The sequence below is a fragment of the Zingiber officinale genome, chromosome 5B, assembly GCF_018446385.1.
Source record: "Zingiber officinale cultivar Zhangliang chromosome 5B, Zo_v1.1, whole genome shotgun sequence".
In the NCBI taxonomy this organism is placed as follows: domain Eukaryota; kingdom Viridiplantae; phylum Streptophyta; class Magnoliopsida; order Zingiberales; family Zingiberaceae; genus Zingiber; species Zingiber officinale.
The window spans coordinates 98,980,488-99,052,576 of record NC_055995.1 but is presented as its reverse complement, the minus strand read 5'-3'; the positions used below and the strand labels follow the sequence as shown (position 1 = coordinate 99,052,576).

General features: G+C 38.5%; 3 protein-coding genes across 4 annotated transcripts; 1 reads left to right on the top strand and 2 right to left on the bottom strand.

The window, feature by feature from the left end:
• The first annotated feature begins 2,865 nt into the window (after nucleotides 1–2,865).
• On the top strand, nucleotides 2,866–4,177 carry LOC121987676 (probable WRKY transcription factor 46). The gene is made up of 3 exons (XM_042541411.1): nucleotides 2,866–3,023; nucleotides 3,102–3,206; nucleotides 3,531–4,177. The coding sequence occupies exons 1-3, from the start codon at nucleotides 2,983–2,985 to the stop codon at nucleotides 4,033–4,035; spliced, it is 651 nt and encodes a 216-aa protein (XP_042397345.1). The 5' UTR covers nucleotides 2,866–2,982; the 3' UTR covers nucleotides 4,036–4,177.
• Nucleotides 4,178–29,058: 24,881 nt separating this feature from the next.
• On the bottom strand, nucleotides 29,059–36,876 carry LOC121985155. Its single transcript, XM_042538449.1, has 9 exons — nucleotides 36,671–36,876; nucleotides 35,515–35,581; nucleotides 33,995–34,248; nucleotides 31,884–33,255; nucleotides 31,285–31,731; nucleotides 31,018–31,212; nucleotides 29,721–29,777; nucleotides 29,569–29,628; nucleotides 29,059–29,480 (listed from the first exon to the last, which is right to left on the bottom strand). Exons 1-9 carry the CDS (start codon nucleotides 36,700–36,702, stop codon nucleotides 29,430–29,432), a joined length of 2,535 nt encoding a protein of 844 aa, XP_042394383.1. The 5' UTR covers nucleotides 36,703–36,876; the 3' UTR covers nucleotides 29,059–29,429.
• Nucleotides 36,877–38,339: 1,463 nt separating this feature from the next.
• Nucleotides 38,340–40,750, bottom strand: LOC121985154 (probable E3 ubiquitin-protein ligase RHY1A). 2 transcript variants are annotated; one of them, XR_006113072.1, is made up of 4 exons: nucleotides 40,405–40,750; nucleotides 39,382–39,575; nucleotides 38,836–39,278; nucleotides 38,340–38,503 (listed from the first exon to the last, which is right to left on the bottom strand). XR_006113072.1 is itself a non-coding variant. In XM_042538448.1 (3 exons), exons 1-3 carry the CDS (start codon nucleotides 40,618–40,620, stop codon nucleotides 38,894–38,896), a joined length of 795 nt encoding a protein of 264 aa, XP_042394382.1. In that variant the 5' UTR covers nucleotides 40,621–40,750; the 3' UTR covers nucleotides 38,672–38,893. The 2 variants fall into 2 exon arrangements, 1 of the variants encoding a protein (XP_042394382.1); XM_042538448.1 differs by lacking the exon at nucleotides 38,340–38,503 and having other exon boundaries at nucleotides 38,672–39,278.
• Nucleotides 40,751–72,089: the final 31,339 nt, after the last annotated feature.

The following is a 72,089-nucleotide window of genomic DNA, read 5'->3' as shown; positions in this document are numbered from 1 at the left end:
TGACCATGATTATATCCTTAATTTTGTAGATCTCAAAACATGATTATAAAAGATAAATATGTTTGTTCGTTAATTCGTTCCAAAATTAATATATAGGAGATAAATTATGGGTGATTATTAATTTTTGGAATAATGATTATCACATAAGAGAGGTATTTATCTCAACTTTATCGAGATTTAAATCTCAGATCTTATGATGACAACGCTAATCATTAGACCGTTCTGAGGGGAGTTGTAGATCCTAAAATATTGTGACAAAAAGGCGAATACACTCACCCCCAGTGCCCCCGCCAACCCGTCCCAGGGTCAACACGGAAGAGGTAAATCACGCGGCTACTAACCTTTGGAATAGTGACTAGCACATAAGGGAGACATTTATCTCTATTTTGCCAAGATTCGAACTCCAGACCTTATTATGACAGTACCTCAAGTATTAGTCACTAGACTCATCCGAGGGGACTTGTAAATCGCAAAACATGGAGAATAATGATATGGGCCATATGATCTATGCATCTTTAATTCGATTCCATGGTCAAACATGATTCATTCCAAAACGACAAACACGCGGTGGGTTGACTGGTCAACCAAGTTTGACTTGCCACGAGGATCCAAGGAGATTTCTCCAACATTTTATCACGGCAAGAAACTTCCAACATTTCCATCCACGATACTTCTTTTGTTTTTTTCGTTATTAGATATTGTATTATTGTTATATTAGAACAATTAGCTCATGTGTCAATGTCATAATTTTTTATATTGTTGGGTCATGATATGGTATTAAGATATCTAGATTATCACTTAAGTATCTATGATTTGAACTCTAGTTATGATATATTTAAATAATTTTTCCTTCAAATGAGGGCATAATCGAAGGATGCTGAACTTCTCGGCTAGCCGCCACATGCGCTTCCCAATTTTTCCTGATGATCGATAAAAAATTTCCGTAGAACCGGACCGATTATCCAAAAATAGTCAATGAAACTAACTGAGATTATTATTTTTATTATGTATAAAAAAATACATTTTTCTCAAACGAGATATCCAAAATACCCCTTCGTCTACAATAGGGATCCTCTGGGCCGCGGACCAGGGGATGCTCGACTGATGAGGATCTTTGATTTGGATGGACTCCATCTTTAAATCGGTGGGGTCCATCTAAATCAAAGGTCCTCATGTAATGGATTATTCCCTGATTCATAATTTATGGACCAGAGGATCTGCTCTACTCTCCTTCATCTAAACCCCGGCCCTCTCACGAATCATTTTCATTTTGAATCCTATATTGCCCGATCCAAAGGATTGATCTCCTTTCAAGACCCAGTAAGAAAGTAAGATCATACTAAAAATTGATTGTTGGTCAAAATTTTGATAAGCTCGTGATGCTGGGGCCGTTTTAATATTAATTTCAAGATAATATCGTAATATCAACCAAATAAAAGTTAAAATAGTCTCAAAACTTTAATGATGTAAAAGATAAAAATAATTCTAATAAAATGATAACTTCTAAAAGAAATTTTAAACGATATTTTTTAAATTTAAAATTAGGCCTTTAAGAATTATACTCGGTAAATCTTTAAACAAACTTTAATTTAATACTAGTGTGATAGTGCACACGTTGCATCTGTAATATAATAATATATAAATTATTTGGATCTTTGAAAATCTAAATTGTTTGGATTTTCTAGTGTCATCCTGTTCAAAATCAAGAATTAATTATTTGGGTAAGATTCGTCAGACCCATGCAATAGTACAATAATGCTAGAGAATCCCAGCAACAAACTATTGTAACGGACTTCCCTATGCAAAAAATTATTTTAATTTAATATTATACTTATCTTAGTAAAAAAATTAAGAAAAGTATATTTTTTAACATCGTCAATCTAAAATATTTATAGAAGTTTCTTTGATCATAGTGTTGTCAATTCTAAGATGTGGGACTAAAGAGAACTATATTTTTTTTATATAAAACAACCAGAGAAAATTAATAATGAGAAAAATTCATAATAATACGCCGTAGCTGAATTTTGAACTCGAGATCACTAATTGTTTCGCTCGTGGAATTACTTGAAATTATTTTTAGTGTGAATAGAAAAAAGGACAATAACATAAATTTATTTTAGGGTTCATCAAAATTAGTTAGTAAAAGGAAATTTTTTTTAATAAAATAGTAAGATATTATAAATCCTTTAATTCCATCTGAATAAAAAATTATGATGTTTCAAAACTTACGATCCCCTGCATCTTTTTTTACCATCAAGCTATTTGTCAAAAACAACTTGATAGGGGAAAAAGAATCTTAGATTTAATGATATCACATTTGGCAAAACCAATGTCGATGGAGAAGCGAAGGGAGTACATTGAACGAGTACTATCGACAAAGAAGATTAGGGATGCTACTATTGCTCCAAACATATATAGGCCAATCATGACATGATTATTTGGACCGCCAAACAACAAAGGGTAGACAGTGATGACATGGTGGACTAGGGGAAATCGTGTCATCAAATCACACGCAAAATGGATGGTCAAATGGGGAGACGAGTACATCCGACATTCACCAGAGAGGAAAGGCAGAAACATATATATATTAATTGCAGGGTTTTCCCACACATGCAATACATTCTGTTATATATATATATATATATATATATATTGCAGGGTTTTCCCACACATGCAATACATTCTGTTATATATATATATATATATATATATATATATATATATATATATTGCAGGGTTTTCCCACACATGCAATACATTCTGGCACATGGCAGAGTCCACCTTTAATTGTCCTTCCCGGCAACTTCCCTTTCATTACTCAACTACATCCCTCTTCAATATATAATCAGGACGGCACCGATCTAGGGGCAACCCAAGAACAAAGAGAATAGCAGAAGCATTTGAAGAATACCATTCACAGTCACTTGCGATCTTCCCATCCCTGCACCAGTTCTTAAGAGATTTTCCATCACCTCCACCAGAATGAACATCGCCTTCATAAGCCAAAAAGATGAACAAAAAAGGTAGGTTTTTATTGCATAAATTAGTTCATAATCAATCAAGACATAGTTCTTGATAGCTTCTTCCTTTAATCTTCACAGAAATGGCAGCCAGACGCACAAAAACATTACGACTGCACCATACGACGATGGTTATCTGTGGAGAAAATACGGGGAGAAGAAGATCAGAGGCAACGTATTCCCAAGGTTGGGATATTCTTGAATTGATTCAGATGATCAGAAACTTAATTTTTCAGAGACAAATGTCATCTTCTCCATTAAAGAAACCTTTTATTTTGATAATTAGTAGTCACTTTCTCAATTAGACATGTGAAACAAGGCAGACTGACACCCTTACCCTTCAGGAAAAAAAAAACAAGTAGGTGCCTTAAAATACTTCTGGATAAGCCTACCTTTAAGCCACCTATATATCTTTATTATAACTCGGTGTAAAGAAGCATCTTAGCTGTTATTAATGAACTATTGATTTCTCATGCATGTACTAAAGTTATTTGTTTGTTTTGATAACAGGAGCTACTACAGATGCACCTACAGAGAGGACAAAGGCTGCGGAGCTACAAAACAAGTACAACAAGAATGTCGCAGTGACCCACCCTTGTTCTTGGTCACTCAAAAAGGAGAGCATACATGCAACACAGCAGCACCTACAACTCCAGGCCATGGACACATGGTGGTGCAAACCACCTCTGATAATCTCGTTCCAGCATTGTCGATGGCTGATCACTCTGGAGATTGCAAATTCCATCAAGAATTTAGCTATTCTTCTCACAACACTACTGTTGAGTCTCATCCAACGAATCAGTTCTTCTATGAGGATCACAGTGTGCTGGACAACTCTGCGTTGGGTACTATTCCTGACGCGTACGCAGCCTCCATGGCCAGTGACTCGAATTTCAGCGACGAATATTATTCCTTCTATGAAAACTTGTGTCCCTACTCCCAAACGTTCAGTGTCAGCGATCTGAAGCTGGAGGAGTTCGACTTCGATGAGGTTTGTGAAATTGTTCTTTGGTAGAACTCTGAATGGTGTACTGAGGGGAAAGAGTCGTCACGAGAATTTATGTAATACATATGTAAGGATCCGAAGGTGTGTTTACGTATATTAGTTGAGAAGAGAAATCTAAAGGGTAAAGGAATTTCTTCTCGGAATCAATCAATCATATATATGTCCTTTCACTTGGCAAGTGCACGGGCGGATTCCGTAGAGGTTACAAAATTCCCAGCCAAGTTTTGATCCTTGATTATGATTTGATCCTGGATTATGATTACTATAGTTATTATCTCATGCACTTATTAACTAATTCAGCCCTTGGGTCATATTTGTCTTTTTCAAGATTCTAGCTTATGATGTTCTTTTCTAGTCCAAGATCTAATATTCGTTAGATGGGTAAATCTAAGTATAAATTATGCACACTCAAAAGTCTATATCAACATAACTTTCTTTTTGTTGCATATAGGAGAGATGTTTGTGGAGTTTCTCGAGGGTGTGACTTTTAAGAGAAAATTCTAAAATATACTGATCCTGTCCGAACGCTGAATTGATGGACGCTGGGTACATGGCGCTCTTCCAATCGATGACATGGATCTCTGGCCGACCGTACGGATCTCTGGCGAACCTGCAAAGAAGTTGGGCCGGGAAGGGGTTCCCGGCGACGACTCTCCGATGCTCAAGTTAGACAAGAGGAAAATGATAGTGGCTTCGAAGATGTGAGATCGCGTGATTGCGTACCTTTGGCGAAATCTGGGGGCTCTTATATAGAGCTATGAGGAGGCTTATACACACCTATCGAGGTGTACACGTGTCCTTTGCCATACCTTAATATGGGCTTGCCAGAGGAGCATGTCTGACACCATACTGCTACAGTCCGAGCATATCTTTGATGGGACAGCAGAACCTTCCGTCATGGGCTTCTGTGTATGGCTTGGTTGTCGAACATGCTCATTGTCAGAAGATGTTCCTCGATGTCCCCTTGTCCTTTTGTCCCTTCTCTCCCCGCGCCGAGCATCCAGCCGCTCGGCAGTCCCATCACGTCCGACAGGACGCAAGTACTGGTACACTCGGGAGATTCCCGGTCGTGTGCTCGGCTGAGACTGTTCACGGCCTTGCTGCCTTATGCCTCGGCCAAGCGGGCCACCCGCTCAGCCCGGCGGCCTTATTCACCATGAGCGTTGGAAACCCGACTCCCCGCCGGGTTGTCTTTGATTCTATTCTGATCCGTTCGGCCAGTTGACCCGACCCTTACCCGATCGGCCGGACCTCATCTTGTCCTTGAACTTTTGACCTCTACGTGTCATTGACTTCCCTCAAAGGGGGTCCCGCGTCCGTACCGCCGGATCACTTGCCTCCCCTTCAAGTCTAGTCGAAAGAGGCGATTAGTCCGACTGACTGGACTATAGGTAACTCCGAGCGGCACATCTATGAAATCATCTCCCACTCGGCCCCAGTGGGGGTAGCCATGGCATCAGTCGACACTATTCCTCGGATCTTCTCAGAATTTTCGCCAAATCCCCTCATTAAGGCCGAGCACGCGCTCATTAAATGGGCTCCAGTAGTTGAACGCCACGTGGCGATGTTGCCGTCATCGTACGGCGGCGGCGTGGTGTCCGACGGGATCGAGGCGGTTCGAAATGGATGGCCCGATGCGTGCTTCGGTTCCCGTGACCTGCATCCGACGGTGGAGGCCGCTCGGGCTCATCCCTATAAAGCCTTCGCCTTCTCCCCCACCTCGCCGCATTTGCGTCTTCACGTGTCCAGTAGCTTCCTTTGGCGTTTCAGTGCTCCGGTGATCTCGTTGCTACTTCTTCCGGCGACTCCGTGTTCCTCCTCGATCTCTATTTTTCTCTGTAAGGCCCTTCTTCTTTCCTATCTTTGGTTTTCTTTGCGTTTCTTTCCCGAGTTTTGGTCCTCTGGGCGTTGTCTCGCTTGTCGTCCTCTTCTTTCTATCATCTGCCTTTTGTGATTTTCGTCCGTTCAGACAATGACTAGCTCCTCTCAGCCTCACGACCAAGCCCTCGGCCCATGGTATACTACCATGGAGTCGCGCTTCGATTGGCGCGACGCCGACATTCTGATGGATAATTTTGACATCCCATCTGACTTCGAAATTATCTTACCCTCTCCCTCCGCTCGGCCACACAAACCGCCGCACGGAGCTTTTTATGTTTTCCGCGACCAGTTCACAGTCGGTCTGCGATTTCCAATTCATCCCTTCATCGCTGAAGTTTGCAATTTTTTCGGCATTCCGCTCGGAAGCCTAGTTCCTAACACTTTCCGCCTCTTATGCGGCGTTGTCGTTTTATTCAAAATCCACAACATTCCCTTCCGACCGGAGGTCTTCTACTATTTCTACTACCCCAAACAGTCTGAGCTGGGCACTTACATGTTCCAGGCTCGGCCCGGTTTAGTTTTCTTTAATAAACTGCCCTCTTCCAATAAGCATTGGAAAGAATTCTACTTCTACCTTCGTATGCCCGAGCGGGCCCCCTTCCGAACCCAGTGGCACACCAATCTCACCAGAGCTCAAACGGTTCAAGACCGGACCGGACTATCTTCACGCCACCAACATGCTAGCCGGTCTGAAGTTTGACATCACTAAGTTCCTGCCTGAAGGGGTGATGTACATATTCGGCCTGAGCCCGATCAGGACCCCCCTCCCGAGCGGCTTCGGTAAGAATTTTACTTGTGCATTCGCTTTGATTGCTAACTGATTTTCTCCTTTTTCTTCTGCAGCGGACATCGTCATGGAGTCCGTGATGGCCGGCATTCTGAAGAGGAAGGCGGCGGCGCTCGAGCCCGCGGCCACCAAAGAGATGGAGTCGCTCGGTATTGAGCCGGTCAGCTCACATGAAGGGGAGAGCGGGACTCAACAGGAGTCGGTCGCTCAGGCCTCTCCTCAGGATGTAGCAAGAGGAGCCACTCCCAGTGGGGGACCAATAGTCCAAGAGGAAGGCTCCGCTCAGGAGGAAGAGCGCTCTCTTCGACAAAAGAGGCGCCGAACGGAGACACCACTCAGCTCGGCCACTTCTGCGGTCCAGCCGACCGAACATACCACCGCCGATTCCCGCGGCAAAGCTCCAGCGGTCGAGGCGATTTCGTCTGATCGGACCCCATCCCAGCTGGATGCATCTGCGGACCCCCTCGAGGCCATTCCAGTCAGCGGCCTTCCTCCTGCTCCCCGCCGAGTTGAACGTTCGGCCATTCTGTCCCAATTTTCTGCGCCGGCCTCCGATCCTTCCCCGGCTTCCGCCCAAACGACTCCCGGTCGGCACCGCACCATCAGGGTCTCTCTGCATCTTCCCACTGAAGAGCTGATGCCTGAGTCCGATCGGCCAACCGCGCCCGAGCACATGATCACAATGAAGGGGCCCTTAGCCGAGATGTGGGCCGACGCTCGAGCGCGCATCGTGATGATTCCACTCAGCAATCTGGCCAACAGCCATATGCAAATGGCTACCGGGGTAAGTATGTTTTCTTAAGTCCTTTACGCATTCTTTCTGGTCGTCTATTAACAATCTTGCTTATGTCAGAGATGGTTGGAGGAGATCGCCGTCAGCAACCGTCTGGCCCTGGTAGACGAAGAATTGAAAAGGTTGAAGGCTGCAGGCGGTCCGACCGGCTCCCAAGGCCCCTCATACGCCGAGCTGCAGAGAGAGCTCAAGAAGACCCAAGATCGGCTGGCGACTGAGCAAAAGAAGGCGGCCGATCAGGCCCATACTTTGGCCGAGCTCAATGGACAGGTCAAGACGCTCGACCAAAAAATAAGCCTAGCCACCACTCGGAAAAACACTGCTATCTCCGATCTGGAGAAAAAGAACATCGAAACTCGGGGCTTGGAGCAAAAGGTTAAAGAGCTGATGGACCAGCTGGCCTGCGAGAAGGTGGCCCATTCGGATGAGGTGACGAAACTCGAGACTGCTTTACAAGAACACCAGGCAGCTGTTGATGCCTCCCGAGCGGCCCTCTAAGAATATCAGGAGGCCGAGCCAGGTCGGGTTGCCGCCCTGAGGCAGAATTACATCCATTCGGCCGAATTTTCGGAAAAAGTTTGCGAACGGATGTACACTGCCTTTGAACTTGCCATGGAAGCCACGACAAACTACCTGAAGTCTAAAGGGCAACTTTCTGATTCCGCCACCATCCCAGCTCAAGACCAGGCGACACTCCTCAGCACCATCCCGAAGGATCTTTACAATTATCTGGAATAGAAGTATATGTGTAATTCGGCCGCTCGGCCAAAGACTATCTTTTTTTTTTAATTCGGCCGCTCGGCCTTAATTTCTCTAATGCTATCCTTTTACTTGCTTTTTCTTTTGCTAATCAATACGATTGCTGTCCGCTCGGCTCGACAACTACCGTTGTTCATGTTCCTTCACTTCTCCTCGTTATTCGCCTCTCATCCCACTTTTCTTGTGTTCGAAAGGGGTTTTTTACGAAGTATTTTGCGTAGCTAGTCCGCTCGGCTGAATATATCCTGTCTCGCAAACGGGATTTTCGCCAGGTGTTCACGAAGTACATTTGGTTACTTGGCCGATCGGCCAAACGACTTAAAAGTCGACCTCTTTATTGTCTTCTTCCGGCCGGAGGGTTTATAGTCACCCGCGCGACTCTCGATTTTTAACATCGGAGCTCGACGGTCTTCCGGCCGGAGGGTTTATAGTCGCCGGCACGACTCTCGATTTTTAACGTCGGAGCTCGACGGTCTTCCGGTTCGGCTGACGATGCCTTATACTTGCGCTAATTTTTCGAGTTTTTACTCCTGCATTTCAAATATACAGCCGAAATGAAAATATACAACATACATTACATTGGCGCACCTTCCACCCCGCCCGGTAAGGCTGGAGGTGGTTCGCGCTCCATGGTCGATCCAGTTGTCGTCCGTCTTCATCCTCCAGATAATAGGCACCCAAGCAGAGCTTTTCGATAACTTTGAAGGGGTCCGCCCAAGGAGCCTCCAGCTTGCCAACGTCCCCGACCGGCTTTACTTTCTTCCACACTAGGTCGCCAACCTGGAACACTCTAGGGATCACGCGCCGGTTGATCCGTTCGGGGGAGGCGTCCGTTCGGGGAGCCTTGCCTTTTCTGTTGTCTCGCATGGGCGCCTCGTCGGACGAAGATCCTCGGTCACGATTAACTGTTGCGACTTCAGGAGGCGTACGAAATAGGGCCCGATGAAATGGAACCGTGGCCGGTGGTGCTTCCGCTCGGCCTCCCGACGCGGACGTCGCTTGTTGCTCCATCCGCTCGGCTTGCGCCTTCTGTTTCTATTGTTCCACAAGCTTAGCTGCTCTTGCCTCGATCAGTGCATCGAGCTCCTCCTGGGAGAGCATCACGGCGTGTTGTCGTCCAGCTTCGTCCATTGCTTCCGCTCGGATGCAGGTGCGTTCCCACATACGACGCCAATTTGATCATGTCCGAATGCTGAATCGATGGACGCTGGACACGTGGCGCTCTTCCAACCGATGACGTGGATCTCTGGCCGGCCGTACGGATCTCCGGCGAACCTGCAAAGAAGTCAGGCCGGGAAGGGGTTCCCAGCGACGACCCTCCGACCCTCAAGTCAGACAAGAGGAAAATGATAGTGGCTTCGAAGATGTGAGATCACGTGATTGCGTACCTTTGGCGAAGTCTGGGGGCTCTTATATAGAGCTATGAGGAGGCTTATGCACACCTATCGAGGTGTACACGTGTCCTTTTCCATACCTTAATATGGGCTTACCAGAGGAGCATGTCTGACACCATACTGCTACAGTCCGAGCATATCTTTGATGGGACAGCAGAACCTTCCGTCATGGGCTTCTGTGTATGGCTTGGTTGTCGAACATGCTCATTGTCAGAAGATGTTCCTCGATGTTCCCTTATCCTTTTGTCCCTTCTCTCCCCGCGCCGAGCATCCAGCCGCTCGGTAGTCCCATCACGTCCGATCGGACGCAAGTACTGGTACACTCGGGAGATTCTCGGTCGTGTGCTCGGCTGAGACTGTTCACGGCCTTGCTGCCTTATGCCTCGGCCAAGCGGGCCACCCGCTCGGCCCGGCGGCCTTGTTCACCATGAGCGTCGGAAATCCGACTCCCCGTCGGGTTGTCTTTGATTCTATTCTGATCCGTTCGGCCGGTTGACCCGACCCTTACCCGATCGGCCGGACCTCATCTTGTCCTTGAACTTTTGACCTCTACGTGTCATTGACTTCCCTCAAAGGGGGTCCCGCGTCCGTACCGCCGGATCATATACATTTAAGAGGGTATAAATACGTACTTGGACATTAAATAAATACCTTAATAAGGTAGGTAAGGACGAAGTTAGAATATTGATTCAGTATAGACAATCATGTTAGTTTTTTTTTACCCTGGAAGCTGCATTGTTGTTGGTGGGTAGTGGCGGCTGCTCCCAACAGTGGTGTAGCCATGCAAAGCAGTAGCCACTATCCCCACCAAGCAGCGACGTGGTCGTGCAACTGAGCAATCATGTGGCCGCCTTGTGAGTGGCAACATCGCTGCCTAACGGGGTAGTGGCAGCGTCATTAGTGTCGAGGGGTGTCGTCATTTGAATAGGAAAAAATAAATTTACGGACTTAGGGTTACCTTTGGCTTTGAGCTTTTGGCTTACTTCAGAGTGCGAAGCTATAAGCGGAGGGCTTGCTTGTTCTTGTTGCAATCCTGTGGAGTGCCAGTGGCAATGAGTGTCGAGAGGCCAAGAGGGAAAGTGGGAGACGAAGAAAAAAGTTGTATTTTTCTTCTTTTTTTTTTAACCTGCTACTACATTTTTTTAGCCTGCAGTGTTTTTTTTATTTGGTCTTAATGAAATTTTTTTTTTGGCCCAGTTCACCACCTCCGTCCCTGGAGGCAGGATTAATATAAGAGGACTCAATCTTTATTGAGTCGTAACTTTTGACTCGGACGTTTAATAAATACCTTAGTGAGGCTTTATCTGTGCTCACACATAACTCTTTCAGAGATCTATATTTGTTATTGGGTGAAACTCGTAACCACCAAGTTTCAGATGAAAAAAATACCATTTAGTACTTTTTAGGAGTCATTGAATGTCTTTTTCACTATTTTTAATAATTTCTATTTTATGATATTTAGGATATTTTTAATATGTCAGGTATTTATGGGTTAGGGTTTTTTTGTATAAGTGCCATGTTTATCTATGTGAAGTATTATCCTCTGTATTAATTTTTTTTTTTTTGTAAAACTTAGAAAACGATGAGTTTCTCTTTGTTTTCAATAGTTTCTCTTCTTATATATCTTCTCCTCAATTTCCCTTCTTGTTAGTTCGTAGAATAATCACTATCCTATCTAGCGTCAGTTAGAATTAGAGCAAATCAGATCCAATGAAAGTTCATTGTGGTCATAGTTGCAATAACATGCAGGTTCCGATCGAGGAAGTCGATCACTGTGATCGTAGTATTCAAGACATAATGACAATTGAGGATTTATAGAGCCAAGTCATAAATTTAACACAATGTCTAGGGGAAGGGGTGTGAAATCTTAAAGATAGTGAGATCTTAGATCGTTGATCTGAGTCTACCTTTGAGAACTCATATCACTATAGGGCTACATACCAAAAACGTCGAGGTCAGGAAGAGCCTTATGGAGACCTCAATTTTCGGGTTGATTTTTCTGAATTTTCTAATACGTTACAAGTAGATGGTTTCGTTGATTGGATTAACGACGTGGAGCAGATCTTCTACTATAAACAAGTTTCAAATCGGATGAAGGTGAAGTTGATTGCCATCATACTCAAGAGTCAAGTATCGATGTGGTGGGAGAAGTTACAGTGCTCACGAGTAGACAAGGCAAACCCCAAATAACTGACTTCTGACTGAGAGAATATGAAGAAAAAGACGAGAGAGCACTTCCTTCCTTTTGGCTTCACCCAAGTTCTATTTCAATGACTTCATGTGTTGAGACAGGGCGCGAGATCAATCAACGATTATACGTATGAGTTCTACCAGTTGGTTGCCCGTAATAACTTATCTAAGATGAAGGAACGTATGGTGGCTCGTACTTAGGGGGGTTGTGTAAGTCCTTACAAGATGTCCTCTGCCTTCATTTGTTGTGGACAGTTTTCGATACCTACCAGTGTGCACTAGCTATTGAAAAATAGCAGAATCAGAAACTAGTGGTTAGAGGCGACTAAAATAGTCAGCCTGTTCGCCCTCAGGATTCTCATCCTTAGTAGTAGTAGTCACCATAGATTAATTCTAAGGCCCTTATCATGTATCATCATTGTGGTGAACAAGAACATAAGGCAAACCAATACAAGAAACCTACTCTTTCTGATGAGAAAGGAAAAAATTTATTGATTGAGAAAGATATGAAAGAAGAGACGACAACAATTGGCGATCTAGTGTATAAAGCTGACAACATGTTGAGACTTTGGTCGTTTGCAAGAGTCTGCTGGCTCCTAATGGTGATTCAAGGGATGAGTGATTGGGAACCAATATATTTCACACTACCTACACTGTCGTGTTAAAGTCTACAAGATGATCATCAACGACGGCATTTGTGAGAACATAGTATCCAAAGAGGTTGTCCAAAATATAGTTGAAGATGGAACGTCATCCTAAGTTTGTCGTGGTTGAATAAAGACAATGAGGTAATAGTAAATAGGTGATGCCTCTTATCTTTTGCAATTGATAGTAAATATTTTGATAGTGCTTGGTGTGATGTGGTGGCCATGGATGTATGTCATGCATTGTTGGGCCGACCTTGGAAATATGATCGCAGCAGACAGAAGATACTTATACCCTTCACATCAAAGGGAAGAAGATTGTGTTGACACCACGACAAGCAGGAACCACTCTAATTTTGGTAGCCAAAACTACTAATCTGCTTTCTAATCTAAGTTTTTAGATGAGATGGAGCATAGAGACGCTATCTATGCTTTGCACCCTTGCTAGAACGATGTCATAGTCATAGACATTATCTTGCCAGCCGAATTACAATAGATGCCAAACTACTTTGCCGAATTGATGCAAAAAGACCTTCCTGCTAGGCTGCCACCTATAAGAGACATCCAATATCAGATTGATCTTGTTCTAGGGCCGAGTTTTCCTAATCAACCAGAGCCCCAAGGAGGACGAAGAATTACAGTGACAAATGGTGGAATAACTAGAGAAGGGCTATATCCGTGTGAGCATGATCTTATATGCAGTTCTTGCACTACTAGTGCAGAAGAATGATAATTCATGGCGTATGTGTGTTGACAGTCGAGCCATCAATAAGATTACAATTAAGTGCAAATTTTTAATTCCCCACTTGGATGACATATTGGATCAGCTATTCGATTCTAAGGTCTTCTAAAAAATTAACCTTAAAGCGGTTACCATAAGATAAAATAGGGTCAAGAGATGAATGAAAGATAACATTCAAGACGTGACATGAGTTATATGAGTGAATGGTCATGCCTTTTGAATTGTCTAACATGCCTAGCATGTTCATGAGGTTTATGCATTAGATCTTGTGATTTTTTATAAGAAAGTTTGTGGCGGTCTACTTTGATGACATCCTCATATACAGTCTAACAAAGGCATCAGACATTGATCACATCCTTGATGTTTTTGAGAGGCTGAAGATGGAGTGCTTATTTCTCAACAACAAAAAAGTGTTCCTTTTTACAACCTTGGTAACTTTTCTAGACTTTATTGTATCTACTGATGGTGTTCACGCAGATCAATTGAAGATAGACTCAATCTTAGAGTGGCCTCAGCCAAGGACCTTGTACGATATTAGAAGTTTCTATGGATTGACTTCTTTGTACCGTCGGTTCATCAAAAATTTTAGTACTCTAATTGCTTTTATCACCGAGTGTCTCAAGGGACGTGATTTCAAGTGGTCTAAAGCGGTAGAGGCTAGATTTTAACTGGTCAAGCAGAAGATGGCTGAGGTCCCAATTCTAATACTTCCTAATTTTGATAAAGTGTTCGAGGTCAACTGTCATGCATCTGGTAGTGAGACAGTGTTCTGAGTCAATCTGGGCGTCTAGTTACTTTCTTTAGTGAGAAGTTACCTAAATCCAATAAAAATTATTCTACCTACGATTTAGAGTTCTTTGCCATTGTTTAGTTCTTAAAGAATTGGCGTTACTACCTAGTACAAAAGGAGCTTATTTTGTTTATTTATCATGAAGCCTTGAAGTACATTAATGATCAATACAAGATGAGTAGGTGACATGCCAAGTGAGTCACTTATTTGCAAGAATTCACCTTTACACTAAGACACCAAGTCGGGAGCCTAAACCATGACGTAGATGCCTTGAATCATCGCTCTTCATTACTTACCACTATGGGTACCAAGGTTGCAAGCTTTGAGATTTGTATAGACATCTATGCAGTTGACCCTTCATTTATAAGGATATTTCAAGAGGTACATGGCGGTCGTTGCCATAATTTTATTTTACATAATGGTTACTTGTTTCATGGATTACAGTTGTGCATTCCAAATTGTTCACTAAGACATTATCAATAAACTTTATAATGAGGGGCACTTCAGTCATGACAAGAAACTAGCTCTCATCTCTATTGACTTTTATTAGCCCAAGTTAACCAGTGATGTAGCTCACTTTGTAGACCGATGCTATGTATGCCAGCTGTCTAAAGGTATTCTCACCAATGCAAGCTTGTACACTCCATTACCTATTCTTGAAGCTCCTTAGTTTGATGTTAAGATACATTTTGAATTGGGATTCCCTTGCACCCAACGAATCTCAAATTCTATTCTCGTTGTGGTTGATAGGTTTTCATAGATAACACATTTTGTAACTTACAAGAAGACTATGAATGTTGTCCAAATTGCCTATCTTTACTTCAAGAAGATCATGTGTTTACATGTCATTCCTCGATCCATGACTTCAGACAGTAATACCAAGTCCGCCATCCATTTTTGGAAGAGTTTATAAGACAAACTAGAAACACAATTGAACTTTAGTAGTACCTACCAACCTGAGATAGATGGCTAGATTGAGATGGTGAATTAGAGTTTGGGAATCTTTTGAGATATCAAACATGAACTAAGCTAAATCAATGAGACTTAACGTTTCTTCAAGTAGAAATTGCTTACAACAGATCAAAAAATAGGATCATAAGTTTGAGTATGTACTTTTGAGATTATATATAGGTGGAACCATCTAGGGTTCTGGACTTAGCCCCAATACCATGTGTAAGACAATTTAGTCCTAAACCAAATAAGATGGCAGAGCATCTTCGGGGCATTCATGAGTAGGTGAAACTGACAATTCTTGAGAGCAACACCAAGTACAAGACTCAGGTTAATAGTCATCATCGTCAGGTACTTTTTAAGATTAGAGATTTTATCTGTGTTGTATTAATTCGTGATTATTTCCCTGTTGGAAAGTATAATAAGCTGAAGTATCGGGAGATTGGACCGTGTAAGATATTGCAGAAGATCAACGATAATGCCTACAGGTTGTGCCTTTTGAGTCATTTGAAAATTTCTACTGTCTTCAATGTGAAGCACTTAACTCCTTATTCTATAGATACTAATAATACTACTATGAACTCGAGAACGAGTTATTTTCAAACCAGGGTAACTTATATAGGACTAACATAGGATGACACAATCTTCAATGGGTGTAATACCCCGGTTCTGAGATTCTGGTTAAGTATGACTTAAAAAGTTAGATGGTACTATCCATATCATCAAGGTGCACCTTCCTTTTCGGAAGCCCAAACTTAAGAACTCCAAAATAAGCGTGCTTGGCTTTGAGAAATATGAGGATGGGTGACCTCCTGAGAAGTTTCCAGGGTACGTGCGAGTGTGGACAAAGCACGCTGAAAGGACTTCCGGTGGTCTATGGAGCTAGTCGTCAACCCGATGGGTAATTCTGGTGGCGTTCCCGATTCGGTTCAGGTGGGGCCCGCCCGGGCAGGGGGGTTATAGATGGTATAAGAGTAACCTTGCGACCGTGAGTGCGCATGTGGCAGGAGCACCCAGGGCACCACCTAGTGAGGGAGATTCTGGGATTTATCTGTGGTGTGTGGTTACACAACGAGGACGTTATGTCTTTAAGTGGGGGTGATTGTAATACCCCGGTTCTGAGATTCTGGTTAAGTATAGCTTAAAAGGTTAGATGGTACTATCCATATCACCAAGGTGCACCTTCCTTTTCGGAAGCTCAAACTTAAGAACTCCAAAGTTAAGCGTGCTTAACTTGGAGAAATCTGAGGATGGGTGACCTCCTGGGAAGTTTTCCAGGGTGTGTGCGAGTGAGGACAAACCACGCTGAAAGGACCACCGGTGGTCTGTGGAGCTGGTCGTCAACCCGATGGGCAATTCTAGTAGCGTTCCTGGTTTGGTCAGGTGGGGCCCGCCAGGGCCGGGGCGTTACAGATTATTGTAATACCCCGGTTCTGAGATTCTGGTTAAGTATGACTTAAAAGGTTAGATGATTCTATTCATATCACTGAGGATGGGTGACCTCCTAGTCGTCAACCAGATGGGCAATTCTGGTGGCATTCCTGATTCGGTTCGGGAGGGGTCCGCTCGGGCCGGGACGGTACGGATGGTATCAGAGCGACCTTGCAACTGTGAGTGCGCCTGTGGTAGGAGCACCCAGGGCACCACCTAGTGAGGGAGATTCTGGGATTTGTCTGTGGTGTGATTCGTGGTTACACAACGAGGACATTGTTTCTTTAAGTGGGGGTTATTGTAGGACCGTTAGATTCGATAGAGGGGGGTGAATATCTATTAGAAAACTTAGAGTATAAACGCAGCGGAAAAGTAAAATAGACACAAATGTTTTTTACTTCGTTCGGAGTCTGTGACGACTCCTACTCGAAGGCCCGTGGTCCTTGACCACTTTCGTTGGGCAATCACTATCAATTCGAATATTACAGAGTTAAGTACAAGAATTGACAGATAAAGAAAATACCGACAATAGAATTAAAACAAAACCAGCACTGAGTCGGAGAGCTTTTCGTGGCGTCGCAAGAGCACAGAGCAGCAGATCTTGGATTCTAAGTTCTTATTTAAGCTCCACCCTTGCCCCTTCTTTTATATAAAGCTCAGGGCGCCCCGGATCCCTTCCAGGCGCCCTGGTGGGACGTGGCAGGTCCAACCAGTGAGCTCCACGTGGCGACGCGCAATTGGGATAAAACTTGCCTCCCGGGCGCCCGGATCCCCTCCGGGCGCCCGGACCCCTCTTCTCCAGAAAGTCCTTCTCCTGCAAGAAAAGGTTAGTCCGAGGCAAATGTACCCTGCAGCAAAGATTGTTAGCACAGTTTTATAGATAAGCAAAGTATGACTTAGATTCCGTCTTTCCGAGACCGGAATCTAGTCACGATCTCGACTTAGATATCCGAAATGGATCTAAGCCGGATCGACGCCTAATGTTCCCTTCCCGGGAACGCGTCCTCGCAGTCACTCCCCTCCAGTGACTTACCTTACTTACCTGCCAGACGTCCCTGGACTTCTCGCCAGCTATCCGGTCAGCCCGTCGACCTAGCTGGACTTCTCGCCAAGCGTCCGGTCAGCCCGTCGACCCGCTTGGACTTCTCGTCAGCTATCCGGTCAACCCGTCGACCTAGCTGGACTTCTCGCCAAGCGTCCGGTCAGCCCGTCGACCCGCTTGGACTTCTTGCCAGCTATCCGGTCAGCCCGTCGACCTAGCTGGACTTCGTGCCAGACATCCGGTCAGCCCGTCGACCTGTCTGGACTTCTCCTGCACACTCGATCAAAGTGTCAGACAACAACAAAACTAACTTAACCTATTTGTCATTCATCAAAACCTGGGTTAAATCGTTAGTGCTAACCGCACCAACAATCTCCCCCTTTTTGATGGAATGGCAACCTGGTTAAGTTAGTGAAAACATATGCAAGAAACAACATGCATTTATATGGTTTTAAAGTTAGTTTGTATTTTCAAATTGGTTTAGCTAACTTAACCACCTAACCCTCCCCCTTTGGCATTCATCAAAAATAAGCAAGGGTAAACAATCATAGTGTAGAGTTACTGTAAAAAGTAATCAGATTTTGAAACATATCTAAGTTTGGTTCAAAATTGAAAGATAAAAGTACAATTTTTAACACCAAGTTAAAAAAAATAGTCAAGTTGACTTGGGGGAGACAAGTTGAATTTTGAAAAGTATAAATTTAAAGTTAATCAAGTTTAACTTTTCAAGCGTGTAAAAATTTTCAAATCAGGTTTTTCAAATTTACTTTTCATGTTTAAGTAACATTTACTTTTCAAAAAGGTAAATTTTCAACTTCGATTTTTCAAAACAAAGCAAAAATTAAACAAGTAAGAATAATTTTTCAAGAAGTAAAATTTTTGCCAAAATAAATTTTTAAGGCTAATTTGATAAAAGCTAAGTTTGGAAAGTTGAATTTTCAAGCATATGTTACAAAACTGAATAAGTTTAAATTTGCAATATTCAACTTTTAAAATCAGGTTTAAAAATTAGGTGGGATTAAACTTAGTTAAATTTAACTTTTGAAAACTGGTGTTTTAAAAATAAGTTAGTTTTAAAATAGATGTAAAAAAGCACACAAAATTTTAATTAATTTATCCCCCTGGATACTTAAAATTTTGAAAATATTTGCTAAAAATATTCAAAGTAAATTTTTTTTAAATGAGGTAGAATTTTCTAGAGAGATTTTAAAGAGAAGATTAAAAAATAACGCTTAAGGAGATAATTAAAAAATAAACCTCCCCCTGAATTTGATATTCCTTTATTAATCCTCCTTATTTATTAATTTTTCTAGGGGATTTAAAAGAAATTGAACCTCCCCCTGAATTGGTTACTCCCCTTAATTTAATATCTCCCCTTTAATACTAAGGTTTGGTTGTGTTAAATTTCAAAACCCTAATACATTTGTCCAATTTAGTAATACATATAATATTATCTCTGTATCCTTGGTATAACTGTTTATTTGAATTTGATTAATCAATTATTAATTAATTTTAGATTCAGGTGCTTAACTTTAGTTTAAGGTTAAATAAGATAAGATGTTATTAATTCAATAACAGTTAAGCATTATCAATAATTTATTGATTAGTTTTTACTTGATTTAATAATTTAATACTTAGTGAAATAATTTAAATTACATATTACTTGATTGAGTTGGTCAATGAAAGTGTTAGTTATAATTATTATTATTATTAAAAAAAATTTAAAGGGATTTCTAAAACAGCATTTAAAAGGAATTTAAAATGATTTTTATAATATGTTTTATGTCAATTAACATATGTTTGATTCAGTTTTGATTTTAGATTTAAATTAATATTAGTGGTTAATTTAAGTTTAAGTTTAATTTTATGTTTAAGTTAAAAAATTTAATTTTAATTGTAATTTCAATATTAAGTTTTAATTTAAGATTTAATTTTTAGTTAAGTCAAATTAAAAATTAATTTTAAGGTTAAAAAGATGTTTAAGATTAAAAATGAGTTTAAAGTCAAAATAATAATTTTTAAAGTGAAAATAATCTATAGAAATAATTTATTATTACTATTTTTAAGTTAACAAAATTTCATTATAGTGAGAAAATAAGAAGAATTTTTCAAAAAGATACAAAATTTTTATTTTTTAAATGTTTTTTTTAAATAATTTTTGAAATAATTTTTAAGTTAAAATAATTTTAAAAATATACTTTTTATATTAAAATAATATTAAGTTAAAATAATTTCTAAGTTAAAATAATTTTTAAGTTAAAATAATTTTTAAAATAACAATAATTTTTAAAAGGTTTTAAAAGAATTTTTAAAGTTTTTAAAATGATTTTTAAAAGAGTTTTTAAAATAATTTTTAAATTGTTTTAAAAGAATTTTTTAAAGTTTTTAAATTGATTTTTAAAAGAGTTTTTAAAATGTTTTAAAAGAATTTTTTAAAGTTTTTAAAATGATTTTTAAAAGAGTTTTTAAAATAATTTTTAAAATGTTTTAAAACAATTTTTAAAGTTTTTAAAATGATTTTTAAAAGAGTTTTTAAAATAATTTTTAAAATGTTTTAAAAGAATTTTTTAAAGTTTTTAAAATGATTTTTAAAAGAGATTTTAAAGAATTTTTTTTAAAAAGCTTTTAAAGAATTTTTAAAAAAATTTAAAGAATTTTTAAAAGAGTTTTTAAAGAATTTTTTAAAAAGTTTTTAAAGAATTTTAAAAAATAGTTTTTAAAGAATTTTAAAAATAGTTTTTAAAGAATTTTTCAAATAATAATTTTTAAAGAATTTTAAAAATAGTTTTTAAAGAATTTTTAAAATAGTTTTTTAAAGAATTTTAAAAAAATAGTTTTTAAAGAATTTTAAAAAATAGTTTTTAAAGAATTTTAAAAAATAGTTTTTAAATAATTTTTAAAAATAGTTTTTTTAAAGAATTTTAAAAAAATAGTTTAAAATAGTTTTTAAAGAATTTTAAAAAATAGTTTTTAAAGAATTTTTAAAAATAGTTTTTAAAGAATTTTTCAAATAATAATTTTTAAAGAATTTTTAAAATAGTTTTTAAAGAATTTTTCAAATAATTTTTAAAATAGTTTTTAAAGAATATTAAAAATAGTTTTTAAAAAAATTTTAAAATAGTTTTTAAAGAATTTTAAAAAACAGTTTTTAAAGAATATTAAAAATAGTTTTTAAAGAATTTTTTAAAATAGTTTTTAAAGAATTTTAAAAAATAGTTTTTAAAGAATTTTTAAAATGGTTTTTAAAGAATTTTTCAAATGTTTTAAAATAATTTTTAAAAGAATTTTTTAATTATTTTTAAAATAGTTTTTAAAATAATTTTTAAAATGTTTTAAAATAATTTTTAAAAGAATTTTTTAAGGTTTTTATAATGATTTTTAAAATAATTTTAAAAAGAATTTTTAAGTTTAGAATAAAATATTTAAGTTAAATATAAAATTTTCAAAGTAAAATTTAAAAATATTTTTTAAAGTTAATTTAATTTTTAAAATAATTTTTATAGTTAATTTAGTATTAATTTATTTTTTTAAAAAAAATTTAATTTAGTTTTAATTCGAAATTTAATTTTAATTTGAAATTCAATTTAAAATTCGAAATTTAATTTTAAAATTTAATTTAATTTGAAAATTAATTTAATCCTTATTCATCTCACCCGATCTAGATTATCAATCAGGGAATCCTATAATTTTGTGAGATAAATTAGATTTAATTACAGAGTTTGGTTTAACTTGTGTTAGATTCAGGTTTAGCTTTGGTCTCAACAAATAGGAATTCTTCGGATAAACTTCTAAGCTTGGTGAGTCACTTGGACGTCATTAGAAGTAGCCAACCTTTCGAGGTTTTCCGAATAGTCCTATCCACAGAGCTTAGTACTAAACCTTGGTCTAACTAGTTAAGATCCATTTAAAGGTAGCTTCGGTCGGTTCCACTTGGCCAAATGCACCAGATTGAAGTCATATCTTTCTAGACATGTGATGCTCAAGCTTCCCCAACGTACTATCATCAAAAAACTTCACCAGTACCATGATTCAAGTTAAACTTGAACCCTCTTTAACTAGTCCTAATTACCCTGTCGGGTAGGTTGGTTGGGGTTACCCTTTTCGGGTAGGTTGGTTAGGGTTACCCTGTCGGGTAGGTTAGTTTTGGAGGTGTCAGCTATTCTGGAGCCTCCCCCTGAATTATTGGCCATAAATTTAGTTTTTAGTTCTAGGTTTATTATAGTTAAGTTTTGGTTAAAATTTAATGTTTAATTTGTAATTTAGATTCAAGTTTTTAATTTTGAATTAATTAAATTAGTCAAATTATCTTTCTTTAAGAGAATGTATTTAAAATTTTCTTTCATTTTCACTTTTATTAGGTTAATTGAATTATTTTTCTTTAATAGCTTATTGTTAAAGTTTAAGTTTTTATTCATTTTTAAATTTGAATTAATTAAATTGTTTGAATTATATTTCCTTAAAGGTTTATCTTTTAACTTTTTATTAATTGTTAATTTTGAATTTTTCAGATTATCTTTATTTAATATGTTATTTTTAACATTTAATTTTAATTTTGTTAAATTTAGTTTTGATTTTATCAAAGTGTTTGATTTTATTCTTATATTTTCTTTATTTTTTAAGTTGATATAATTAGTGGAATTTATTAGATTATTCTTATCATTAAAATTTAATTTTTTATTAATTAAATTATCTTGGGGTTGGATATAATTTTCTAGATTAATATTGTCTAGATTATTAAATAATTTATTAATTTTATCTAGATCAATATTCACCTTGTCCTCTCTATCATTTGAGTTTTCAGATTTGTTTAGGTTCAAGTTTGAATTTTTTAAATTAATTGGATTTGTTTTATCAAATAATATCTTAGGGGTATTTTTGTAATTATTGTCAACTACATTATTTTCACATATATTTTCAGAAATAACCAGATCCATGCTCATATTTTCTAAACTACTATTAGCAGGGGTATTTTGGTAAATATCACTAACCTTGAGCGCAACCCCTAATTCAGTAGGCTTTTCGATTGGATCTAACCCGAGTTCAGATTCGATTTTTACTTGATCCTCAAGCTCCATCGGCTCCTCGTGAAGTTTGATCAATTGGGTCCAAAGCTCATGTGCATCTTTGTACTTTTTTACTCTGCATAAAACATTGTTAGGTAAAACATTACAAATGATTTTACTTACATTTGTATTTAGTTCTGAGTTCTGAGAAGGTTTTCTCAATATCAGCCAATAATCAAAGTTTACGCTTCCTAAGAAGCATTCCATTAATCGCTTCCAATAGTTGAAATCTTGATCGTATGGTGGTGGTTCGTGGGGGTTCCGTCCTTCTTGAAGAGTCATTATTCTTGCACACAGAGAAACAGAAAAAAATCCCAAGACTTGGTCTTGGATTAACAGTGCTGAAAAAATAATATTTCACTATTTTCGAAAAAAAAAATATTATTAAAATATTAATAAAAAATATTATTCCAAAATTTTGAAAATGTAATATTTTATCAAATACTAAGCAATGGTGAAAAGATGATGATGTGTTTTTCAAAAATAGTTTTGGAGGGAAAAAACGAAAGGCGTAAGGTTTTATTTTAAAGACGAACGATATCTAATTTTTCTTTAAAAAACACCCCTCTTTGCCTGACTGGTGGTTGCACCAAATCAGAGCGGTACCTGCTCTGATACCACTTGTAGGACCGTTAGATTCGATAGAGGGGAGGTGAATATCGATTCGAAAACTTAGAGTATAAACGCAGCGGAAAAGTAAAATAGACACAAATATTTTTTACTTCGTTCGGAGTCTGTGACGACTCCTACTCGAAGGCCCGTGGTCCTTGACCACTTTCGTTGGGCAATCACTATCAATTCGAATATTACAGAGTTAAGTACAAGAATTGACAGATAAAGAAAATACCGACAATAGAATTAAAACAAAACCAGCACTGAGTCGGAGAGCTTTTCGTGGCGTCGCAAGAGCACAGAGCAACAGATCTTGGATTCTAAGTTCTTATTTAAGCTCCACCCTTGCCCCTTCTTTTATATGAAGCTCAGGGCGCCCCGGATCCCTTCCAGGCGCCCTGGTGGGACGTGGCAGGTCCAACCAGTGAGCTCCACATGGCGACGTGCAATTGGGATAAAACTTGCCTCCCGGGCACCCGGATCCCTTCCGGGCGCCCGGACCCCTCTTCTCCAGAAAGTCCTTCTCCTGCAAGAAAAGGTTAGTCCGAGGCAAATGTACCCTACAACAAAGATTGTTAGCACAGTTTTATAGATAAGCAAAGTATGACTTAGATTCCATCTTTCCGAGACCGGAATCTAGTCACGATCTCGACTTAGATATCCTAAATGGATCTAAGCCGGATCGACGCCTAATGTTCCCTTCCCGGGAACGCGTCCTCGCAGTCACTCCCCTCCAGTGACTTACCTTACTTACCTGCCAGACGTCCGGTCAGCCCTTCGACCCGTCTGGACTTCTCGCCAGCTATCCGGTCAGCCTGGTTGGACTTCTCGCCAAGCGTCCGGTCAGCCCGTCGACCCGCTTGGACTTCTCGCCAGCTATCCGGTCAGCCCGTCGACCTAGCTGGACTTCTCGTCAAGCGTCCGGTCAGCCCGTCGACCCGCTTGGACTTCTTGCCAGCTATCCGGTCAGCCCGTCGACCTAGCTGGACTTCGTGCCAGACATCCGGTCAGCCCGTCGACCTGTCTGGACTTCTCCTGCACACTCGATCAAAGTGTCAGACAACAACAAAACTAACTTAATCTATTTGTCATTCATCAAAACCTGGGTTAAATCGTTAGTGCTAACCGCACCAACAGTTATTGTAATATCTCGGTTCTGAGATTCTGATTAAGTATGGCTTAAAAAGTTAAATGACTATCCATATCATCAAGGGGCACCTTCCTTTTCGGATGCTCAAACTTAAGAACTCCAAAGTTAAGCGTGCTTGGCTTGGAGAAATCTAAAGATGAGTGACCTCCTGGGAAGTTTTCCAGGGTACGCGTGAGTGAGGACAAAGCACGCTGAAAGGACCTCCGGTGGTCTGTGGAGCTAGCATCAACCCGATGGACAATTCTGGTGGCGTTCCCGGTTTAGTCAGGTGGGGCCCGCCAGGGCCGGGGCGTTACAGATTATTGTAATACCCCGGTTCTGAGGGTTAGATGGTACTATCCGTATCATCAAGGTGCACCTTCCTTTTCGGAAGCCCAAATTTAAGAACTTCAAAGTTAAGCGTGCTTGATTTGGAGAAATCTGAGGATGGGTGACCTCCTGGGAAGTTTTCCAAGGTGCATGCGAGTCAAGACAAAGTGCGCTGAAAGGACCTCTGTGGTCTGTGGAGCTAGTCGTCAACCCGATGGGCAATTCTGGTGGCGTTCCCGGTTCAATTTGGGAGGGGCCCGCTCGGGCGGGGGCATTACAAATGGTATCAGAACGACCTTGCGACCGTGAGTGCGCCTGTGATAGGAGCACCCAGGGCACCACCTAGCGAGGGAGATTCTGGGATTTGTCTGTGGTGTGATTCGTGGTTACACAACGAGGACATTGTGTCTTGAAGTGGGGGTGATTGTAATACCCCGGTTCTGAGATTTTGGTTAAGTATGACTTAAAAGGTTAAATGGCTATCCATATCATCAAGGTGCACCTTCCTTTTCGGAAGCTCAAACTTAAGAACTCCAAAGTTAAGCGTGCTTGGCTTGGAGAAATCTGAGGATGAGTAACCTCCTGGAAAGTTTTTTAGGGTGCGTGCGAGTGAGGACAAAGCATGCTGAAAGGACCTCCAGTGGTCTGTGGAGCTAGTCGTCAACCCGATGGGCAATTCTGGTGGCGTTCGGTCCGGGTGGGGCCCGCCCGAGCCGGGGCGTTAAATGGGCCATAGCTTGAAGGGGAACATAGCCGCATTGGATGATATTAGATGATTGTGTCTTTGGATGCTCCTGCATCAGACACCCCAGGTTGAAAAGAACTCGTCCTCGAGTTTATAATTGTATCAGGCGATAGCCTAGGAGGAAGATCATCTGACATTAAATTGACAAAATCTACATTCAGTTGCTACACTTTTGCTACATCTTCCATCCTCTAATTTCCTTGAGCTACATTGAATCCTTCATCCATCCAAATTCTTGTTAATTCAATTTCAGAAAACATGTAATCCTTTTGAAAGAGAGCATAGAAGGCAAAACACCACTTGAGAGGTGCACTAAGATATTGATAGCTCACTTATAGGACTGGAATAATATCATTTTAATTATGATGCAATTCCCATTTATCACTTTTCATTATACTTCTCCAGTGGTGTGGGTTCAAGTTAGGTCCTAACAAGTTTCCCACTATTTTTGCTGCTAGTGGCAAGCCCTTCAACTTCCAAGCTATACTTCTCCTTATGTCCACAAGTTCTAGGTGCTCCTCAGGTTTGGAAGAATTGAATGCACATTGCTTGAACAACTCCCCAAAGAATATTTCATCTAAACAGCCAAGAACAATTCTCTCCACTATACTAATTTTGTTAGCAATGCTTGTAAGTACCTTGAATAAATTTTGATGTAATCAATCAGGTCAAGTTAGGTCGTGTGTATTTGATCCTTGTGTCTAAGTGTGAAAGAGCTTAGGAACATAAGAAGTCGAGTGGAAGACGCAACTAGTGAGAAGGATGGAACAGGAAGCGAGCCGACGGGTTCAGAGCATCCGAGAGGCAAGGTGCTGCGAAAGAGTACCCTAGCAGACGTGCATGATGTTTCTGAGGGATGAGAAGTCGAAGGAGAAAACTGCTCAAGGAGAAGGCCGGAGTTGGATTTGGGTGAGCTCAACTCTAAAAGGTCAGAGGATCATGCAAGCGACTAAAGAAAGAGCCAGCAACCGGAGAAGGCACCGGATGGTTAGCTCGAGGTTAACTGCTCCAGGCACCCTGACAAGATGGTTAGGGCGCCTAGACCACCAAGGCATCTCATAGGCACCTCGTCACAGTGTCGTTGTTGTGGATCACTTTCGGTTACAGGTAAGCAATGATCTAGGCGCCCGAACATGGTCTAGGCGCCCAAATATGGAAAATCCAACCTCGAAGTCATTGCATGGAGATAAAGTTTGCCTTGTTGGGGTGCCCGGAGAGAGTCTAGGTGCTTAGAATTGCCATGTCAGTAAACTGTTAATTTTGACAGTGAGTTATAAATAGAGCCCTGATCTTTTTCATTCGATACAACACACTCTGTAATTTTTCTTGTTTTGAACTTCTATACTCTCAACGCTGTAAGAGGCTTATCCACCTTCAATAAAGGAGAATTTTTTACTGGAGCTTTAACTACCTTGGATTAGCAACCTTCCCAGTTGCAAACTAAGTAAACTAGGAGTCTTCTCTTAATTTTATGTTATTTATTTTGATTAACTAATGTGTGTTTGTCTTGGATAAATCGAAAGCAAAAGAAGTGTTTAATTCTAACTTACAAGTGACTCATCACCCTCTTGCCGACCACACAGAGACCAACAATTCTCATGCTCTGAGTTGTCACTATGACCTTACTTCCTGTAGCAACATACATGAATGGTGCACACAACTTTCTCAACTCCTCGAATTCATTCCATACATCGTTGAGGACTAACAGAATCTTCTTCCCAACACAAGAGTAGCTGGAGATAATAATAGTCCACGAGAGAACATCTCTGTTTTGCATTTTATCGAACAACTTGCAGGCAGTATCAAAAAAACCGCATTCACCATAGATATTTAGAAGGCCAAGACGCATTAACTTTGGACAAGCGCCTCCATAAGTTGACCACCACTTAGTAGGAAGTAAAGTGTTTCTTGCTCTAATAGCCATTTTCCTTCCAAAGTCCCTTGACGAACTTTTTTATAGACTAAGATCCTTTTGAACCTTATCTTGGGTATTTGTAACCGACACAAGTGACTTTGAGCACCCAGTGTGACTCCACGCCACCTTACACTGCTCCAGTGTATCTATCACTTCTTTAACTTTATCGTCATCATAAATAGGATGATTGAATATTTCAATCTTATATCGTCACCAATGTCTTTGTCGTAAATTGGATCACCGATAATTTAGATCTTGTCGTTTATATCTTTCTCAAGAAAAATTTTATTCAAATTAAAATAAAACAACCTACGAACTTTAAGATCTCGGACACTACGATAACGATATGAGACTTCCTCAGCCGGAACATATCTATCACAACCTCGACCATGCACCTCACTATCTTCAAGATCTTGTGTCGTTAGATGCTGAGATAACTCCGTGACTTGTCTTTGTAGATCTACGATGAGCTCGTAGGATATGCTTCAATCTTGGTGTGAAACTTCCTCAGTCGGAACCTGTCTTTCACGACCACGACCTCGACTACGGTGATTATCCATGGATCTAAGGCTCTGATACCAACTAACACAGGAGAAGAAACTTCGAGTGCGACATTCGAATTAGAGGTTTGTAGAGAAAGATATAGAAAGATAATTCATAAACAAAGAGGAGTCGCCTCTAGGTTTAATTGAAAATAATTTATTTATTCAAATTAAAATCAAACTCAACATCAACCATGCTCTTTTTACAAGAGCCCTAATCCTTGTTTAAATAACCTAAGAAATAAGAAAAAGTTATAAAAAAAAAAGAAAAAAAAAACTAAACTAACTTAAAAAATAAAATTAATCTCAAAAAAAGATAAAATCTATATTAAGTTTTAGAAAAAAAAACTAATTCTAAAATTTGAAACAAATAAAGAAAAAGTCAAAGACCAAATCTAGAGTTTTGATGACCTAGTTAGTCAATTTCATCTCATCCGGACTTTGAACATAGTGTAATCATATTAAGAGGTCACAAATTCATCATCTTCCTTGTAAATAATCCCGATCGTCGTTCTTCTAGATTCAAAAGGGAGATTGATAATCTCGTTTTCTTCTCATTATAGCTCGAAAGGGAATATACCTGTGTTGAATAATATAAGATGATTATGTTCCTGAATGCTCTTGCATCATAGAAGAGGTACGCGACTAAAAAAAAAAAATGGTTAATGATAATAAGAAAGAATAAAAATTTATTGCATAGAGGATCTATATAATTCACTTCACTTAGTAATATAAAAGAATGTATAGGAAAAATATTTTTTTTATGATAAAAGATTTATCATAGAAATTTAAGACTCACAGATGAATATAAGTGATTTGCAAACATATAAACATTTAATATTGACAAATAAATATTTGTTAAGCGCTCATTAGATGAAGCGTGGCATTTAAACATATAATCAATCTATATATTCATCGAGTTGAGGAAAATATTTTTTTACATAAGTTGCTCCATGATACTATAACTGAACATCGAGTTGAGGATATGGTTGTACCTTTATAAGAATTGGAATTCACCTAATAGATTGTGCAAATTTAATTGAAGGAACTTTTCAACAAGAATTAAGATGGCCACCAGAAAGAAGTTTAAACTTTATATTAAGTAATGTGTTTAATAGAATATTATCTTAATTCTTTTTCCTTCATTTAAATGTTTTTGCTCTGATTGGGTTTCTTCTAGTAAGGTTTTAATAAGCCATATTCATATTCCTTATACGATGGACGTTAAAGGAATAGTATTATAAAAGGTTGGCAGTGAATATCTAATATTAAAGGAAGAATGCTATAAAATATGAGGAAAGGCTAATAGAAAAAATTCTAACATTGTCCACATAAATAACTGATATATACAAGCTATCGATACAAACAATATTCAAGACAGCATATTATCAACAAATACATTGCGAACAAAATCATACAAGCACATTGCTAACCAATTATAAATAGATGTGTAAATTACTTGGATGCATTCAAGACACATTCAAGCAACAGCTGCTATCCATGCAATCATTGGGCGTCGAATAAAGCTTCGAAATAGACCAGTTTCTGCCACTACTGTTTTTTACAATCACCTTCCTTTTGCTTGACAAATCTAACTTCTTGAAGCAAGGAAGCTCACATTATCTAAGTAGTCGAACCCGATTCCAGACAGTGCAATTGAATTTTAAACGGATGTGCTTTCTCTAGGGCACTCTTCAGATTGTAGCAGGTTTACCTGCAGAAGAACGGTACAGTTGTCGGTATTAGATAGAGCATATCCATGAGGACAGCTGAAGTGAAAACTAGAGGTAAAGTAACAGTACCTTTATAATCTCAAATTTCGAAGGACGCCAATATGCAGCTAAGATACTCATGTGGAAGTCCTGCATTATGATGAATCATAATTTACAGACCATATAGGTTAGATTATAGTGTGCATGATTCACACAGTATATAACAACTCAAAAATTCTCACCCTAAATGGATCGCCCCTTAAAGACTGAATGTACATTGAATTTCTTGAACCACGGCCCTGAAAAAGGCAAGCAGATACAATTGTACAGTGAGCACAAATGAACCAGTATTGTAGGAAAGCAATTTTTGCAAAATCCTAAACTTTTTAGCATGTCATAACTGCTATGTGATGCGCACACAATTAAACAGAAGCTACTGCATCAAATGCTATTCAAGACAAGTCATGCCCTCCTTTCTGAGTGAAATTAAGCATTCATGATTGGTTGGATCAAAATTACCTGAGAGGCACTTTTAAGGATTGGTGAAAAAACAGGTAAAGGCACATGAGATTGCAGGTGAGATCAAACCAAGTTGGAAATTGCTAGCATCAATAAGAAGATGTGCTCTTTGTCTGGCTCATGGAAATGCCTAACGTTTAAAGAGATTAGATTTACTGAGTTTTTAATTCAAATTGTGACACTGTGTAAGTGCAGCTTGTGTTCACTATAGGGTAGGCCACTCGGCTTTCCCTTTCACTAGAGGGAAAAAAAAGGATCTACAGTTGAGATCCAATGGATATTAAGTGACAAAAAATCTAAACAAACACAAGGACAAAATGTTTTTAACATTTTCTATACAAAAACCAGCAACTTGTAATCTAGTTTAATGCCTTTCTATAAACTTTGATCAAAAAGTAGCAGACCATCTAATTATTACAGTGCTCAAACAGCAGCTAAGCAAGAGGGTTAATTTGCAACTCCATTTTCCATAGTGGATTCCACACTCCAGTTTTTCTCCTCTCTAAAATTTGTCTCAGTGCTAGTGTTAGCATGGTGTCATTGAATTCTATAGCAAGTGAAAACTCAGAAAGCAAAAGGGCTGAAGTAATTTTTGCATAGTGGATTCCATGCTCCAGATTTGTTCCCTATCTAAAAGTATTGTGCCAATAGCATTATATCATGGAACTTTATAGCAAGAGGAAAGTAGAAAGACCAAAGTATTTGCAGTTTGCTGAAGTTCTTAAGTTTAAGATATCATCCAGGATGGTCAAATGAGCTAAGAACTTTGTTAATATATATAACAGAGTAAATATAACATAACAATAGCAATATCTTGAGTCATCAAAATCTAACCATAAATTTGTTTTGATGTTTTGAGATGAATTTCTTACGAAAACAGAACATATGTAAGAACGAGATCCAGTGGTAAATCAATAATAATTGAAAGTCCAAACGTGAATCTTAAATGAAAAAACATATTTTTTGTAAAATTTTAGAAAAAAATATAACTAGCTAGAAACATGAAATGTTGCAAAACACCTCAAGATAAACATCCCGCAGCCTCCTTCCAGTTCGAGCACAACATATTCGCACTACATGTTCTTCGCAACTTCCTGAGATTATGTAATCTCGCCCATTTATATAGTAAGATCGAGTGTAATTTTGTGAGTTTCCGGTAAAAGGAATGTCAAATGAAGTATGGAGTCTTCCATCAACAGCCAGTAATTGCCTAACCTGGAATTTTTTAAAGATGCCATAAATATATGGTTGCGAGCATAATATAACTAAATCTGTGGTGGATTTTACCTCGTTGTCCACAGAAGATGTGAGTAAATAGTAATCATCAGGAGAAAAGCACAGCATCACATTTCCTCTAGAGCTAGATGCTGTATAACAAGGCTGTGAAGTGCCTAGCCTTAAGTCCCACATTTTAATCTCTTTATCAAAGGATGCAGTAGCAAATAAACTTGGTGAATGATGAGCAAATTTGACCACATTTATATGTTCCTTATGAAGGTCTTTAAAAATTTGAAGACGTCTTCCACTGCCCATATCATAGAGAGCTACATGGTTCGAGTATCCACTTGCAAGAAAGTAGTCGTCAGTTGAATTTACATGGACTGATGTTAACTGTTGAAATTCATGAAATGTACGTATAGAAGCATTCTGACTGTGATATTGATCAGTAACCTTTGATGGCATTTTACAAACGTCATTTAATTGCAAGGAACCATTATCTGAGCCAGCAAGAATCTGGTGATAAAAGCATTAAGTCAAAAAGAGTATTTGTCATTGTAATGGACAACTTAGAAGCAAGTACAGACTATTAGGCAAAGAAGTAAAGGTAGACACTTATTGCATGTAAAGAATTTAAGAGGAAGAATTTCTCCACTGATAATGCTTACCATGGCTGGATGCTTCTTAAGCCAGCAAAGAGCTAAAATACTATTTAGTGTTCCGACTGATGGGAGATAACCAACAAGTTTTTCACTTTCATGATTGATAACAATGAGCTCCCCATCTAATGTTCCAAAGGCCATAAGCCTTGGGTCTGTAGGATGATATTCAAATTGTCTTGGACGGAAACTCTTTGACTCTTCATTTGGACCACTAGTAATCTTGGAAATTGAATGTAAAGTTTGTGTAGATGAGCCTGCTTTAGCAGCAGAAAGTGACCTGAGAAAGGAGTGATTGCTTTCTCTGCAAAATGACTGCTTGACCTTTGAAAATGTTTGAGAAAAAATAGCTCTGTTGGCCTCACGCCTATGTAGAATACTGACAATGCTATCATTTCTCCGTCTGTTATAAGGTGCACTCTCAAAATATCTCATAAAAATTATTTTAGCTTGCTCTCTCTCCACAAATCCGATAGGTATATTATCTAAGACTTTTAAATGTGGAAATGATGTAACAATATATTCTCTGTAGTATCTCTCAAAACAAATTGGTGAAGGATGCGAGGAAATATGATTTTCCAGTGAGTTCCCTGTAGTTTTGCCAAAATTCACACTATCAGTCACTTCACTCATGGAGGAATCATTCTTATGACAAGTTTCTCCACGGGTTGCATAGCCAGTAAAAGAGTTACTATTATCCAATCTTCTACCTAAATGCATTGTATCCACTAAAAATGGGGCAGTACTTGATACTGAAGAATGTGTAGAAGATGGTGCAGAATGTTTAGATGGGCTAAGTACAGAGTCTGGATTGTTTTGCCTACAGAACTCAGTAAAGGTATCAGAAAATTCTGGATCACTTTCATCTGTTGATTCCTCAGTAGTGCTTTCAAGTAATTCATTACTTGATAACAAGCAATTCTTAGAAAAAAGGCTGTTGAGAGAATTATCTACAGATTGTACAATAGTCGGTTTTAAATTGTTTTCCGTACTAATACACTGTGCTCCAAAGTAGGAAGATGTTTGCTGCTTATTAGAGTGCTTATTATCATTCACCATTCCAAACACACCACCAAAAGTCGGGCATGGCCCAGTATCATAACAGCATGAACAATTCTGGAAGCGGAGTTCTGACAAGGAATGAAGATTTGACAGTGCGGCAGTAGTCATCCAAAGGTTGGCAACTCTTGTTTCACACATTGATAGCCTCATTAGCTTTGGCATACAACTAAAACAATCAATATGGAAGCTGGTCAAATGAACACTGGAATCCAAATTAAGTGTTTGTAACTCCATGAACTTCCCAGTCATGTTGAGCTTCCTAATAGGCGAGAACCGAAGGTTCAAAATCTGGCATGCCATACCTCTTTGGCAAATATCGCTGGAAACACCAAAAAAAAATATCATATGTGATTAATAACATTTAATGCTTCAATTAGGACAAACAAAGTTGAAGAAACACCAGCAAGCAACACTTGTTGCTACATAACACTAGCCACTCACTCTTATGCAATTTAAACATGTTTACTAAGTCACTAAATTACCACCATTCATCCTTTCTCCATAGACACCTTGTCACATAATGTCCAAGTTGATATTTAATCTGCAATGTTTGTAGCCCTAGAGTTTTAATATTATCATCAAAAGTACTTTAGCAATAGTCAATATGTCTTTCGAGTGTGTGACGAATATAATTCCAACACAAATCAACTGTAGTGCGTCATCCTGCTGGCAGTGACTCTCAGACCTCATGCATTTGGTGGAACCAAATCCACAAAGGACGTTAATTGAGTACTGCATCATAACATGTTAAAATGAGAAGACAAACATGATACTTTTATGGAAAAATAACAAATACAAAGAAAAAGAAATACAAACTTCAAGAACAGCCTCATGTCAACATCCCATTACGAAGAATCAACATGAAACGTAAACTGATGCGTATTCAAATCTTGTAATGTTGTTGTAGCGGGAAATAGTGGCTACAGTTACTAATCCTTAAGTTCAACTGATCAGAATTTCAATACCTGGGATAGTTGACTCCAACATATTTTATTGTTATTTTAAAATGCTAGGATATGTAATATCAAAAAGATTGTATAAAGTTCAATGCAACATACCGGAGAACATCTTTCCATGATGAAGAATTGATGAGATCAACAATTCGAAGCTTTTGGTTGACAGCTTGGAATAAAAGTAGAAGATTTTCCCCATCCAATGAAGCATTAGATGATTTTTGTCTTATATTAACCATGTCAATGCCAGATAAACTTCCAGATAATGTATCTAAAAGCGGGGGAATATCCAGAGAATCCAAGTGGTCAATATAGATTTCCAAAATGCATTTACCAAAGCGTGCTTTTTTATATCTTGCCTGAGAGTAAAGTAACAAAACTCAGCCAAATCTTTAATGAAACCTAAGGAAAAATAGGAATTACTTGGCGAGCTTAAAATTTTTTTCCATATTGAATCTAGACAAGTGCCATCATAATAGAAAAATGTGGACTTAATCATAGTCAAACAAGAAAATGGTCATGAGCTTGTACACAACAGCATGAGTCTTTTACAATCTAATTTTCAGAATCAGAAAGGGTATCATTTTGATGCATACTTGCTGTACTGGACACCACATAAAGTTCATTTGAGTAGTAAGAACAGGATTGATAACCCTGCATCTAATCACTCAATGGAAGTCTACAGTGAGATTACAAGAATTAAGTTAAACAGATGAAGTATTATGTCTAAAACCCATGATAACAAGTAAAATTTATAAATGAGACCAAAGAGAGACCCTTAATCAATATAAGATGGAACTTCAAATACACAAGTGCAAGTGCTGAAAGCCGGAAAGAGAACATGACAACGTCTGATTGCATTGATATTTCTTTAGCCAGGATATGAATAACCATTTCACTACTTCAAACCAGTTACAAATATTTGAGTTCGCCTAGATATTTAAAATGGAAAGATTTCTTTGCTCTCAAGGTTCACATATGTTCACATTTGAACCAGACCCTAGATTTTTTTCCCTTTCAGATAATCGATGGCCACAAGTGACATTGATGCATCCATGTCATACCCAACAAAATGACTTGTAAAACAAAGTATAGTAGTAGAATTAGAATTTGTTCCATTAAGTTCTTTTTCCCTGTCAGTGTACTATCAGTACAAAGTTAATGCAGGATTGTTCAGACAATCACTCATTTACATGAACTAGTGTGAAAGAACCGATTACTATTGAAAATTTTCAATGGCAAATAGCAGGTAATCTGTCATATATGCCATAGCACAGTGGGAATTTCAGCTCCATAACCCCTCATGGCATATGCATAACCTGTGTCCAGCACATCTGTTAATAGTTTTAAGCTTTTAGCTAAGTTTTCTTTCTCTTGAAATCGAATGACAAAAATACTGTCTGTATTAATCTCTTGCCACCAAATAATGACAAAAAATTCAGAAAAAAAATACTATATACTATACCTTCCAACGTATACATAAGTATTTCACTAAACAAATGTAAATGCTATTATCAGGAATGGAACAGAAATACGTCAATTGTGATTATTATGACCAGTGATTTGTTTAAAGCATTCCACCAAATGATGCAAAGAAAATATGTCCACTTTCACAAAGATAATACCTCTGCTAAACTCAACACCATCGAAGAATTTGGAATAACCTTCTGGTTCTGGCACGCATTAAGATACCTTAACAGGAAAACAATCAAATCCAAAATCAATCACATAATTCATAAATAGATCCAGAAGTAAATGTTGTAATATCTTCAACTAATACAAAAAGTGTAAATTAATTGTAAATGAAACTAATTGTTCACTGAAATGCACAAATAAGAACATGGTGATATTCACACCTTGCATTGGTAGATTCCTATAGAAAAAAAAAAAAAAAGACCTACATAATATATATATAATGCAAGAGATCATCATAATTAGATGAGTATACAAGAGCACAAGTGCATAAGAAACACTTTTAAAGGTGCCAAGAAAGAGAATAAATCAAAGTTCAATGCAAGACACATACTTGTGGATGAACAACAGTTTGCAGATAAGATCAATTAGCTGAAAGGAAGTGGGAAATTTGGAATATCAGTGCATCAAAACCTAAAGTATATGTACCTCTGCAATATATTTCATTCGGTTATTACAAACCTAAATTTGTGCCATGTATCCAACCTAATCGGATAACGAAATATGAACAATTCTGACAGGTGCACAAACAGTATCAACTGTACTACCAAACAACATATTGACACGCAATTGCAAGGGATAATCATAATACAGTCATATACGTGTGGTAGAACTACACGCAAAACAAGGGATTTCAAAAATAATAACTTCCAAGCAATTACACAGGAAAGTAATTGTTTAACTGGAGGATGCTTAGGTATTAGACGTATTCCAGACGATCTCCCTTCGATCCAGCATCGTCAAAAACAAAAAGCTATTCTAGCGCGAGAAATTTCCCTCAAGGCCGGGGCGAGGAGGGTGAATGTAGATCCATCAAAATGCTTCATTTGGAAATCAAGACCAATCCAGATCGCTCGTTTAAGGAATTTCAAAGAATCGGTAAAATCATCAGACCAAAAAAAGAGAGAGAGAGAGAGAGAGAGTCTAAATCATAATTCAAAGAGAAAGTTGGATCCTTGTACTGGCCTAGTAGCCATAATAAAATTGCCAACAAATGGAAGACCTTGATAAATTAAGAAGGGCCAAACAAGTTCATTTTTCGTCGTATCATCCACATCGAGCAAGAAACGAAAGAGAAAGAGAGAGAACCTTGCTTCGAGCTGAGAGAGCGGAGAGGTCATGGCGATCCCTTATCTTTTCTGTTTCTTGCTTGAGAAAGTTTTGATAGATTGGGAGCAAAATAATTGAAGGGGGAGACGGAAAGGATAAGAAGAAGATCCACATCAGCTACCATCAAGGTCTGCTGCTCGCTTCCGCACTCCGCATGCTTTTGTCGTGCCGGTGTCTAGCGTTGACTCAACAGTCCGAACTAGCGGCAAATAAAAGCAAACAGATATTTTCTCCAATAAAGCCGCAATTCCCCTTTTATAGAGATATATAATCTGATTAATTTTTCGTATATTGATCATCGACGGTGCGATCGTTTGTGTGGATTTTGTGTCCGGATATAGTCAACGAAGTGTGCGTAAATACCCTCTCTCTTGGTCGGTTATTTACTCTGACCAAGTAAGGACATCTCCCATATAATGTTCGTCAAAAGTTTATAAAATTAAAAAATCTTAATAAAAACGCTTCAATGATTGTGGGGTAAGATTTAAATTTTTTAATTCCAGGTTTAAAAAATCAAATCTATTTGTGTTTTTAAAGGTGCAGCTAATAATTAACGTGCATAATTGATCTTTCAAAATAATTAAAAAATAAATTATTTGATTAAACATTTAATTATAACATTTTATTTTATAAATGGTTAATAATAATTAAAATTATACTATTTTAAATAAATATATTCAATAAGTTAAAAAAATATACACTAATATACACTATAATTAAATTAAAATGTATAAGTTAAATATTAAATGAAAATTATAAATTTAATTAAATTAAAATTTTTAAATTAACTAATTTATTAATTATAATTATAATTAAATTAAATTAAAAATCATAGTTAATTAAAATATTAATTAAAAATTATATATAGATATTAAATAAAATAATAATAATAAATAAAGATATGTGATTGATAATATAGGATCCAATAAAAAAAAGTTATATGGAAGTTTTTTTTATTACGGAGAGAATAGTAAATTTTTATATTTATGACGGGTATTAATATGGCATATTGAAAACTATAAAAAAAAAATTTATTAAAAGGTTTAATAAATTTTAACAATTCCAGATATCCTAATTTATACATATAAATTTGAACTGATTCCTATTAGGTATAGAATGTCTCAGTGATTACATCACCGTTTTTTATATGTGATATTATTGTATTAATATTGGATGAAGCCTCTAGTGATATAACTCTTTTTTTGAAACAAATATAGATCCATTGGAAGTAGTTCGGATCTTCTGTCCTCGAATTTTTCTATCCCTATGTCTCCTGTCGAACCAGATTATATCTCAAAGTATCATAACATCCTTAAAATATGTATAGTATTCTCGTGATGTACAAGATATCCGTGAGATATAATCTGATTCATCCAATCGACAAAAGAACACAAGGACAGAAAAATTTGAGGACATAACATCCGAACTCCATTCGGAGGAGCCCTGATTTCATCTTCTGCTACCGTCTGTATAGATTTTGAACTGGTTGAGGGTAAAATAATATGCAGTTGACTAAATGCACAGGATCGAAACAAGGAAAAATGGCTCGATCGCCCAGTCGTAAAGAGCAAGTCATTGGACTAAGATAAGAATTGCTTACATTAATATATCATCTCTAGAGTAAGACAAATATTATAATAAAATATTTTTATGTCTAAAAATTAATCATTTCATTGTTTATTCCACACGCGCCTAACCGCATGCAAGCCAGATTCATCTGGCGCGTCAGCGGAACCACCACGCCGAGGACGCTGAGCGAGGCCCGCCGGGCGTGCAGAAGAAGGTAGCGGGTTGGTATCGACGATGACAATGCTGGGGCAAAGATAAATTGAGTAATAAAATGAAGGATAATTAATGAATGATTTTGGGACAATTACAATGAGTTTAAAAACATTCTTAGTAATTTTATGTTGAAATCAGAATTTATTCTAAGATATTGATCCCATTCTTTCATGATGAAACAACATAGAGAACACAAAATTGACACCAGAAAAAAATCTCAAAATATTAAATGAAAAACACAAACTGAGAACAGTAAAAATTCTAGTTAATTGTCGAGTGAGTACAAATTTACCGCCATATTATCACTGCGAAACAGGATAAATTCCTTTGCCCACTTCAGGATAAGGCAAAGAATCGATTACCTCGAATGGAGAAAGGATTCGTGTATGGCATAGCTCCAAATAACCTCCGCAACAGCCTTTATATGGTCGTCCTGCAATACGGGCACTCCCCACATATCTTCGCCCATGGCTCCAAGCAATCAGGATGGAACCTGTGCCTGCAAGACAGCTGAATCAGTTCTTCGCCCTCCACAAATCTCTCCAGACAGATGGAGCAATCGAGAAAAGCTCTCTCAACATAAACTTCCATCTGTAGATTACTGAAAGCCTTTGAGCTGAGTCCAGGAGGCCTATTAGCATATTGCACATAGCCATCAGTTTCTGCTCTTGAGCTTGGTGCTAATGAACCTGATTCAAACCATTCAACCAGACTCTCTGCATCTGGTTCTCCATGATTGACGAGCCTCATTTCATCATTCATAGCAACCTCATTCCTTGTGATGTCTAATGTGAAGCCGGTTTGACTGCCATTTAGAAAGTAGGTTTGCTATAAATCTTAAAAGCTTCTGTTGTAATCAGAAGGGCATAAGTTTTGCTGCACCATCTATGGCACATTGCGTGACTAACCTATTTCCAGACGGAGATATGCCTCTAAGTCTCTCTTGAAGCCTTGCTCTTGCCTGCAGAACAACACCAGGAAGTTGGTCGCTCCTGGTCAAGCTTAACCTATCTAGTGTGCTTGCTAAAGATGCGCCGTAGATACTGCTGCCAATCATAGAGTCGCCGTCATTTTGGTTACCTAGCCAATCTGGTTCAAATTCCTTGACAAGGTTGGAAAGATTAGTTGCAGATTGATCACAATTTGGATTCCCAAAAATTCTTTGAAACAAATGAATTATGACCCTTGTGGGAAGAGATGTATTGCAAAATCATCTAGAGACCATTCTCAAATAGAAACCCCCAAAGGAAACAAAGTGATGAAACTTGATAGCTCTAGTAAGGAACTCATAAACTTCACCAAATTCCTTTGACTGAACAACTAGAAGATATTTTTTACCAACTCACATGATTGGTATATATCATGGATAACCCCAAATATATATATATTCAAATTTAATATGATATCTTGAGTTTAAAAGTGAAAATCTACCAATAAGATTGCATTTGGATTATTTTGGTAATCTAGTAGAGAAAATTAGTTCGGTAGTTTGAGCTTAAACATTCCATACTTGTGCCGTGTCCAGTTAACCAATTTATTGAATATTCTCAGACAGTTGAGCGATATTAGTTCTGCCCAACCAAAAGGGAATGGAACTGAAGAGGAAATTATTGAAGTTTTCACATTTAATGAACAGCCAAGGAGGCTCAAATAAGTGAGATAAGATTTCGATCGCAGAATCTCACATAAGTCGCCATTCTTCAGCAATAAGTTGCATCGTTTAATAGAGACACGACAAAAGAGGAGCTTTGAAAAATAAGGGGCCTTGGAGGAGAGATTGTAAGATCCAGATGAGATATTTACCTCTGAATCTACGTATGCCAGTGCAAAAATCACATGACATCAAGTTTACAGATTTACGATTCCAGCAAGGCATCATATGCGGTAGGATCTCTAATAAGAATCGGGAATCGGGAATCGGGAATCGTTACCGTGGAGTGATAGGCTGGAGGAATATGTCTGGGTTCGAGCTGAGGACCATCTCCGAGGCGGCGGCGGCGACGGTTGTGCCGTCGAGAGTGCCGGGGATAGGCATCTCCACCAGCGGCAGGAGCAGCGGAGAGGGGATCGAGCGACGGGTCTGGATCGGGATGGCTCCGACCCGCGCGAGATCTCCAGTTGTAGAGCAATCCCGACGCGCTCAGCATCAGAATTTATTCCCGATTGGTAAAAATCAGCGGAAAATGAGAAGAAACGTAAGCAGATCGAGGAAGCCGAGCAAAAAGGGTGGATTTTGAGCCGTGAGAGATCAGCTCTGCCCGTCGCTTTCCATTTTGCTTGCCTTTTTCAGTTTTTCTTTTGGGAATGTCTTATTCTGCCCCAAAATTTTGCCAAATTCGGAAACGCCCCTTGAAATTTGGTTTCTTCATTTTGCCCTCCACCAAAAGTTTTCTGACTTTGTACTGTCCACATGTTTACAAAATCATGTTCGCAGGATCGGATGAATCAGAAAACCATTAAAATTTAATATCATCGAAAGTATTATTATATGTAAAAACTAGTAATTTAACTATATGATGGTAATCAAATTTACCTTGAAGATGTAATGGATTTTCCTGAGTGATATAGTAACATTTTCTTCTTTAGATGATGAATGAATATAGCCAGGTAATATTTTCAAAGCTTGCAGGTAATGTTATTTAGAGTTTACAAAATAATCTTATAATATTAACCGGATAATATCCTCAAAGCCTACATGACAATGTTACTCAGAGTTCACAAAAACTCACAAAGTAATCTTATGAGATTGACCTAGCAAAATCCTCAAACCCTGTAAAGCAATGTTACTTAGAGTTCACAGAATAATCTTATGAGATTTATCGGGCAATATTCTCAAAGCCCGTAAGGCAATATTACTTGGCATTATATTGGATAATCTTATGAAGGATTTGTTGAAGTAATCTAGGTGCCCTAGATTTTGATATTTGGACAAATGTTTAAGCTATATTTATTGTTGTATTTGATATGCATTGTGAGTGTGCAGGATACAGGTACAATCAGAAAAGTTCAAGTGTGATATTCGCAAAAGAGAAAAGTCCAAAGGTGAGTCTTGACGATGTAAGTCCAAGCATGTAGTCTTGGCAACGTAAGTCCAAGTGTGACTTGGCAATGGATGAAATCCTGGAGGCGTGACCTCTTGGCAAAGGAAGACCCAATAATAAGGACAAGGTCGAAGGAAGCTCCAGAAAACAAGGCGTTAAAGATGGGGAGGCATCCGAGGAATGCGAGGATGATAGAGGAGGCTAGAAGGCTAGGTCTAGGTTGATTGGGCAAGGATGAGTGCTAAGTGAATGTAGTCGGGGGGAGGGGTCAAATCCTAGGATTAGGATTTGACTAGTTAACTGGGGCAGGACACATAATGTTTCTATGCTCGATGGTTCTGAAAACAGTCGTTTGGTACTGTAGCGGTCAATCATTACTGTAGCAATCAACAATTACTGTAGCAGTCGACTGTTACCATAACAGACAACTAGTACACTGTAGCAGTCGATGGATACATTGCAGCATTTGACTGGTATCGAGCTGTTAGCCTGTAACAGTCAAATTCCACTTAGAATCAGTCGACTGGTGTCTTTACTAGTCAACTGGTGGCGGAAAAATAGCTTGGTATTTTCCTCCTGAGCTCTATTTTATAGAGCTCGGGGTGCTTGGACATGATTGATAAAATTAGTAGTGGTTAATTCTAATTAGAGTCTCCAAGTGCTCTAAGTGATCTAGTGTGGTCTTGTGCCAGTTGTGGTGAGCTTTCTCCACCCACAAGGAGCTACGCGATCTAGCCGGAGTTTGCCAGAGATTGATCCACTGACTGATTGAGGTTTCATCCACCTTACAGACACACCGTAGAATAGGAGCCCTAATCTCCGAACCACATTAAACGAACGTATATTGGTTTGCTTTCTTGTTTATTGTTCTCTAGAGTTAGTTTTCATTTTGTTTGTTAGTATTTTTGTTTCCGCTGTGACTAATAATTGTAGGAAGCTATTCACCCCTCCCCCTCTAGCGGGCACCAAGGTCTCAACAAATGGTATCAGAGCGGGTCACTCTTCTATGGACTAATCACCGAGGGAGCAAAGCACTATAGGAAGATGGAGTTCGAAGAACCTCTAAGATGGGATATCCGAATCCCACCTCCATACGATCGAGATGATTTCGAGTACTGGAGGAAGCAGTTGAAGACTTAATTCCAAATGGATTGGGACAATTGGACCGCATTGGAAGTTCCATTCGATGTTCCGACGGACAAGAAAGGGAAGCATCTCCGACCTCAGTATTGGATCAAGGAGCAAAGGGAGCAAGCATAGATGGATAAGGTGGTAACTAGAATTGTATTAAATTTATTACCTCCTAATCTTGTGTCACATGTAGGTGAATACAAGTGTGCTCATGAGTTATGGAGCAAAGTAATCGCGCTTCATGAGAACCCTACACAAACACAAGGAGTGGAGGAGCCCAAGGAGAATGGATCATTAGTCCAAGAGAAGGAGAAGGATCAATCAGAAGTTGAAACAAGCTCAACATCCAAGGAGGAGAAGGAAGATGAAGAAGTGTCATCCACATCTTCAAGGGAGAAGGATGTAGAATCGTCCATATCTTCAAAGGAAGAAGAAGAAGAGTAATCCAAGAAAGAGGAGATCTTGGAAGCTCAACCTTCAATCGTACACACCAAGAAGAGCACTAAAGCTCACGTCAAGTGCTTTGAGTGTGGAGAGATGGGCCACTACAAAAGTAGGTGTCCTTCACTCAAGAAGGTAAACTCTAAACCTGATAAAATCCTTTTGAAGACTAACGTGAGTTGTAGGGATGATGCCAAGGAGAAGAGACACATTCAATGCTTCACATGTGGTGAGTAGGATCACTACTACACAAAGTGAAGAGCTCAAGAAATTGACACACTTGAAGAAATAGGAGAATAAAAGGAGCTCAAGTCAAGGGGGAGCTCCAAAGGTAAAAGGGAAGATAATTCCTAATTTGAAGTTTAATCTAATTTCAAATTCCTTCATACTTGTTAAGAATAAAGAAAATTATGTATCCATGCATAATTATGGATTTACGTATAATGATAGGAATAGGGTTAACATGGTAGATAACCCTAGGAAATCATACACTAAGGTTAGACCTAAAAAGAAACAACCTACCTTGCCTAAGGAGAGGAAGGTGGTTAAAAACCTAGGCATTAATCCCAAGAAAAGGAGACATATGCCTAGGAAGGTAGGTAGGTCTAGAAATGTCCAAGGTGGACAAGTTGACTATAGGGTTAGAACCCTAGAGTTGAAAAATCAAGCCTTGAAGTCAAGGCTTGAGGAAATGGAGAAAGTTCTAGATATGTTCATTATTGGACATGTGTTTGGGTGGTCAAAGATCCAAAAATGTCAAATTGAGTCCCTCCAAGGCCAAGAGGAGGTCAAGTGCTAGAGTGACACATGACAATGATAAGGGAGGAGTGACTAAGGGCAAGGGAGAATCATCCAAGGCCCATGATAAAATATATACAAGGGTCGCATATGATTATGGAAAGGATGAGACACCCAAGGTTAAGAAGAAAAAGTCTACTAAGGTACATCATGTAAGTGTAGCCATGGTAGATGAGTCACCTAGGAAGGCGATTAAGGTTAAGATTCCTAAAGTTAAGAAGAGACTCTAGAACCCATGGCAGATGGGTTATCAAATGTACCAAGTGGTTAGGAGACGGACTTAAGTCTCTAACATAGCGGGTTGACACAATTGAGATGGTATCATATATGAAAATATGACATTGGGGTCATATTGTATGAAAATTAATTTTTGATGTATAGATATCATATAAACTATGCTAGGGATGCATTAAGTTTAATATAGGCAGATACATCAAGAGGAAGCCAAAACTAGGACTTTATGTCAAAGTTCAATTGAACCATTTAGAAAGTCTTGAATTTTATGTTAATCTTGGGATTCATGATAAATATATTTTTTTTTAAGTAGACATTGGTAAAACAAACCTCTCCATAAAATTTAAGAATTTTTGGAAGTCTATGAAATTTCTGGTGTATTTATGAAGTTAGGTTAGAAATACTATTTTTGGATGAAATACTGTACCAGTCGACTGATACAATTACCAGTCGACTGGTAATATGTCTCTATAAGCTTATTTTGAGCGGGCAATCGACTAATATAGTCTGAAAATATATTTTAGCCATAGAAAATGACCAAAAGGATGGTGAACATATATATAATCTTATGAGATATTAATATATGATGTTTATGGTCATTAGAGGTTAAAGAGTCCAATAATTGAGATATTGTTGAAGCTCTTTTTTATGTATGGTAAAGGGGAAGAAGTGTTGTGTCTAAGTGGGAAATCTATACATTCTTACAAGAGAACCTAGCTCAAAGGGGGGGGGGGGGGCAATTGCTCACTTATTCACGAATGGGGAGAAGTTTAACTTTACAAGAAATTCTAGCTCAAGGAGGAGCCTAGAGTTAGGTTTCATGACTTATGCATGAGTAGATATGCATGTTTATTTGCATTGTTATTGTATTTATGTTTTTCTAACTTAAAAGAGTTGTTAAATATAAAAAAAAAAAGAGATTGTTGGAGTAATCTAGGTGTCCTACGTTTTGATATTCGAGCAAAGGTTTAAGTTAGTTTATTATTGTATTTGATATACATTGTGAGTGTGCAGGGTACAGGTACAATAAGAACAGTCCAAGTGTGATCTTGGAAAAGGAGAAAAGTCCAAGGGTGAATCTTGGCGATGTAAGTCCAAGCATGTAGTCTTGGCAACGTAAGTCCAAGTGTGACTTGGAAATGGATGAAGTCCTGGAGGCACGACCTCTTGGTAAACGAAGACCCGACAATAAGGACAAGGTCAAAGGAAGCTCCAGAAGACAAGACATGAAGGATGAGAAGGCATATTGGGGACCCGAGCCTAATAGAGGAGGCTAAAAGGTTATGTCTAGGTTGGTCGGACGAGGACGAGTACTGAGTGAATGTACTCGAGGATCAAATCTTAGGGTTAAGATTTGACCAGTTGACTAGGGCAGGGCACAGAATGTTTTAGTGCCCGATGGTTGCAAAAATAGTCATTTGGTACTATAGCAGTCAACAGTTACTATAGCAGTCAATAGTTTTAGTAGCAGTCGATTGTGACTATAGCAGTTGACTAGTACCTGTAGCAGTTAACTAAAACATTGTAGCAGTCGATTGGTATCGAGCCGTTGGCCTATAATTGTCAAATTTCACTTAGTTATCAGTCGACTGGTGGCTGAAAAATAACTTGGTGTTTTCTTCTCGAGCTCTATTTAATAGAGCTCGGGGTTCTTAGGTATGGTTGACAAAATTAGTGGTTGTTAACCCTAATTAGAGTTTCCAAGTGCTCAAGTGATCTAGTGTGATCTTGTGCGAGTTGTGATGAGTTTTCTCCACCCATAAGGAGCTACATGAGCTAACCAAAGTTTGCCAGGATTGATCCACCAACGGATTGAGGTTTCGTCCACCTTACGGACACGTCGTAGAGTAGAAGCCCTAATCTTCGAACTACGTTAAATGAACGTATATTGGTTTACTTTCTTATTTATTGTTCTCTAGAGTGAGCTTTCCTTTTATTTGTTAGTATTTTTGTTTCTGGTGTGACTAACAATTGTAGGAAGTTATTCACCCCTCCCCCCTCTAACATGTATCAAGGTCCCAACAGGATCACCGAGCAATAACTTCGCGTTCCGTAGAGCAGTCTTACGAAGGATCACCGAGCAATAATTCTATGTTCCGCAAAGCATTCTTAAGGAATGCACCGAGCAATAACTTAGTGTTTCGTATAGCAATCTTATTGGATTGGTCGAGTAGTAATTGTAAGTACCTCGGGTTAATTTTGATATAACCAATCGAGTTAAGTTAGGTCATGTGTCTTTTGACGTCCTATGTCTAAATGTGTAGAAATTAGGAACACAAGAAGTTGAACGAAAGACATGGCGAGCGAGAAGGGTAGTACGGGAAACGAGTCGACGAGCTCAGTGTATCACAGTGATGTGAAACAATACACTGGTGGACTAGAAGGACGGAGCGTTTGAGGGATGAGAAGCTGAGAGGAAGCATGTGTAAGTATTCCGTGGTAGTTTTGTTATGGTCAACCAAGTTAAGTTAGGTCATATTTGTATTTGATGTCTCGTGTCTAAGTGTGCAGGAACATAGGAGCACAAGAAATCGAACGGGAGATGTAGCTTACGAGAAGGATGGCATGGGAAAGGAGTCGATGGGCTCAATGCATCTGAGGGACGAGAAACTATGGAAGAGTACACTAACAAACAAGAAGGACGCACCCGACACTTTCCGAGGGACGAGAAGCCAAGCGAAAGTCTGATCATGGAGAAGGTCGGAAGATGGGTCGGATGAGCCCAATTTCGGATAGCCAAAATCACCCACATAAAGCTATTGGAGTCTGCCAGCAGTTGTTGGAAAAAGGCGCCTTCAAGCTCATGGAAGGCGCCTTCGAACCGTCATGGAAGGCACCTTCAAGCATGTTAAATGCGCCTTTAATTACTGTTAGTCAAAGATAAAGTTTTATCTTCAGCGATAAAACTTGTCACGTTGAAGGTGCCTTGGACCATCTCGGAGGCCCCTTCAAGACATAAATAAGATTTTTCAGGAGATATAAAAAGACCTTTGGAGGTAGGAATTAAACAATAAATACTGTAATCATTTTTAGCCTTTTTCTTAAGCTGCCAACGTCTATAAGAGGCTACTTTACCTTAACGAAGGAGTATCTCTAGTGGAGTTTTTTAATGTCTTGGATTAACAACTACTTAGGTTATACCAAGTAAATATAACATTCTTACTTTCCTTCTTTAGTTGTTCATTTTTATGCACTTTATTTTTGTTTAAATTAATTGTGTATCCTTGCTAAGCAAAACAAGAGATTTTTTTTTCTAACTTTGATTTCAACCAATTCCCCCCCTCTTGCCGGTCTACTAGGACCAACAATTGGTATCAAAGTCAAACAACTTTAGAAGGACTGTCTCTAAAGCAGTAAGACGATGGTCGATTCAAGTATTCATCCACCGAAGTTTGAGAGAGACTCCGCACAATGAAAGCGCTAGATGGAGGTATTTTTTAAAATATATTTTGAAATACTTTTAATAATAAAATATAGTTTTGTAGCCCCCCAAGGACTAACAAGGAAATGAAAAAGAAGAGTACTCATGAACAAAGAAAGAACAAGTATTCTATCTTAAGAGGTCAATCGGATTGGCAGCTACGACTCTGCTAAAGAGCTCTAGGAGAAATTTTTATAAATTTAATGGGATGAATTGCATCCTGATGATACTGAATCGGATCAGTATTATGAATAACAATATATGATCTATCAAATAAACTCATCATCAAGAATTGAATAGTATAACATAGTAAAATCCTTTATCTATACTAAATCTAAAAAAGGATTCTTTAGATCAGGAAATTTATATCCTTTTTCACTTTTTCTTTTATATAAATAACTCAACCCTATCGTCTTCCCTATATTTTCCTAATGCTACATCAACAGGTGTAGTAACTAGAATAGTATGTAAAGAAAATGGTGGATATGAAATAACCATTGTTGATCCATCGGATGAACATCAAGTAGTTGATATTGTACCTCCAGGACCAGAACTTCTTGTTTCAGTGGGTGAATCCATCAAGCTTGATCAACCATTAACAAGCAATCCCAATGTGGGAGGCTTTGGTAAGGGAGATGCAGAAGTAGTGCTTCAAGACCCATTACAAGTCCAAGGTCTTTTATTCCTTTTTGCATTTGTTATTTTGGCACAAGTTTTTTTGGTTCTTAAAAAGCAACAGTTTAAAAAGGTCCAATTATACGAAATGAATTTCTAGGTGGGGGGATTTCTTAACATCAAGTTGGTAAAAGGTGCCAAATTTTTGTTGATCCTTATATATATATATATATATATATATATATATATATATATATATATATATATATATATATATATATATATATTGTGGGTCAGGACGAGTACATGAGAAATTATACTGGGATAAAACTCTAGGTTTAGGATTTTACCAGTCGACTAGCATCTGGACTAGTCGACTAGGGCAGGGCATAGAATGTTTCTGTGTTCGACGGCTATGGAAATCAGTTGACTGGTACTGTAGCTAATCGATTGATACTGTAGCCAGTAGATTGGTATACTATAGCAGTCGACTAGTAAAGAGTCATTAGCAGAATCACAGATTCTATAGAGTGTCGTTGGCCAACACCAGTCGATTGATGACAATAAAATTAGCTTGTTGATTTTCCGAAGCTCTATGAAATGGAGCTTGGAGTAGCTGGCCTTGGTGACGAAAATAGGAATGGTTAATCCCTATTAGAGTCTCCAAGGTTCTCCTTGTGTAATCCAAGTGCTCGTGATCAAGAAGTGTGGCGAGGTTTCTCCGCAGACAAGGAGGTTGTGCTAGTCGAAGTTTTTTTAGAAGTCATCCACCGATGAATCATGATCATCCACTTTATAGACATCTGTGGAGTTGGAGTAAGTTATCTCTGAACTACATAAACGAACATGTTGGTTTGTTCTTCTTATTTTTATTATCTTTAGGTTAGCTTTCTATTTGCCTGTTTGTATTTCCGATGTGCTAACGAGTGTAGGAAGAGATAAAAGTGGGTGATCGTCTATTTACCGCCTTCTAGCCAGGCATTAAGGTCCCAACAGTTGGTATCAGAGTGAGGAGCGATGTTAAAGGACTAACCGCCTAAAGGAGCAAACGCTAGAGGAAAAAGATGGAGTCAAAAGGACAATTAGGATGGGATATCATGATCCCACCTCCATATGAGGAAGGACACTTTAAGTATTGTAGGATGCGATTAAAGACTTGGTTCCAAATAGATTTGAACCATTGAGTCACATTGGAAGATCCCTTCAAAACTCCAATGAACAAGAAGGGGAAGTGTCTTCGGCCACGGTATTGGACCGAAGAACAAAGACAACAATCGGAGACCAATAAGGAGGTAACTAAAATTTTGGTAAATTTATTATCTCCTAAGGTGTTGTTTAGTGTAAGTGAATACAAGAGCGTAAGTGACCTTTGGAAGAAGGTAATTGCTCTTCATGAAGACATTACAAAAATCCAAGAAGTGGAGCCCAAGGAGAAGGACTTATTGGTCTAAGAGGAGGAGAAAGACCAATCAGATGTGGAGACAAGCTCAACATCCGAAGAAGAGGAAGAAGTGGAGTCATCCACATCTTCAAGTGAGGAAGAAGTCTTGGAGGCTCAACCTTCAACCGTATCTACCAAGAAGAGCACTAAAGCTCACATCAAGTGTTTTGAGTGTGGGGAGATAGGATACTACAAGAATAGGTGTCCTTCGCTCAAGAAGAAAAAAGAGGTAACTCCTAAACTCAATTCAATTCATTTAGAATCTAATTTGAGTTATAGGAAGAAGAAAGAGAAGAAGCATATTAGATGCTTCATGTGTGGCGAGCAAGGTCACTACCACACGAAGTGCCCAAGGAAGGGAGAGCTCAAGAAGATGGAGCAACTAAAGAAGTGGAGAAAGAATTGATGATCGTGTCAAGGGGGAGCTCCAAAAGTAAAGGGCAAAGTAAACCCTAGTTTAAATTTAAATTTAAATTTAAATTCCTTAATGCATGCTAGAAATAATGCTAATTATTTACCCATGTATAATTATGAATTTAGGTATAATGATAGGATAATATGGTTAATAACTCTAGGAAATCTTATGCAAAGATTAAACCTAACAAGAACCAAACTACCATGCCTAAAGTGAGGAAAGTAGTGAAGAATCTAGGCATTAATCTCAATAAGGGAGACATATATCTAGGAAGGTGGGTAGGTCTAGGAATGTCTATGATGGACAAGTGGATTCTAGGGTTAGAAATCTAGAATTGAAAAATCAAGCTTTGAGGGAAAAGCTTGATAGGTAGAAAAAGTCCTAGGTAGATTCATTAATGGATCTAAAGTACTTGATAGGATGTTAAAGAACTAGTAGTAATAAATCTAGTTTGAGATACCAGCCTTCATCAAACAAGGGTAAGGGGAAGTTACCCATGGAGCACTTTGGCGGGTATGCCATAGTAGAGTCCCCTAAAGCCAAAAGAAGGTCACATGCAATGATTGCAAGTGCAAATGGTAAGAGAAATCCTCCAAGGCTAGAGAAAAGTTATATGCTAGGGTGGTATATGATTATAGCAAGGAGAGGTTAAGAAATGACAAGGAAAAGTTATTTAAGGATAAGGAGAAATTAACCAAGGACAAGGCGTCTAAGGTTAAGAAGATCATATTTGTAGGCCAAGTGTCACCCGAGGTGCACCAAAGTGACGTAGCCATAGTGGATGAGTCACCTAAGGGGGTGGCTAAGGTTAAGAGCTCTAGGGGAGCTCAAAGAGTCAAATTGAGGCCCATGGTCAATGGATCTCAAGTAGACCTTGCTTGGGATTCCATATGGATTTTGGAACGTGCCAAAGGGATCTCTAATCTGGTTGGTTGACACATTTGGGATGTGATTTATGCATGAAAATATGAAATGAGATTCATATTATATGATAATTGGTTTTAGATGTATAGATGTTATATAAACTAATGCTAGGATTGCATTATGGTTTAGTATAGGCAAATACATCAAGAGGAAGCCAAAACTAGGACTATAGGTCAAGGTTCAATTGAACCATTTAGATAGTTTTATATTTTGTGTCAATTTTAGGATCCGTGGTAGATATATTTTTTACTATATTTTCTAAGTAGACAATGGTAAAACAGACATCTTCATAAAATTTAAGAATTTTTAGAGATCTATGGAATTTTTGGTGCATTCTAAAATTAGAGTTAAGAATATAGTTTAGGCTGAAATAGGGTGTCAGTCGAATGATACAGGTACCAGTCGATTGGTAACACTGTTTATCAAACTCAAAATGATTATGTGGGGTTAATTCGATGAGAGTAGATGACTGGGGTCTAGGGCAGTCGACTGATACAGTCTGATATTGGTTTTCAACCATAGAAAATGACCAAATAGGGGATATACATATATGTAATCTTATAGCAGATTAATACATGATAATTATGATCATTAGATGTATAAGAGTTTAATAATTGGGATATTATTGGTGCTCTTTTTAATGTATGACAAAGGGAAAGAAGTTTAAGTTTAAGTAGGAAACCTAAATACCTTTGTGGGAAATCCTAGCTCAAGAGGGAGCTTAAATAAAGGGGGAGTCTAGGTTTGGGTTCCATTGCTTATACTGTTAGGACCCTCGGCGGCCGGCTAGAGGGGGGGGTGAATAACCCCTGCACAAAACAAGTAAAAACAACCTTTCTCGGACTTATAACTTAAGATAAAAGAACATTTGCATAAAAGAATAATAAAGAAACTGAAACGAAAGAGACTCACAGAATTACTTAGTTACAACCGGGAGGTTGTTAATCCAAGACGAAAAAGTGCACTAAAATTCTCCTTAAGGCGGAGAAGCCTCTTTACAGCAATGGAACACACAGAAAAGAAAGCTAAACAGAAAACTAAGCGCGCAAGTGTTGTTTCTTTGTATTTCACGTTATTATTTAGCTTTGGGAGCAAGACTACTTATATAACCTTGCTCGGGGCGCCTGGAAGGGTTCCAGGTGCCTGGAGGAGGATAAAATTTTATCCTCTTTGCAATAGATCACGGTCAAACGTGATCCAGAAAAAATTCGAGTCCGGGCGCCCGGGCCAGAAAAGTCAACCAAGTTGACTTTTTCAATCCGAGCCTTTCACTCCGATTTCGCTCGCCTTGGTCCGGGTCTTCCACTCCAGCACCACTCGCTTGGGAAATTTTGGCCATCCAGAATAGGGCTTACCCGAACCCAACTTCTGGCCTTCTCGAGCAAGCTTCCACTCCGGCTTCTCGCCCCTCGAAAACATCGCACGCCTTCTTCTCGTCTGTCCGCATACTCTTCCGTAGCACCTCATCCCTCAGACGCACCGAGCCCGTCGGCTCTCTCCCGTGTCGTCCTTCTCGCTAGCTACGTCTTTTGCTCGATATCCTATGCTCCTAAGTTCCTGCACACTTAGACACAAGATTAAACACAACAAGATTTAACCTAACTTATTTGATCATATCAAAACAACCCTGGAGTACCAACAATCTCCTCTTTTTTGATGTGAGCAACCCAAGTTAAGTTAGGTTAAACTAACATAAAGTAACATAGATAAATTTTGCAATAAAAGTGTAAAAAATTAAAAAAGGTTAAACTACTCCCTCCCTAGATTTAATCTTCCCTTCTCCCCCTTTGATCATATAAAAAATGAGGTACCAAAAGAAATCTAAGGGGAAATTTTTCAAAAAAAAAAAAAATAGGAAAGTTTTTTTTAAAAAAATTGTAACATCAAAATTTTCTAAGTTAAATAAATTTGTAAAAACTAATTTTGTAGAAATAATTTTAGTAAAGTAAAGCTGATACTTAAAAAAAACTTTAAGTCTCTTTTTTTTTAAAAAAAAATCCTAAATTAAAAACATTGAAAAATTATTTGAGTAATTATTTAAAGTATTATTTAATTATAATTAAATACTTTATCAGTTAGTCAATTAAATATTTTATTTCATTAATTGGTTTCTAGACTATGGCGAGACACTAGGCCTTCTTGGTTATTGGAGCAACAACCACTTTCTAGACAAAGCCTCTTAGGGAAATTCAAACATTTAATTTTCTCACTAAAAGCCCTAAGTCTAATTAAAGTTCAATTTAGACAAGATTTTGGAAGCCAATATAGGTTTTAACTAATTGGGTTAATTATAAATCTCTTAGGAATATATTTCTGAGAAATTTTCCTAATTTGTCCCTTGTGGTAATTAAAATATTAGTTCAAATTATTATATTTTCTAATATTTTGATTTTTAACATTTAAGTATGCCTGATTTTTCAAGTCTTCTACTTGTATTGTCAATTCATCATTTCCAATTTTAATTTTTCAAAATCTTCTAATAGGCAAGATTTGGCTAGAATTAATTTTAACTCTTTATTTTTTTTCTAGTTTACAACAATTCTTTGATAAATATTTTATAAACTATAAAGACTTATCAGGAGGAAGAGATCGTACCTGACTTCCCTGTCGATCTCGTTATCCGTAGCTCCCCTTGAAGTGTTGCTTTCTTCCGATGTCGCTCCCCCTTCATTGATGCTCTCGATGCTCATTTCGGATGAGCTTGCTTCGTTTTCATCGTCTTGATGACTTGCCATTAACGCAAGTTCGGAAAAAGCCTCAATCTCTGATTCGGATGACGTTTCATCCCACATCACCTTTAGAGTCTTGTATTTATTCAATTGGACAGAATTCATGTTCCTTCCTTTGTCCTTGTCCTTGATCTTTAACTTAGGGCAGTTGTCTTTAACGTGCCCTTCTTTGTTGCAGTGGTAGCATCTAATTATTCATTTCTTTCTACCCTGTAGATGGTTAGTTTTTCTAGATTTAAATAATTTTTTAAATTATCTTACCATCATTACCGGTTCATCGTCGTCGAGAGAAGATTCTAAATCTTGATCATCCATCTTTGCCTTAAGGGTAATGTTGTGCTTCGGCTCCTTCTTCATATCTGCACATCTCGTTTCATGGACTTCAAATGTTGAAAACATTTATTCTAAGGTAACAGAATCTAAATCTTTAGAAATATAGTAAGCATCTATTAATGATGTCCACTCAGTAGATCTAGGAAATGCATTAAGCGTGTATCTTAGCGAATCTTGGTTGCTTATCTTTTCTCCGAGATTCATGAGTCTGGTGATTAGTTCCTTCATTCTCGAGTGAAGATGTGCAACAGTTTTTTCTACTTCCAATTTTATGTAGCTTAACTGATTCCTTAGCAGATCTCATCTCGCGAGCTTAGCTTCGGATGTCTCTTCGTGTAGCTCAAGAAACTTCTCCCAAAACTCCTTTATTTAGTCATAAGCGCTGATCCGGTTGACTTCTTGTGGCGGTAGGATGCTCAACAGATGGAACTCTGCTTTTCCATTTGTCACGAAGTCGGTCTGCTCCTTCTTTATCCACTGGTATTCTTACTTGCCTTCGGGTGCTACAAAACAAAATTTCATTATTAAAAGTAATTCAAAGTCGGTTTTAAAGAATACCTCCATTTTCTTTTTTCAGCTCGCGAACTCCCCCTCGAACTTTGGTCGGTAGATGCTCGGTCCGACCATCTCATGTGCTTTGTTCGGTGGTTAGTCCTCCTGAAGCGTCCTTGCTCTGATACCAATTGTTAGGACCCTCGACGGTCGACTAGAGTGGGTGAATAGCTCCAGCACAAAACAAGCAAAAACAACCTTTCTCGGACTTATAACTTAAGATAAAAGAACACTTGCATAAAAGAATAATAAAGAAACTGAAACGAAAGAGGCTCATAGATTTACTTGGTTACAACCGGGGAGGTTGTTAATCCAAGACAAAAAAGTGCACTAAAATTCTCCTTCAGACGGAGAAGTCTCTTTACAGCAATAGAACGCACAGAAAAGAAAGGTAAACAGAAAACTAAGCGCATAAGTGTTGTTTCTTTGTATTTCACGTTATTGTTTAGCTTTGGGAGCAAGGTTGTTTATATAGCCTTGCTCAAGGCAACTGGAAGGGTTCCAGGCGTCTGGAAGAGGATAAAATTTTATCCCTTTCACAACGGATCGTGATCAAACGCTATCCAGATAAAATTCGAGTCCAGACACCCGGACCAAGTCCGAGCGCCCGGACTAAGTCCGAGCGCCCGGACTAGGCCAAGTTGACTTTTTCAGTCCGGGCCTTTCACTCCTGTTTTGCTCACCTCGGTCCAGGTCTTCCTCTCCAGCTCCGCTTGCTTGGGTGATTTCAACCATCCAGAATAGGGCTCAGCTCACCCAAACCTAACTTCCACCTTCTCAAGCAAGCTTCCGCTCCAGCTTCTCGTCTCTCAGAAACGTCGCGCGCCTCCTTCTCGTCCACCCGCATACTCTTCCACAGCACCTCGTCCCTCAGATGCACCGAGCCTATCGGCTCTCTCTCATACCGTCCTTCTCGCTAACTGCATCTTTTGCTCGATATCCTGTACTCCTAAGTTCCTACACACTTAAACACAGGATTAAACACAACAAGACCTAACCTAACTTATTTAATCACATCAAAATAACCCTGGGGTACCAACATATACATGAGTGATTGCATATTTTGTTTTCATGTTTATTGCATTATATGTTTCCCTAACTTAAACGGATTGTCAAATATCAAAAAGGAATATATTGTTGAAGCAATCAGTATAACCCTAAGTTTTGATATTTGAGTAAATGTTTAAGTTAGATTTATTATTGTATTTGATATACATTTGTAAGTATATAGGATGCAGGTATAACAAGGAAAATCTAAATGGGATCTTGGTAAAGGCAAAGTCCAAGGGTTAGTCTTGGCGGTGTAAGTCCAAGTGTATAGTCTTGGCAATGTAAGTCCAAGTATGGCTTAGCAAGGATGAAAACCGAGGCCGAATGAAGCTCTTGAAGGCAAGTCGTAAAGGATGGGGAAGCATCTGAGAGACACAAGGCTAATGGAGGGAGCTAGAAGGCAAGGCTATAAGAAGATCTGACAACAAAGACAAGGCCAAAGGAAGCATCTTGGAGGCAAAACATGAAGGATGTGGAAGCATCTGAGGGACACAAGGTTGATGGAAGATGGCTAAAAGGCAAGGTCGAGGTTGTATGGGTGAGGGCGAGTACATGAGAGATTGTACTCAGGATAAAACCTTAGGTTTAGGGTTTTACTAGTCGATTAGCATCTACACCAGTTGACTAGAGTAGGGCACAGAATGTTTCTGTGTCTGACGGCTTTAAAAACTAGTTGACTAGTATTGTAGCTAGTTGACTGGTACTGTACCCAGTCAACTGGTATTATAGCCAGTTAACTGGTAAAGAGCCGTTGATAGAATCACAAATTTTATGAAGTGTCGTTGGCCAGCACGAGTTGACTGGTGCAAGGACTAGTCGACTGGTAACAGTAAAATTAGCTTGTTGATTTTTCCAAGCTCTATATAATGGAGTTTGGGGTGGCTGACCTTGGTAACAACAATAAGAGTAGTTAACCCCTATTAGAATCTCCAAGGTTCTCCTTGTGTGATTCAAGTGTTCGTGATCAAGAAGTGTGGCGAGGTTTCTCCACTGACAAAGAGATTGCACTAGCCGAAGTTTTTGGGGAGTCATCCACCTACAACGGATTAGGATTGTTCACCTTATGGGCAGCCGTGGAGTTGGAGCAAGCTATCTTCAAACCACGTAAACGAATGTGTTGGTTTATTCTTCTTATTTTTATTGTTTTTTTAGGTTAACTTTCTATTTAATTGTTTGTATTTCCGCTACGCTAACGAGTGTTGGAAGCAATAAAAGTGGGTGACCTTCTATTCTACCCCCCCCCCCCCCCCCAGCTTGACATCAAGGTCTTAACATTAATGACGGTAGCTAAAATAACAAGAAAAGTTTAAGTGTAAAATTATAATAAGTAAACCAATCAAGTGTAATCCATCACCTATGGGTTGGGAGTTGTGACTCTTAAAAGGGGATAGATCAAAGTGAGATAGAAGACAATTATCTCATAAACGAGTTATGTTATAATGTTTATCCTGTAATTTTTACCAAGCTTTAGAAAAAGAATAGCACGCTTGAGCTTCATTAATATCAGATAAATTCGGAAGAACAAGAAGCCATGACTCAAAATAAGATAGGAAAAGCTTAAAAGAGTATAAAAGAACAATTCTTTCCATCCTTTCAGAGATGAAGGAAGGTTGGTTAAGAAATTACAATTCTTTTAAGCAATCAAATGAAAGACACTAGGATCAATGGATTTCACATAATAAAAATAATAAAATAGAAGAGGAGTGGGGGAATTTGATGATAGCGAAAGATCGTTATAGTACTCGCTAGAATCCTAAAGGAATTTTGTGCTAGTTGATTTAAAGAGATTTGCAGGAAATAAAGGATATCCATATACACAAAAGGTACCGAAAGACGTAGGCCTCCTTAGAATTGATCCACGAAAAAGGCAATGAAGCCCGAGGGTGGCTTATGGGGGTGCTGAGAAGATGAGGATAAATCATGGGTAAGCCCTGAATCGAATACTCATGGCTATAATGAACAAAAGGGTGGGAAGGATGTAGTATACTTTCTACTATTTCATACTAGGGGAGTAAGGCTATTGAAGGATTTTTTTGTGTGAATGCAAGATGAAGGAATAGCCATGAAAGTGAAGTAATCACAAAAGATAAGGTAAAATACTTATTGACATGGAGAAGCAGAGATTGATAGGGAAAAAGGAAGAAGAAGGTGGAAATAGAGAAGAGGAGAAAATGAAGAGGTTTTAGGATTAAAAAAGATTCAATGGTGACAAATCAGAAAGCGATGAAAACCACTTTGCATTCGCAATAAAAAAACCTTTTATCAAGGAAGCGTAAATCTCCAGGTGAGCCAATGAAGGAGTTGGGGGAACTCTCTTTATTGGTCAGTGAATCAGTTGAATGAACTCAAAGTCAATTAGCGAGCATAGTTTCCCATGATCCTTGCAAGAATAAACAGTTCATATGCTTGCATTCTCAAAAACAAGAGTATGAATGTGTCTATTGGTTGGGTTGCTTTTTGAATTTTTTGCCCTATATTGCTCGGGCAAGATACAATTAAGTACAAAACAGAAGACCTTGCAAACTTACAAGAAGGTGAAAAAACACTTATATTACACTGAGATATTAGAAGTTAACTTTTGATTACAAGATTAAACATTAATCTCTTAAGGGATACATATTTGATAAACTAGAGTTTAGGATAATACTAATGAAAGACTTCATTAGAAGATGCTTTGAGATGATTTTCCTCTCACTGCTCACGCCTAGTTCTATGATTAATAGTATCTTCAAGTGATATATTGATCTCCAGCAAGTGTTGGCTCAGCAGATCAAACTTTACTTTAATTATTCTCTCCCTACAAAGGGTAGCATTTAGTTTACTTTGTGCTTGATCTCTTTGCTATATTAAGGTCCTCATATGGGGAAAGTCCACCTCCGGTTCTAAATTTTCACCAAGGACCCTATTCCAATTAACACATATAATTCAAACAAAAACCTCAGAAAATAGATATGCAGGTCATAAAGGGAACAAAGTATTTAAATTGCAAAGAAAAAAAATGAGCAGGTGTCACCATGAAGCTAAGTGAGTTTTCAAATTTGATGAATCTACTGAAGTAAGAAAAGCGTGGTTAGAATCCTCAGAGGATTCCTCCAAAGATATGGGAATTTTAATATTCTCCTTAGAGGGTCTCATATTTCGACTACTCTCGGGTATCGTAGCATTAAGAATTCCTATTCGAACTCTTAGATGATTCTGGGTCATCCATAAAAATAAGGAAAATGCGGAAGAAACACGAGCAACTAGAATGCTAATAAGTAAATGGGGAAAAAAGGTCTGGGGTGTACCTCTTTAAAGGAAATACATAAATGTTGTTTATTCAAGATGACAAGTCATGTCAAGGAAAAGATGTATCACTCCCTTGGGAACATAAGAAAAATAGTAAAATTAAAGGTGATGTTTCAAATCATGATAAGATTTACCAGCAGATAGATACGCAAGTGTGAACATTGGAGATCCCCCGAAACACGTTTCCATAAGGTCAAAAATTAATATAGGGATGCAATATACTGAAATAAAGGAAATCTAAAAAATGATAGACATTCTCACATGAACATCAAAAGACAAGAGGAAAATAATAAATCAACGATAAAATATACATGTAGAAGATATCTCCTATGTTGCACGAGTGTGATTAGAAGCTTGTAACATATCAAGCTCTTGGAGAAATACCTTTTCTTGCTAAAGCGCCTTCCCTATAGCCACTACTACTTGAGAATATAATTTTCCCAAAGCCTTTGCTCTGCCCATATTAACTTAAGTTGTGACTCACAGGCATGAACATTGCTCAAATCAGGGTTTAAATAAGGGGTAACAATAGGACTTGTATTCACCAACAAGGTTTCAGCAGATCCCTATGAACGTTAAGAAATAATTGCTCAGAAAAATGAATATGGGATCATCGCTAAAATTTGTCATCTCACAAAAAATAAAGGAGCTAGGAACAACCATCAAAGGAGGAGGAAGAATCGACATTTTGGGAAATTCTTCAAGCAAATCTTCAAAAACTTATTGTGTAACAGCAAGTATACAGTTATCGTCAAGTAAGAAATTTATCGATCTCATAGGGATTGTTGATTAAGCACTAGTTAACTTCATATAACGAATTATCTAGATAATCAAGGGCTGGTTCATGAGCGCTGAAAACTAGGAATTGAGAAGAGAGAGAGAAGGAAAGAGAGAGAAGAGAGAGGGAAAGAGTGTGAATGCAAATGAACAAAGAGGGAGGTGAAGTTGGATTGGTGGATGATAGATTCTAAGATTTTGTTTTATTATGATATTAGTTAATATCCTTATGCATTGTTCATCTACCTAACTCCATGATTATATTCTTGTAAGGCTTCTAACTAAAGCCTGGCATAATCATACGAAGATTACACTGGAGATTTTATCCAAGTTCTAATGTCATTAAGTAAAGAAGTAACTCTAGAAAGTTTGGTTAAAGGGATATCCTCTGTCATAGAGCCCCTGGTCATACAATCGCTAGAGTTATCCGATTTACTTTCTAATGGTGGATTAATACTATTAAATAGAAGATGTAACCTAGAAAGTCTGATTAAAATGATATCTTCTATCACAAGGTCCTCCGATCATATAATCGCTAGATTATGTAAGTCACTTCCTAACATGAATTTAGGAAAAACTCCTAAAACTCTAATTAACCTCCCTAGTAGAGTATTGATCTCCGTTTTAGGGCGATACCTTAGAAAGTAAAGGATATCCTCTATCACAGGATCTCATAGTCATACAATCTGAAGCACCTCCTCTACACGGTGACCAAAATCCTACATCTAAATGTATTAGTTTCACACACATTTCGTCAAACACATACAAGGCACAACACACAAGAGCAAGTAATAAAACATATTATAGAATAATAAAATATCCAAATACATAGTTCATACATTAACAATGCATCGCAATTACTTGCTACATCCTAGATATGAAAATCTAATTCATTGTGAAGGATTTACAAACCAAAGACATGAAATAAAATATTCTTACAATCCAAACACGAGAAAGAGAAGAACAAATACTTATCGAGGAGATTGTCGGTGTCTTTGAGATGCTTCCTTACTCTGGAGGTGATGGATATTACAAGATGAAGTCTCTAGGGTTCCTCCAAGGAGAGAGAACCCTTCTCCAAGGAGAGGGGTGGAGCCCCCAATCCTAGGTTAGAACATAAGATGTGTCAAAAGGGGGAGAAAACCTCTTTTATAGGTCGGGGCACTGCCTTTGCTTGGGCTGTGGCACAGCCAGGGCGTGTGCCACCCCAGAATAGAGAGGCACGACTGACTCCTAGCTTGGCTTTGGAAGGGGGTACGACCGTATGGTTTCACATGGCCACACCCTAGAGTCCCTCTAGTGGAAGGCATGACTTGCCCCTATTTTACTTTGGGAGAGGGCAGATGATCATGCCTAGTGACACGACCAAGTTGCTAGATTTTCATAAGTTACTTCAATGTGTGTATTTGCTCTATTTTTACTCCAATTTGTATCCTATCAATAAAAATAAGTAAAGAACATATCTCTGAACAAATATAATGGCCATATAACATAACCATAGTATAGGGTGAGATAAACATAAATTATACCTATGAAATATAAGTAGGTATGTATCAAACAATGTCTAAAAATATATATAACATACTCATATCAATCAACATTTCAGAGAATTCTTCAGGTGAACCATCAAAAGAATCCTCAGATATCTTAATGGGGATGTGGAAATTGGTGGGGAGATAGGCTTTGAACAAGACATAATCCTCATGGATCGTCTCTCAGGCAACCTGTGTTGTGGAGGAACCTTTTTTCGGGGTTTCCTCACAATAATTGGAGCCTTTGGTTGGGAAGATGGACAAGTTGATCAATTGATAGAGGAAGAGGAGGGTTATTTTGTTTGCTTCATCTTATGATAACACAAGAGGGTGAGGGAAGCAAGAGGAAACAAAGAGAAGTTGAGCTTCTCACAAGCGGATGCAAACAAAAATAGAAAAAGGGAGGCAAGTGATCCGGTGGTAAGGCCGGAGGACCCTCATGAGGGAAAGGTCAACGACGCGTGGAGGTCAACAATCAAAGGGGGGTCAATCCCATGGGCTCGACGAGCGGGCGGGACAAGCCGATCACTAGGCAATGATTTTCACCCGAGAGAGCAACCAGCTGGCCGTGAGCCCAAATTTCCAAGGGAAAAAGATCATATGGCCGAGCGGATAGTCCGCTCGGATCATATGGCCGAGCGGATAGTCCGCTCGACCGCATTGCAAATCAAGAGTGAAGGCCGAGCGGAAGTCCGCTCGGATCATATGGCTGAGCCGATAGTCCGCTCGGCCGCATTGCAAATCAAGAGTGAAGGCCGAGCGGTTGTCCGCTCGGCCAGGGTGTCAGGCTATGAGAGCCGAGCCGGCGACGACTCTGAACCTTCCCGGACGGACAACCACCTACGCCGGACCAAAGGTGAACATCCTGGCCGAGCGGCCTAATGGCCGATCCGGGAAGAGGAAGTCAAAAAGTATGGGACAGCGGGTACGTCATCTTAGTAACCCCTGTTGCTGACAACCGGCATGTTTGAAGACCAGGCCATACTCAGTATCGTACAACAAAAGGTTCTGTGGTCCCATCAAGGAGATGCTCAGACTGTAGAAGTATGGCGTCAGACATGCTCTTCTGACAATCTCATGCTGCGGTATGGTGTAGGACACGTGTACATCTCGGTTTGTGTGCACCAAGCTCTCATAGCTCTATATAAGAGCCCTTAGACTTCACCGAAGGTATGAAATCTCTGATCCTGGAAGCCACCTTCTTGTTTTTCGTCTGCCTGACTTGAGCGTCGGAGGGTCGTCGCCGGAAACCCTTTCCCGGCCCGACTTCTTTGCAGGTTCGCCGGAGCTCCACACGACCAGTCGGAGATCTACGTCAGCAACTAGGAGAGCGCCACGTGCCCAGCGTCCGTTGGTTCAGCGATTCAGACAGGATCAGGGTGTATGAACCATTTATATATACGAGGTTCATAACATCAACAAGAATACCTAAGGTTTCAAATTTTTTAGATTCAAAATTGAACTGCTAGGAAAGCAGGAAAATGTCAATATTAAAAGCTCATATTAACAGAGGCTATTAAAGACATACTTGTGACTCTTGCTATACATACCTTGAGTATCATGAAAATTGGCACAAATATATAGTCAAACAGTATACAAAATTTTTAGAATTAAACGGGAAATGATAGTAGAAGCAACAGTCTTTCACAAAGATGGATAATTTGGTATAGAGATAAATGGTCAGTTCATCTGACCCTACAAGATAGAAAATAATAATATTAATCTTCCATATGGCGAGGGTACTTAAGAGCCTACAGGCGGAGGGTTACACTCTTTTAGTTGTTCCTTCAACATTTTCACTTGGTCTTGGAGTCTACACACCTTAAGTATGGATGCTCCATCGTTCACCCACGATTTCATCTAGTCATTTAAAGTTTGAGTGTACTTTTCATCCAGATGGGTGAAATACTCATTGTTTTTTAAATAAAGTTGTGGCAAGATTTTGTTAATCACTTCCAGATTAGTGAAGATTTGCTAGCAAGTCATTATCGATGGATGGGATAAGGGTATGTTAGTCATCTAAACACAAAGATACATATCAAAAATAATATATATAGAACAACGTAAAACAACATTACCATGTCTGAGGGAAGATGGGCCTCCGAAGAGGGACAAGAATCACGACTAGTCATGTATATTCTCAAGATGTATGACTGGGACAAAAGATGAACACTAAGCATGAGAAGAATGGAACAAAACAGAAGAGATTTATAGCCTATCGAGGGAGTATAAGCGGCATTAATGGCAAAGACAGAGAGTCACATGAAACTGATAGTAGGCATGGCAAATTCAAAGGATGCAATTAATAATGGTTAAGGGGGAGATCTCAGGGCAGGTTGACACAAAACTGATAGAAGATTTGAACAATGGTAATAAAAACATGAGGAAAGAATCACTTTAACCAAGATAATGTCTCATTCAAAACATACCCATAGAATCAAATCATTTAATTACTTACCCTATAATGTCTGTAATAACTTATATTTATTTTTCACTTATATTTGTCTTTTCACTTATATTTGTTGTCTATAAATCAACATCATTTATTGCTTCCGAGCATCATTATAATCGCTTAAGTGCTAGATAACTAGTGTTTCAGAGTCATTAATAATGGCCAATGCACCAAGTATATTTCCACTGCCTTTAGGCATCAATCTTACTACTTCTAAGCAGCATTACAACGGCCTAAGTGTTAGATAACTAGTGCTTCTAAGCCATTAATAATGGTCAATATGCCAAGTATATTTCCACTACCTCTAGGCATCAATCTTATTGCTTCCAAGCAGTATTATAATGACCTAAGTGTCAGGTAACTAGTTCTTTTAAGCCACTAATAATGATCAATGCATCAAATATATTTATATCTCAAAAGTTGTATTTTCATCTCACTGGTTTTTCTTGGTTATGCATCTTTACATTCTTAAGTATTTGAATGATATTTATGTTGAATATATTGTTCTAAATGCATGATAGACGAATTAAATAAATGCGATAAAAACTTACAGCGATCTCCCGCAGATCTGCAATCGACAATGACGAAGCTCGCTATCGGAAGAGCGATCACAGGATCGGAAAGCCCTCCGCAATTCCACAAACCAAATCCCGCCGCTTTGGATGTTCTCCTCTTACTCTCGTCGCACGATCGCGATTTCTCACACCCTGAGCCTTGGACGTACCCCCTTTATATAGGGAAATCCACTAGGGGTATAATGGTCCTTTTCCATTATGAGTAGTGGGGAACATGAGCCACGTTCCCCACTATCCCCATTTCCAACATCTCCCACTCGTCCAAGGTAAGTCACTAAGACTAGTTCATTCAGGTAAGTCACAAAGACTTAATAAGTCACATAGACTATTAGAGAGTTTGGTCACATAGACCATATGAGAACATCCAATCCATACTTAGAGAAAATGGTTCGTGCGACAGCAAGCACACTGAGCGATAGTTGCTAAGAAGATTGTTACACCTTGACTTAGCCGCTCTTTGAGTAATCAATGCTAATAAAGTTGTTACACTTTACTTAGCTACTCAAATAAATTAGAGACACACTCTTTATGACACTTAGCCACTTTCCTGGTGGCACATAGCCTTTATCCAGGATTCATCCAATCTTCAAATGACACACAGCCATTATCTTGAAGATATCCATGTCTTGCTATTTACCCAGATTAAATAATTTTCATTTACATCGATATGAACATCTCTAATCCCTTATAATGACCACTATGTCATGAGCATGTTCCATATCCAATATTCACATTCATTTCCGTACATAACAGAAATGGGTCGACCAGTGAATAACAACAAAAGATGTAAATATATTTAATCTTCCTTTTTAGCTAGAATCAATTCATTTTAATCAGTCGCTTTCCTAATTATGCTCCATAGACCGAATCATCCATAGCCATAGGATACACGCTAAAGTAGCAGACACTGATTAAAACTTCAAGTAGACAGCTAAATAGTCACTAAGGCAAAAATTGAGATTAACATATAATCTCAAAGGTCTCACATAGTAGAGAAACAGGGATTCATTCTTCTACAACCTTTATTGTCGCAATAGCACATGTGGTATGAATCACATGCTACGATGTTATTCTCTTTACGAAAAAGAGTGCATGTTGTCTTCAAATTTAACATCGTACAGATTTCGATCTAGACATACCTAACGTCTAATCCTGAATTCAACATATGAATTCTAATCTGGCTTTCAACAGGTTTAGTAAATGGTGGGTTCATTTACTTCGATCATTATTTACACATAAATGATCTCATCTTGACACAATTATCAAGGCGACCTCAACTTATGAATCTGTCTCTAATTTCATAATTTCAGCTACGTAAGCTGTTTCATAAGTAACGGTCTTACCCCTATTTGTATTTAACAAACAGAGATGATTGTCCATGTGAGTGGACCAATCTCCACCTGCCAACATGCTCACCGAGATCTTACATGAATGTAACAAATACAACATATACACTGAATAAATTATGGCAAATGACATAATCATAACACAAAGTCTGATTGTTATTTCAATATTGTTACATTCTACGAAGTCCCAAAGACTTTACATGTTCTTTAAATGACTCTTTAGTCATTGGCTTAGTAAAAGGATCTGCAAGCATAACACGTGTAGGGACATACTCAAGAATGACTTTTCTTTTAGCCACAATATCCCTTACAAAATTATATTTAATTTCTATATGCTTGCCTTTGCTATGATATTTGGGATCCTTGGAAAAAGCTATTGCAGCTTGACTGTCACAGTAGACAGTTATTGGACTCCCACTATCCTCAGCAATTTTCAGATGCTTCAGAAACCTTCTCAACCAGACTGCTTCTTGCACAGCTGCTGAACATGCCACATATTCAGCTTCCATAGTCGACAAAGCTACACAAGCTTGTTTCTTGCTGTTCCAGGAGATGGCGCCACCATTCAGCAAGAATGCATAGCCTGATGTGGATTTTCTATCATCCAGGTCTCCAGCCCAATCTGCATCTGAATAACCTTTCAGACTCATATCTGATCCTTGAAAACAGAGACAATAATCTGTTGTCGCCTTCAGATATCTGAATATCCTTTTTACTGCCTTCCAGTGTCTCGGTCCTGGGTTTGACTGGAAGCGACTGACCAAGCCCACAACATAGCTGATATCGGGACGTGTACACAACATAGTGTACATTAAACTACCAATAGCACTGGCATATGGTTTTTTATTCATCTCAGCTATTTCCTCTGGAGTTTTAGGACACATACTCTTGCTCAACACGGTACCTTTCACAATAGGTGTATGTTCTATGTTGCAATTAGACATGCTGAAATGATGTAACATCTTATTTATATAAGACTCTTGTGACAGACCCAAAAGTCTTTTAGGACGATCTCTTATGATCTTTACCCCTAAGATGTATTCAGCTTCTCCCATATCTGTTGTATCAAATTGTGATGACAGCCACTTCTTGACTTCATTCACATATCCTATGTCATTTCCAGCTATCAGCATATCATCAACATATAATGATAAAATGACATATTTTCCTTTTTCCCTTTTCAGGAAAACACAATGATCCTCATTGATCATCTCGAAACCATAAGATAAAACGACTTCGTTAAATCTTATGTTCCATTGTCTTGACGCTTGCTTTAGCCCATATATAGACTTTCTAAGTCTACATACTTTTGCTCTTGGCCTTCAGAATGAAACCTTACGGTTGAACCATATAGATTTCTCGTCAAGATCACCATTAAGGAAAGCGGTTTTACATCCATTTGATGTAATTCTAAGTCATAATGTGCCACAAAGGCCAAAATAACTCTTATTGATACAAATTTCACTACGGAGAAAATGTCTCTTCAAAGTCAATACCCTCCATTTGGGTATATCCTTTTGCAACTAAACGAGCTTTGTATCTGTTAATCGATCCATCTGCTTTCCTCTTTATTTTGAGAATCCATTTATTCCCAATAGCCCTTCGGCCCGGAGGAAGATCAACTAAGTCCCAAACATGATTTTGAATCATGGACTCCATCTCTTCAACCATTGCAGCTTTCCATTTTTCTCTAACTCTACATCCCAATGCTTCCTCAATGGATTGAGGCTCGTCGTCGTCAATTGGAAGTGTAACCAATGCCTCATTCTCAATATCAAACCTCTTCTTAGGTTTGATCTTACGAACACTTCTCCGTAAGTTGGGTTGTTGAGAAGTCAACTCATGACTCGGCATATCACTCCCACTCGGTTGACTAGACTCAGGTATCCCTTTTGACACCTCTCTTGTTGATAATATCTCATCCTCCTCAAATAGAGGAACATTTTTATCAACATCACCTCTGATTGGGAACTCTGTTTCGAGAAAAGTCGCATCTCTCGAGTCTATTTCGGAGATGGTTCCATCTAGTTGCTCACCTATGAAAACATAACCTTTGGAGGTCTCATGATATCTTATAAAGATACATTTCTTACCTCTAGGCCCCAGTTTTCCATACTTGTGAGAACTATCATGAACATAAGCAGTTGACCCCCAGGGTCTCAGATTACTCAAATCTGGTTTTCTGCCTGTCCAACGTTCATATGGGGTAGATGGAACTGACTTTGAAGGCACTTTGTTAAGTATATAGGCTGCAGTTAATAATGCATCTCCCCAATAGGAGATTGGCAAATTAGCTTGCGCCATCATAGACCTAACCATTTCAAGAAGAGTCCTGCTACCCCATTTTGCTGTGGAGTTCCAGGGATTGTCAGCTGTCTAATAATCCCTCTATCATTACATATTGTCTTGAACATATCAGACAAATACTCCCCACCACGGTCAGTGCATAAAGTCTTAACTTTACGTTCCGTTTGATTCTCAACTTCGTTCATATAACGAATGAAGCAATCTAATGCTTCAGATTTGTGAGAAATCAAATACATGACCGAACCTAGAGAAATCATCAATAAATGTAATGAAATAGGAAGCTCCATGTCTAGCCTTCACATTCATTGGACCACAAATGTCCGAATGAATTAACTGCAATGTCGATTCAGATCTAATAGCCTTACCAAATGGTTTCCTAGCTGCTTTTCCAGCAAGACAATGCTCACATATAGACAATTGAATCTCAGCTCGAGTGCCCAATAAACCCTCTTTAGCTAATCGATTCATACGTTCTTGTCCTATGTGTCCTAATCTAGCATGTCAAACCTCATCAGTTATATCTGCATCACTAGTTAAAGCAATGTTTGAAAAACAACCATCAATAGCATAATTGACATCTGGTTCTACATCAAGAACCATAAAACCATTTGTTAAAAAACCATATCCGATTGACACTGAGTCAATCTTAAGTTCAACATACCGACTGTAAAAATTAATACAATACCCTAAATCAAGAAGACACGTAACGGAAACAAGATTCCGTCGAATTTCAGGAGCATACAGGACATCATGTAGAAATAAAACTCTACCACCACGTAGGTTGAGTTTGCAAGTGCCGACTCCTTTGACTTCAACTCTTGCATTATTTCCCACATAGATCCACTTGTTGCCAGCTGGTACCCGACGGTACTCAACAAATGTAACTCGTTCCCGAGCTACATGGTTGGTTGCTCCGAATCTATAATCCACAAAGGATAAGAATCAGCTAACAACACCGAACTAGCAACAAAATGCTCTTGAAAAGAAGACACACTTGGATTTACCTTTTTCGCTCAGTGCACTCCCGAGCAAAGTGGCCCTTTTTGCCACGATTAAAACAAGTCAACTTGTTTTTAGGTTTCTTTCCAGTCTTCTTGACTATCTTCTTGATTGGGCCCTGTCCCACACCAGTAGCTTCCTTCTTCTTTCCCTTCCCTTTCTTGAACCATTTCTTTTTCTTGGATCCATATGATCCTGCAGAACCTTCAGCCACATAGGCTTGTCCAGAAATCCTTGCGGATTCAACTCTCTCCGCCTCCAATTCTACATGGCGTGAGACATCAGTGAAAGTCTTGATACTCTCACTGTGAGTTAAGGTCTGCTTCATGGTCTCCCAAGAATCTGGAAGTGAACGAATAACTGCTTGAACCTGTTGTTCATCAGTCAACTCATGACCAGCAGTTCTAAGCTCCCGAATCATGTTCGACATCTCCCTGAGGTGTTGAACCATTGATATATTCGGACGCTTTTTGTAGCTGTCAAATTTAATTGTCAGCTGTCGAAGCTTGCTCAGACTTACTCCACTGTATTTTTCTTTAAGGGCAACCCAGACTTCATGAGCCGTTAGATACGACTCATATTCAAAAGCTAGGTCGTCTACCATTGAACTAATCAATATACCCTTTGCAGTGGAGTCCTTTTTCTTCCATGCCTTATAGGCATCAAGATCTCGTCTGTGTTGTGCAGTGGGACCATCTACAGGTACTTCCATAACCTGATTTACAGCCTCTAGAACTTCTTGTTCCTCAAGTACATATTGTATCTTGAGGTGCCAGATCTTGTAGTTATCCCCATTAAGTTTCTCACCTTTGTTGAGTTCAGCTATTATGTTTTTGGTTGCCATAATCTATCATAAATAAACAAATTATTTAGTATTCAGTGTATATCATATGTATGCAATTTATGATTGACTTAATATTACTTTGAGTTGGTTTACAAAATCAAGTGACAACTATGTATTCACTCATCATCCGTATGACCAATCAAATTAATATTAATCAATTCTATTACATACATCCCAACAAATGAACTAATCATTTATAATATCATGAATTCATTAATTAAATGAACTAATCATTTAATATATCATGCATTTTTTTTTAATTAAATGAACTAATCATTTAATATATCATGAACTAATCATGCATCATGTCAAGCAAACAGCATAAATAAATGAACATATCATTAATATAAAATTATGCTGCAAATTGTTAACATATAACCAACTGACATGAATGAAATGGACTAACTATTGTTCATACAAAACGACAATAAAAATAACAGAACTCTAATAAACTAAATAGGCAACTACCACTCCCACTAGGACAGACACTAGTGCAGTGGCTAATATAATCCCTCTCAGCCTGGACTCATTTGGGGTAATCCCAGGCAGGACAGCTTCAAGGCTCTCTATTGGATCCACAATTGGATCCTTTTCTGGTTCCTCCTCGATCATTTCCGGGTCCTCTTCGAACTCTTCCGGATCCTCTTCAGTCATCTGATAAAGCAGTTCCTCACATAATACAGAATATGTGACGCGTCCTTGATGACGCCCCCAAATATAGTCTGCTATCATCCTAGGATTTGTTGGCAATGAACGCATCAAAGCCCAAATCCTATAACTGTCCAGGACTGGAAACTCTTCTCGCTCAAGTTTCCAAAACAGATCATCAAGCCGTCCAATGTGTCCGTCGATTCCATAAGTAGAGTTATACTCTATCTCCTGAATCTGCTCCCTGAGCTGATTTCGTCGCACTTCGCGACGAGTCAATGTGGTAATCGTCCGTGCCATCTGAAAAATTGAAAATAAATAAGTCAGTACAAAACCGACTAACCAGTACAAAACCGGCTTATTTCAATTTATACAGGCATAGTACCAACAACATAATCAATCAAGAAAAACAAATCTTCTCGATTTTCAGGAGTTAAATCGACAATTAGAACTAATCTAATTGGTCAAACCCATCGGATCGGTTGATTAGGGATCCAGATCCTAAGCTTGGTCCATTGTCCTTAATTAGAACTAATCTAATTGGACAGGGATTTTTGTACCTATGTTCTGTTAATTTTCCTCTAAGTCCATTTCAACCAATTTCAGATTTATTGATCAAACTCAGATCCGTTTGATCAAATCAATGCCCATTGGTTTAAGTCCAACCAATTAGAACAAATCTAATTGTTTTGATCAAATCTGACTCAATTGAACAAATCTAGTCATTTGATCATATTTGGTCCAAGTCCAATTAATCAACCCAAATTAATTTCGGGTTTAGATCAAATTGGTTCGGTTAAATCAACTAATGATTTATACTTGAACCGGGTTTAAATAAACCAACCAATTTAAACCCACCTAATTAATTAAAATTAGACCAACAATCATAATTCTAATTAATTTTAACATGCATAATATATATTTTTTTTTTTTAAACACATAAGCTTAAAAAAAAAATTTACAGGAAGAGCAATTCGAAAATAAAAGGTTTCGTTTTTTTTTTTTTAAATTGCATGCAACACCTTTTATATATATATAAATTTGATTTTTTTTAAATCAAACTTTTCCTCATGAAATGTTTTCACGAAGCACGTTCTTCCCCTTTTTTTTTAGCATCCCGTTTTCTCCGCCGCCCGCTGCCCGCTGCCCACGCACGCTGACCACGTTCGCAGTTCACACATCGTGCACGTTGTGCACGCCGTCTCAGCCGCGCACCAGCGACAAACATGGTACAGAAACGGCAAGAGGCCGAGGCCGCCTCAAGCACGAAGTCGGCATTTTCTTCACCACAATCTATTCGCCGCCCATCACCACAGTGCCTCACCCACGACGAACGCAGGTAGCAAGTCTCTGCTTGTGCAGAAATTGTGAGAGGCAGCAGCCATGAGCACTCCGTCAACCAACCAAGACGCCATCATAGGCCACATAATGCCTTCACCGGTATTTCATTGCGGCCTAAGCCCTGCTTTGATGGAAATCACTAGAGCAGCGACATTAACGCCGATGGTGACTCTTACCAGCGACCCTGTCGCTGGTGAGCGACGTCGTATGCTACGACACATTAGTCGTGCAAAAGACAGTGACGAGAAATGGCAAATCGAGAAAACATCGGAACAACGATTTTATAATTCGTCTTATGCATTTAGAAATAACTACGTGCTCTGATACCAATGTTGAATATATTGTTCTAAATGCATGATAGACGAATTAAATAAATGCGGTA

Coding starts and splice junctions, on each gene's coding strand:
- LOC121985155 (XM_042538449.1), bottom strand. CDS start 36,702: ATGACCTCTCCGCTCTCTCAGCTCGAAGCAAG. Junction 29,629..29,720: donor TAAGGGGCGATCCATTTAGG/GTGAGAATTTTT, acceptor ATCATAATGCAG/GACTTCCACATGAGTATCTT. Junction 29,481..29,568: donor CGAAATTTGAGATTATAAAG/GTACTGTTACTT, acceptor GTTCTTCTGCAG/GTAAACCTGCTACAATCTGA.
- LOC121985154 (XM_042538448.1), bottom strand. CDS start 40,620: ATGCTGAGCGCGTCGGGATTGCTCTACAACTGGAGATCTCGCGCGGGT. Junction 39,576..40,404: donor CTCCAGCCTATCACTCCACG/GTAACGATTCCC, acceptor AACCTTGTCAAG/GAATTTGAACCAGATTGGCT. Junction 39,279..39,381: donor ATATCTCCGTCTGGAAATAG/GTTAGTCACGCA, acceptor TCTAAATGGCAG/TCAAACCGGCTTCACATTAG.
- LOC121987676 (XM_042541411.1), top strand. CDS start 2,983: ATGAACATCGCCTTCATAAGCCAAAAAGATGAACAAAAAAG. Junction 3,024..3,101: donor CAAAAAGATGAACAAAAAAG/GTAGGTTTTTAT, acceptor TAATCTTCACAG/AAATGGCAGCCAGACGCACA. Junction 3,207..3,530: donor AGAGGCAACGTATTCCCAAG/GTTGGGATATTC, acceptor TTTTGATAACAG/GAGCTACTACAGATGCACCT.